Genomic DNA, 63425 nt, shown 5'->3' with positions numbered 1-63425 from the left:
GGGGAGCTCAGCGGAGGCTCCTGCCTGCTGTACACGTGGCCGGGAGCGCGGGGCTGCCGCCAGCCCTGCTGCTGCCACGGAGCAAACGGGAAACCTCGCTGGGTCTGCACCCTTGGGGCACAGCTGGGAAAAGGGGAAAAATGCTGGGGTTCGCTGCTGCTTCCTCCTCCTGACCCCACTGGAAGCTGCTGGGGGCTGTCAGCCAGCCCCTGTGGTGCTGCTGTGGTGGAGCTGGCTGTGCCCAGATTTCAGCCCCGGGGGTCCGTGCCCTCCTACCCACCCAAACCGTGCTCCCGAGGGGGTGGCAAGTCGCTCGTCCCCAGCCTGGCACACCCAGCAGCGAGGAGGGGATTTCTCACCCGCAGAGCCCAGCAGACAAAGAGGGCACAGTTGTGCTCGGGGCAGTGGCTGCCCCACCACCAAGGCACGCTGGCAGGCAGCTAGTGCTGGAAGAAAATGGGGGCTGAGACCGAGGAAGGCAGGCACAGCTCCTGCTTTCTCTTTGCAGCCGAGGGACAGGGCAGCCGTGGTCCTTTGGGATGCTGCGTGTGCAGCAGGAGCTTGGCAGTTGCAGGCGAGCTTCTTCTCCTCCTTCCTCCCACTCCAGGGCACGCTGCCTGGTGAAACAGAGCCGTCTGCTCCGTGCTGGGGCTGCCGCCTCTTCCTGGGGTCCCTCTGTATAGGGCAGGATCAAATCCGGGGCTTCCTCCTCCTTTCTCAGTGCCCCCTTCAGTGTGCCACCAGCCCCTGAGCCTGTCCTCAGCATCCACCCTGCCTCGTTTGGTCTCTTTCCCCTCCCCAGTGGGTTCAGCCCCACTTTTGGGTGGCATCTGCACGTGCCAGCCACGTTATCCGTGCAATCTCCCAGCCTCCACGCTTCTGTGCTGGAGGCTGCGGGTCCCATCAGGCCACCCAGGGAAGGAGCAGGGCTTGGAGCAAGGGGCACCAGGGGCACGAACCAAGCAGAGGAGGAGGCAGCAAAGCCACAGGGGGCTGCGAGCAGGCGCTGCACGTGCCCGGGTGTCGAAGGCGGTGGGTGCAGGGGTCCCGATGCAGGTGTCTGGGGAGCTGCAGCCAGGGCAGGAGCCACGGGAGCGGGAGAGGGCACCCGGCCGCCGTGGCTCGCCAGCGCTGGCGCCCGCGCCGTGCCACCCGTGTCGCTGGCATCTGCTCCAAGGGGCAGCCGCCCGCCTTCCACGGCAGGGCTATGGAAATCAAGCCTCGAAAAAAAAAAAAAATCGTAATAAATATGGAGATGGACTTACCAAGCTGAGAACCTCCTTTCCAAAGCCTCGCTGCTCTGCTGCGGGATCGCCCGTGTGTCAAGCAGCATGTGAGTGCGGCGCCCGGTTTGCAAAGGCTGGTGCCCGCCCTAGATCCCAGACCAAATATTGTGCTTGCAGGTCACGGGCTCGGCAGGTTTTTTGGGGAGTGACCTAGCAGCAGACAGTTTGCAGGAGAGACTGAAGAGACCCTAATGCTGCCTGGCGTTATAAATAACCTGCTTTTTCTTTCCTCCCTCTCTCTCTCTCTCTCTCTCTCCCTCCCGTCTTTTCTCATAGGAGTGTTGGCACTTTTCAGGCTCTCTCTGTTTAACGAGTTAGTGGAATCGGGGATGTTGTTTTTAAAAGGGCTGTTGTTAGGTCTCCTGCGTTTCTCATCAGGAAGTGATGAAGAGGCCTCTGGCCAGATTAAAAAATCTCTGATTTTGAGGTGCTGAGGATGTGATTCTTGGGGAGAAGCGAGAAAGTATCTTTAACTTTTGCAGTACCAAGGGAAGGGACGTTATGCCTGCCCCCGCTGCAGCCTGGGCTTCTTCCCCAGGAAGCCTCCGTTTATGCAGCCCTGCTATTAAATATTTAGGATAAACATTTCCATGAACGATAAGGCTGCGGCATCCAAGGTAAATAAATTGCCTACCAAAGAGCCACTGTGACAGCAGGAATTTGTCTTCAGCTTGGCAGGAGAGAGATGCCAAGCTGGCGTTTCTGCAGACTGTGCCCACCTAACGGGGATGGAGGGTCTCCAGCGAGGCTCCTGGGGGGGCACAGGGTGTGTGTGTGTGCTGGGTGACCCTGGCTGGGGACACGGGAGCTCGCAGCACTCCCTGCTACGCATCAGCTGGGGGTGCAGAGCCCCTGGGGGTCCTGCAAAGCTGGGGGGAAGTTGGCACTGGTGCAGCCCCAGGTCCCTGTTTCTGCATGCTCCAGCTTTGGCTTTTTGTCGAAGCATTTCCTCCTGCAGGGCTTGAGAAGGAGGAACCCTGCCCGCCCATCGCCTGCTGCTCCGTGCCCGGCTCCAGCAGCACGCCCAGGTCTGCCGAGGAGCCTGGAGATATTTAGCGAGCTTGGCAGGTGCCCGGCTCCCTCTGGGCTTACTTTTCTCCTCGCTTCCCATCGATATTTCCCAGCCAAAACATCCTCCTCCCCGGGGGGAGCCTCGCAAAGATCCTTATTGATCCACGGGCCTCGCTGCGAGGGGGAGGAATGTGCGGGTGGGTGGCGAGGGACGAGCTGTACAGTGGGGATGGTGCCAGGACGCGAGGCTGCTGGGGAAGGAAGAGAGTGCCTGGAAAGCACAGCTCACCGCGGGGCCCTGGGCTGCAGGCAGAGAGCTGCTCGCTCTGGGGCATTCGGAGAAATCCTGCCTTCGAGTGGGGAAAAAAAAACATGAGGCTGTGCTGCCCCAAAGGAGGTAAATCCCCGGTAAAGCAGGGAGAGGTTTGGTGCGCCCTGAGCCTCTGCGGGATTTAACGGAGCTGGCAGCACCTCTCTGTCCCAGGAAAGCAGCGCAATTGCAGCTTGCAGCAGGGCAGGGAGGCTGGAGAGGGGCTCGTGGATGTGTGTGGGGTTGGGGCAGGGGATGACCCTGCCGGGAGGGCTCTGCTCCTGCTGCCGGGGGGAGCGGTGTGCGGGGTGGGGGCAGCCAGAAAACAGCTGCTGCTCGGCGCCCGGCTGGTGTCAACCAGCGTCACATCGCTGGCAGCTCGAGGTGTCCCGGTGGCCAACAGCTCGGAGGCTTTTGCAGGGCTTGGATGTTGTTCTGGAAAAGCAAAACGTCCGTGGCTGGGTCAGATAAGGGAAGCGGCCTCTCTGCCTTCTGCAAGGCAAAACGGGCACCACGCCGGGGGAGGCTTTCTGGGGGGGCTGCAGAGCCATCGTGCATGGGCTGGCTCTGGATGGCTCCGTTCCCCATGGTCACATCCCCCTTTCCCAGCAAAAACCAGTAAAAAAGGCCTGTTTGAGCTCATTTTTTCTGTTCCCCAGTCACCAGGACTTTCACCCAAGCTCATCCTGTCCAGCTTCAGTGTCCTCTGGGACTGTCTCAGGGAGGTGAAAAGTTGCCCTCTGAAGAAGCACACGCACCTTTTTCTTTAGTTAACCCCAAAATCTCATGTCCCAGGGGGCCAGGGACCCCCCAGCCACTGCTGGGGCTCTGCCGCGAGGTTTTTGGAGCTCTGGTGGGAGCTGGTGCGACCTCGGCACCACTGCTCATTGCAGCCCCACTGCAAAGCTTCCGCTGCTCTCCTTGACTTTTGTGAAACCTTTTGGACACCTCCTTCTATAAACACCTCTGCCCTATCGCTGACCATTAAAAGAAAGCCCTGAATTGGTAACAGGAGCCAGCAGAGCTCCGTCCTGCTTGCCTGAAGCCCCTGGTCCCTATCATTGCCTTGTCTCAGCCGGCGCAGTTGCGCCGACGGCCGCAGTCTGCATCTCGTCAGGGCCAGACAGATGCCTGTGCTGGTTTGCTAAACCAAACTGATGTGAGCAGTGTCTATTTTGTTTGGGTTTGTTCCGGTTGTTTTGATCAAATCCTCTCGAGCTTTGCTTTTGGAACCACCGAATCTGGCCCCCGTTGGCCTTTATTTTTCAAACCCCGGGCTCGGAGCCGGGAGCGCTGCCTTCTCCACGGACCAGCGCGGTTTCGTCAGGCTGCTTCTGGCACAGGGAGCGAGCACTTCGCAGCCTAAAAGGAATTAAAACCACCCGAAGCTAAGGCCAGAGCTCCTTCTGCCCCAGTGAACGCAGGGCTACGAACATGCCGTGCACACCCGAACCCAGCCGTGGCCATAAGCTGCTTCAGAGCCTTTTTACCCTTTTTACCCATGGAAATGTTATTTCTGCCTCTTCCACGTTTCTGAGAAGTTGCGGCTCTGCTCTGTGCTCCCACCCCTGCAGGTTTTTTGGGTCCCGGTCCCCGTGGGCTGGCTGTCCCACTGGGCTCTCTGTGGGGCTCTCAACTCACAGCAGCCGGGGGGTTCCTGGGGTCTCCTCCTGGGTTTTGTCCCAAAAAGCCAATTCCTGGAGGGTGAAGGTCCCTGCTGCTGGTCTGAGGGACTCCAGCCACAGGAGTCCAAGCAGGGGGACCTCAACCCTCAGCATCTTCCAGCCTTGCTTGGGAAAAGGGGGTGGAAATGAGTGGGGCTCCACAGTGGCCATCATCTGGAGCTGCTGCATTGCACCAGGCCTCCCGACAGGGCTTGTGCTCCAAATTCTGGAGCTGAGGAGCCCTGGAGCCACTCTCCAGAGGTCCCCAGGTTTGTGTGGCCTTTCTGGGTGTTTGCAACCAAACCTCCTCTCCCTCATCTCCCCGTCCTCCCACTCAGAGCCGATCCTTGCAGCATGGTTCTCCTCTCCTGTGCCTGAGCAGCCCCAAACCTTCCCCAGGGGCTGCCACCTCCGTGGTACCTCCAAAAACCAGCCCCAGCTGGAAGCCCCCCCCTTGCTTTCTGAGGACGCCGGCAGCACCGGCAGGTAAAGAGCAGGAAAAGGAGAAACGGGGCAGTGGGGAAATCCTGGGGGGAGCAGCAGCAGCTCCCGGGGGGGCTCAGCCTTGGCTGAACCCTGCGCAGGGAACGCACTCAACATCTGGCGACCGCCTGCAGCTGCTGCAGTCTCCTCCCCAAAAATTCAAGGGTCAGCAGGGAAGCCTCCCTCGACCTCCCGTCTCACCCCGGCCTCTCTCTTCCCTTTTATTTTTTTTCTTTCTTTTTTTTTTTATTTTTCCCCCCCCCCCTTTCCTCTTTTAGCAAGACTTTCTGCAACCCAAACAACATTCTTGAACCGGGATTTGAGGCGGCGGGGAGGGAATCGGTCACTCGGAGACAGCGCGAGGGCGGCGAGAGCCCCAGGGCTCCGCTGGAAACTCTGAGTCGGGCGCGGGCGCTGCTCTCACCGCGGCTCCCAGCTCCCGTGTGTCAGCATGGGCTGACCCCCCCGGGGCTCTGGGCTCACCCGGTTTCCACGGGAGGTGCTGCAAAGCTTCCCCTGCACCACGATGTAAGGGTTCACCCGGGGCTCTCCTGGCTGCAAACGGGCTGGGAGGTGTCTCCGCAGCAGCCGCATGTGGCTCTGGTTTGCCCCCCAAAGTCTTTGCTGGGAGAGAGAGGCAGCGAAACCCAAATTGTCCCTTTTACCCACACACACAGCCCCGTTCTGCTCCCAGACACCGACTTCTCAGGGCCGCCGGCGCTGGGAAATGATGGTTTAGCTGGGGAAGGCTCTGCGCCGTCCCACCCTAATTACAGGCTGCCTTCGGGGCCCCGCAGCCCGATGTAATGACTGCCTGCCTCTTGGGGTCCGGGGGTTATTAGAGGGTGGACGGCGTCCTCCCAGTGCCTTGGGTTCAGGAACGTCCCCACAGCTCCCAGTCCTACCAGCGGGCAATAAATGGTCTGGAGACATCTGCCCGCATGCTGTGATCCCCTCCCCTGCAGCCCCCGTGCGCCGGATTCCTTAAAAACCCATCGACGGGCTCCTCGCGGCGCGGATTTACCAGCACAAAGAGGGTCAGGGCTTATTACAACCACTGTAAAATGCGTTTGAAAAGGTTAAGTGCCTAATTTAGAACAGAGCTGGAAACTCTGAAGCGTTTCCTCCTCCCGTCGCTCCCTCTCCTGTCCCTGGACGGCTGCTTTACGCCGGGAACATCCCCGTGGCCAAGGGAGGCTCGTTCGGAGCACGCAGCGAGGCACCTTTGGGAGCCTGCAGGTTTTGGCAGAGCAGCCAGGAGAGCAGCTAGCACGGGGCAAGCCGAGCGCAAAGCCACCGCGGAGGACAGGCCACACATCCCCAGCAGGTGTCCCAGGCTCTGGTGCCGCGATTTAGGGTCCGTGGTGCAGCAATTTTGGGCTCGTAGATGCCACGAGGCACCGGGGAGAGACCCAGCAGGGTGCTGCTACCCTCCTGGCCCCGTCCGTGGCACCGGGGTACCCCGAACCACAGCGAGGATCTGTCCCTGCTCCCCGGAGATGGGGGTACCAAAAAACAGAGCCCCCCCTGCTCGGCCACTGCAGGACGAAGCGGCGCCGCTGGGCTGTGGCAGCAGCCCCCAGCCCCTTGCTGGAGCAATAGGGAGGGAGAAGGGGATGGAGGACATTTGGGGCCGGGGATTGCTCTGTCTTTGGAGGCTGAGCAAGGTGCCAGCCTCCTCTCCCCTTCCCTCCCTGCCACGGCATCGAGGGAGCTCCGAAGGCCGCCAGGTGCTGGCTGCGGCCGTGCAAGGAGCAGAAGGAAAAAACGCAGCGTTTCCTTGCTCAGAGCCCTCGATTCATGTCATCAAAGGCCCTTTGAGCGCCTGGCTCCTCTCGGCAGCCTCCCGGCTCTCCTGAACAAACAGCAGATGGGAACAGGTTCCCTCCGGCCCCTTGGTTGAGGCTCCTGAATGGGGAAGATCTCGCAGCCAAGCAGGGAGCCTCGGAGCTCTCCTGCAGGGTGCTGAGCCCCAGGGTCCCTTCTCTGCCTGTCCCCAGCCCCGTCCCTTGGTGCCAGCCTCTTCTGTCCCCAAACAGAGCGCCCGGTGCCCAAACCTCCCCGCAAACAAGGCTGACGACGCGCCTGGAGCCAAATATAAACCGGTGTGAGATTAATAAATTATAAGCAGCAACCCGAGCTGCACCAGGGAGCACACAAGGAGGGGGCCCTGCGCACGCAGCCCTGGGTCCCTCCTTCCTCGCGCTGCCCTCAGACGATGCCAACGCCGTTAAAATGTGCAGGGCCCCCCCAGCTGGATGCCCCAGTCAGTGAAACGCAGCCAGCTCTGGGGTGGGGGCAGCTCTGGGGTGATGGGGGGGGAGATGGAAGGGTCTGGTCCTGTGCCCCCCACCCGCAGCCCCATGATGGGCACCCAAACCTTTGCCAGAGCCTTCATGTGGCTCCCCCCTTTCTCTGTGTGACCCCCCTTGGTTCGGGGAGGTCACGGCACCGATCTCCCCTCCCTCGCGGCGCGCAGGCTGTTTTTCTCTCTAAAGCATCTGAAATATGAACAAAAAAAAAAAAAAAAAAAAAAAAAAAAAGCAAAACATCAGCTGCCTGGGAAACCCATTAGCCTCCCCGCCTGCTCCTGCCACCTGGCTCCCCGCGCTAGCAAACAAAAAGCAAAAAGCAGCACCGAGAGCCTCGGCCGAGCCCTGCCAGGGGCCGCGAACCTCTGCCCTCCCTGCCCTGGCACTCGGGGCTTCTTCCGAGCTGCAAGCGCTCTTCCCCGTGCAGGGAAGGCATGCGTTTCTTTCTTTTTCTTTTTTATTTTTTTTTTTTTAAAAAAAAAAGGCTTTGGAGATAAACAGGAGCAAGAAGCAGGGCGTGGGCGTTCTTTGCTTTCGCTCCTGTGCTGCGCCACTCAGGGGGAACTCGGGGTGCTGGAGATAAAAGGAGCAGCGGCGGGGACGTGGCACCGAGGGGACAGCATCGACCTTGGGGTTCAGGGCAGCGATGCCCCCGGTCCTCTCTGTGCTGCGGGGCACGTTGCTGGTGCCCTGTCTGTCTGTCCGTCCGTCCATCCACAAGGATGGCGAGCGCTGGAGGTGGATGTGGGGCACCAGCAGCGCCGACCCCAATCCTACAAAGTGGCTGCCGAGGGGGGGGATACAGAGGGGGGTGACGGGGCCCCGTGGGCGGGTGCAGCTGGGACGGGGGTGGGACGGGTGCTGCCGAGCTGTGTCAGGCCAGCAGCAATAATTAGCCGTGATCAAAGCGGCTCCTTCTTGGCAGCGCTCAGGCTGCCGGTGCGCAGCACACAACGCCCGCTGCTGCCTGGGGATGAGCAGGGGCTGGTGGCTGCTGGGGCTGAGCCCCTCCCGGGGTTACCCACAACTTTGGGGTGATTTTTTGGGGGGATCTGGAGCCTCCACGTGGGTAGAGATGTGTGAGGCTGGTGTGCTGGGCACGGGGAATCCGCTCCTAACCAGGCAGTGCCTGGGGCTCCGTCTCCATCACCTCCATCTGAGCTCAGGTGGATAAGGAGGAAGAAGTGGGAGCTCCTCAGGGACCCCTCAGCCCCAGCACGTCCCCGCCACGTGCTGGCACCTGGGGCTGCCCCAGCAGCGTGTCCCTGCCCGCTGCCAGCCCTAACCCTAGTGCCCGACCCCTGCCCTCCTTGGGGGGTGTTTGCAGCGGGAGGCGCGGACGAGCGGTGCCCCGGCTGCGCTGCCTGTGGTTTGGTAAATTCTTGCTTTGTTTTCCTTTGGTTTCCGCTGGCCCTCTCCGAGGACAGTGTGTGCGGGCTGATCAGAGCCGGGCCGGCCGCCAGCTCCTCCGCGGAGGCACCAGCGGCTTCTCCCCCTGCCCGGGGCTCCCTGTTAGCGCTGGGAGAAGCCTTTCCGAGGAGCCAGCTCCTCTCCCCTGCTGCTGCTGGCTGCTCTGGGGGGGGTGCGAAATGCCCTCAGTGCTCCTCTCCTCTGTCGCCACAGAAATGAAGACAAAACCATGTCAAAGCCCTGCCCCGTGCTGCTGGCCTCATCCAAAAAGCCCCACCATCCCCAAACGGGTCCCAGCCACCACCACGCTTGCTCCCGACCCCCTCCAGTTGCTGCCTCCACCTCGGTTTTGTCCCCTACCTGCTTGGGGTCCCCATTTTTGTGTTTGTTTTTTTTTTTTCCTCCCCCTTCCTCCTTCCCTGTCCATCCCTTTGCGATTGTGCAACGAGGCGCATTGTGTTTGCAAAGCCCCGGGACCTCTCCCTGGCTCTGGGCTCCGTTTTGTTTCTGCCTTCAAAGAGGGAAAAAGGAATCGCTGCCGAGCTGAGCCCGGCGCCCGGCCCCTGCTGCTGCCGGACCACGCAGCGGGATCGCCTACGGGGGACGTTTGGTGCCTCTGGCACCATATGCAAGCAGCCATCCTCTCCCAAAACACGGCCATCGCAGCAGCAGGGTGGCCGAGCACTGCACCGTGTCACCCCCAGGGACATGAAAATGCTGGAGGAGCCCCCGTATTTCCCCGGTATGGGCCAGCCTGGCTGCAGCTCAGCCCCGGCGCGGTGTTTGCTGCCCACCTCCGGGCAGCCCCAGCCTCTGAGAGTAGAGGAGGAGAGGAAAGGGCTGCCCAAAACGGGGCCAAAATAAAGAAGGGGTGGAGAGATAGGTGGGCTATCAGCCCCCAAGGGTAACCGTGGGGAAAACGGCTCCTCCTGTAAGGATTTCCTTCCTTTATTTTCTTTTTGGAGATGGCTCCAGCTCCAGCTCTCCTCGCCGACAGCCAGCTCCTTCCCGGCCAGCAGCGCCGCGCTGGAGGGAGGGGTTGGCTGCCTGCGTTTCTCTCCCTTTTTTTCCCTGCAAGAGCGCGATGCTGATGTGTAAGCCCTGGGTCTCTTTGGCTCCCCAGGTCCTCCATGGCTGCGGCAGCGGCTGCGGGGAGGAGGCAGCCAGCGAGCCGCTCCTATAGATGCCGCTCCAGGCTCCTGCACATACATTTCCGCGGCCTCCTGCCCGTGCCGGAGCAGGAACGTGCGTCTCCGAAGCTGCACGGGGATTAATGGGCTGTAAGGAACAGGGCAGCTCTGCGTGCCGTCCCCGTCCCAGCCAGCGGCGCTGTGCGGCCCCGAGCCGGCTCCGCTCCAGCGGCTCCTCCGAAACATCCTGGCCGGGAGCGGTTTTACAACCAGCCTTCATTTCCAGGGAGCCTGACCTCCTCATTAATAAATCAGCTGTGTTATTGAACGCCTGAATAATGCACGATCGCACCCAGCCCCGCGCTAAGCTGCGTGTAAAAATTAATTAATCCTCTCCCGTAACACCCTCGAGGGCTGGTGATGAATGGCTGCGCGCTGCTGCTAGCGGTACCCAGCGCCTGCAGCACCTCCTGGTAACAGCTCCGGGCACCCTGCTCGCCCCAGGAGGGGGGGTTCCCCACTGCCCTGGCAGCCCTCCAGGAATTCTTTCGGATGTTTTTTTCTCTGGGTGTTTTCAAGGGGAAAATCCCCTTTTGTTACGGAGCCGCTGGAGGAAACCCCAGCAGCATCCCTCTCCTCGAGGATTTGCTCCGGGAAATAACACCGTGGGCTTCTCTCTTTCCCTGACCTTTTCCTGCGGTGGCTGTTAATAATGTGAAATCCTAAGTAAATGTCTCCATCCCGGTGCGCTTCGCAGGAAACCGGCAGCAAACACCGGCCTTGCTGGTGCAATCTCCTGGAGACCCCCAGGTGGGAATCAGCCCCCGGGATGGCCTCGATCCTTCCCCCAGCAGTGCCACGGGAGGGGAGGGGACACGTTGTTGATATGACACGGGGAAAGCTCTGCTCCCCCCCCCCTGCACGCAGCGTTTTAGCAAATGTGCTGAAAAATGAGCACGTTTCCTTACAGCTTCACACGCAGGGATGTTACCCTTGGCTCCACGCGAGGGGCCGGGCGCCCTGGGATCTGAAGGAGCTTTTGTTGGGGAAATGTTTGCAGGAGCCGGTTGAAAACTCCTTCAAGGTCTCTCCTCCTGCCTCCTTCTCCCAGCCTTTCCCCAGCTGGCACAGGCGATGCTGGGGGCTTCCAGCTGTGCCCCCCAGCTGCAGCCTCCTTCGCTGGGGCAGCTCCTTGGACCCCAGCCCCTGCTTTCCTCTGCTCCCTGCAGGCTGCAGAGCCCTGGGCTCTGCCCTTGTCTTGTCTTCTCTTCACTTTGTTTCACTTCTCTTTGCTTCTCTTCACTTCTTCACTTTGCTTCCCTTCCCTTCCCAAACCCTCCCCATTAAATGTTTCCGAGCAAGGTTGTCCTGAAGCACCTGCAGCTTCAGAAATCCCCTGCAGGTTGCCCCTGAGGAGCATTTCAAAGGGTTGAACTGCTCTGATACTGCCCCCGTGCCGCCATCGGGAGCTGCCAAAGCTCCAAGGTGGCTCTGGGCACGGGGACAACGTGACCCCAAATGCCACCGTCCCCAGAGGGCTACGAAATGCCAGGTCAGGGCCACCAGACCTCCCAGCTCCCTGTGCATGGCTCGAGTCCTGGGTGCGGCTCTGCAGACAACCAGGACGGGGCTGGAAGGAGCCCAGGGTGGAAACATGGCTTGTTTGCGTCCGTAGCTGCGGCTGGTTCCTCCGATGGCCAAGAGCTGCGTCAGGAGGGGTTTGACTTCATATGTCAGGACGGTGTCTGCTGGAAGGAAACCGGGGGCGGCTGGGCGGGCGAGCTGCGATGGGGACACCCCGGGGGAGACAGAGGGCACTCGGCCAGGGCACGGCTTCGGGAGAAACCCTGGGGTCAGGAGCTCTGGCTTCTGTCGGGGATGCTCGGTCCTGGGGCTCAGCATGCAGCCAGGATAGATGCCGGCCCTAAAGCTGCTTCTCTGGTCCCTGCTGGCCACGGGGACAATGTCCAGGATGGCGCTGCCGTGAGGGATGCTCCTGGGGGCAGGAGGACGGGAGCTCCCCGCGGCACCCTCCAGCTGTGCGCTGCGTTGTGATTTAACCAGGGCTGTGCTGGGAGACCACGGAGCTGCTCCCAGAGGCATCTCCAGGGCTTTCAGTGGCCTCTTCCCCTGCACGGCCACCATCTCCCTCCCCCAAGCCCTTCCCTCGCTCTTTAATTGTCTCACTTCATCAACGTGAGCGAGCCGGGAGCCGGGAGCGCTCTCTGATCCCGGTGCAAATCCCCGTAAAACACAGCTGGCGAACCTCAAACCCAGCCTTTGGCCGGTTTTCTTTGCAGGTTTACAGGACCGTGAGCTCCTCACCTCCCAGGGCAGGCTGGACCATGTCGTTTGGGGTGTCCGTTTGTCTGCGGGGTGCCCTCAGTCCTACACACCATATCCCAGCACAGGGGTCCCAGCACAGCTCCATCAGAAGGCACAATTCAGGGCTGGAAAATCATCAGCGCTTTTCCTTCTGGGCTGTCCCCATAGCAGCCCAGATCTGCCCTCGCTGGTGTCCCCACTGATGTCCTCAGCATCACGGGGAGCCTCCAGGCTGCGTGGTTCCTTCCCTGCTCTGCTCCTGGAGCCCCAGCACACAACTGGCCAGGTTTAAACCCCCCTGGGTGAATCCGGATTCATTTCCAGCCCCGTATGGAACCAGCTCAACCCGGCTGCCACATTTGCAAAGCGGTTTGCGCTGTGGCATCGGTGATTCCCCTTGAGGACAACAAATGGATCTCTCTCTGTGTCCCTCCACCACTCATCCAGACACCCCCAAAGCCCCCCGAGCTCCACACCTGGGTGATGCCCGAGCAGATGATGGAGACGGGCAGAGGAAGGAGCCTCTCCCCCCACTGTAGGAGAACCCAGGGGGCCGTGGGGAGCTGGGTGGGCAGCAGGGCTGCGGGGACGGGGAGGCAGCGAGGGGCTGGGGCCGAGGTCGCTGCGGCCGGGCTGCATGCAGCGATGCCTGCTGGCAGGGGCCGGGCTGCTGGCGAGACGCAGCTGGATGGCTCGACATTTTTCCAGGCCTGTGTCTCAGTTTCTCTTTATTTTACGTGTTTTTATTTCCTATTAAAAGCCCGCTGTCTCATTTCCTCCACGAAAAACAAGGCTCTTTCAGCGAGATGAATTCCTCCGGCTTCAGTAAAGCCCCAAAGCCTGCGCTGAAAAACAAACAGGGAGCGCGGGTCGTGGCTGCCTTCGCCCCGTGCTCCCCTTGCCCCTCGTCTCCCCCCCCTGTTTCTGCACCCAGGCTCTGAGCAGTGATGCTGAATCACATCGAGCCCCTCTCACCGCCCCTCTCCTCCCAGAAAATGTCCCCATCCCTTGTTTTGGTAGCACTAGAGGAGGAAGAAGTGGTGACACTCTTTCCCAAGCAGCTGCATCCCCTGGCTGCTTTGGGAAGATGCTGGGGATATCAGCAAAGAGCCCGGAGCCCCCTCGGTGTTGGCTTTGGCCGTGGTTTCTCAGCCCTCCACCCGCAGGAGAGCAAATCCTCGGAGAGCTCCCGGGCTGCAGGAGCTGCTCCCAGAGCATCTGCCTCCGCTGGAGCAGCGGCGCGGATGCCTTCGAGATGAAAACACTTCCTCTGCCGCTCCACCTCCACCTGACATTTGGGAAAGCAGAGCCGCAGCTCCCTCGAGCTTTCCAGCTCTCCTAATTGGAGTCATTACGCACGCTGCTAATCACGCAGAAAGGCATGCAAGGGCGCGGGGCGGCAGCGCTGCTTCCAGGAGGGAGCGTGCGGAGGAACCATCCCCGCTGCTGTCCGGGGGAACGGGGCATTTATCCTGCCCGGGGAGCGCTGCCGGTGGCTCTGGTGGCACCCGGGGCCACGTCCCCCCTGGGAGAGGTCTCCAAGTGAGGTGGGGACACTTTGTGCAGCCCACCCCGTGCCACAAACGGGGGCAACCCACGAGGGTTGGGTTTGGGGATGTTGACCCCCACCCCGTGCCCAGCTCCACGCCCAGCCCCGGGGCTGCAGATTGGCACCGTTTGGGGGGTTTTCTTTAATTTCTGGCCGTGCTGAGATTAAGCCAGCAGAAGGCAGACTTTCTGGATGGCGCTGCTGCAGCAGGAAGGTTTGGGGGGTGATGCTCCTGGGGGTGGCTGCTCTGCCCCCCAGCGCTGCCCGTGCTTGGCTCTGGGCTGGATCCATCCCATCCCTCCCGGCACAGGCAGCGGAGGGCACGGCAGCTTCTGGGAAGGCTCCTGACGGCTGATTTTACAGCCTTGGCAGCTGGGCTCGGCCTCCCGTCCGCTTCGGCTTCAATCAAAATAAATGTGCAAAATTAAAGTATCGGAGCCGAACTCCCCCAGGCAGGGAGAAACAGAAAGATGTTGATTTCCCAGCCCTGAGCTGTGTATTCCTTATGAAATGTTTGCTGCTTGCCGGGCTGGAAGGGGCTGGCAGGGCTCTGCGGCCACGGCCGGCCAGCGACGGTGCACGACAGGACAGGGCGAGTGCCCCCGCCCCGGGGCTGCGAGCACCACCACGGGGCAGCTGCTTAAAAAAGAAGGGAAAAAAGGCGAAGGGAGAAACGAGCCGAGGCTGAGGCTCGATGCTTTGACAGCTTCGGGTTTCCTTTGGAGCAGGGGGAGGCCGAGGGCTGTGCAAACATGCCTGCCCCGGGGAGCCGGCAACGCGAGGCGCGATGCCGGGGTCAGGGAGGGGAGCAGCGGGCTGGAAAAAGCAGTGGGAGCTGCCAGCACGTCAGGCTGAGCTCTGACACTTCAAAGGAAAGGCACAGCGAGCCCCAGAGCTGGTGCTGCTGGCAAACACCCGGCCTCCGAGCACGTCCCGGGTCCTCCCAGGTGTGGGGCGAGCAGCAGCTGTAATTACTGAGCGCGAGTGATTGCGTTAGCTGGGGAGTTATCAAATGCCCCGAGCCGCTGGCAGCAGCTCTGTTCTGGATGGAGGAGTGAAGGTTTGCACCTCCAGCCAGTAATCACAGCCAGCTTTCCAGCCCTCACCCTTGGGGAGCAGCCGAGGCATGGGGAGGTGAGGAAGAGGAGGGTGAGGGTGCTGTGGGCTGTGCCGGGTTGGGGTTGGGGCTGGGGTTGGGGTTGGGTTTGGGGTTCCCAGCTGTGGCCAGCAGATGTGTGGGGTTCACGGACTTGAATTTGCTGTGGAAATGTTTATGGCTTCCTCTGAGGGTTTTCAGGGCTCTGCGAGTGAGGGAAGATGGAAAGCACAGGTCCAGTGGTGGCCCGCCGGGACCCGCTGTGTTTACTGGGCTCTGGGAACGCTGTGGACGAGGGAGGAAATAGCACATGCACAAAACCCTCCGAGGATGCAGAACTGGGAGGATTTGCGAATACCAGAGAGATCAGAGAGGTTAGAAAAAAGCTGCAGGAAACACAAAGGCCCAGTTTGGAAAACGCAAAGCAAATCCATCTGGAGGGGAATAGGGGACGGCCGCAGCGCAGCGCATCGAGGATGCTGCTCTGGGGGGCAGCTCCTCTGCTTGGAGAGGGGCCTGCTCGAGTGCTCCCCTCTGCTAGGAAGGAGGAGCAGCCCCTCGAGCTGACCCAGTGCTGCCTTAGCCCATGGTGCCTGGTGCCACAATCCCCATTTGTAACCACAGGGGCGAAGCGCAAGCCCAAAAATGCAAAATCCACACGTGGGAAATGCCTTCCCTGCGGCTGGGATGGTGTTGGGGGGCTTTGGGGGGTGCCTGCTTCATCTCCATCCCTTCAGGCATCTCCTGGGGGAAGCAGGGCGGTGGGAGCACGGAGCTTTATTGCAACATGCAGGCTGAGGGAGGATTAGAAGCAGATTGATCGGGCCCTAAGAGCTGCGCCGTAAATTCCTTCCCCAAATGCTGCATGAGAGCAGAGAAACCCCGGTGTTCCCAGAGCTCCCTTGCTTATTAAACAACCTAATGAAGTGATTTGATTAAACGCAGGGAAGCCTTTCTGGCTGCCCCGGTGCTTTGTAGCACCCTGGGATTAGTGAAGCTGCTACTTGAGGGATGCAAGGCTTTAAGATGCCCCATTGCTCTGAGCAGCTCGGTCCCAGTTTTGCAAGGATTTGTTTCATGGACCCAATTTTTCTTTCGTGGTTTGTGTTTGTCACTTGGGTGCAGGAGAAGGGAGGGGTGCAAGAGCTTGGGGGACCCCGGCGTGTGCCCCGATGCTGAGCCAAGGCACGGGGGCTGCAAGCAAGCGGTGCAAGAGGGCTGCACAGCCCAGATCTCTGCCTCCCAGGGCTCGTAACTCGGGGGTTAAGTGACTTTGCAGAAAACCAGCTCCAGAGCCGGCAGCAGGGTTCCTCCTATAGGAACTCCGCCGCTCCGAATTTCTCGCCGCGACCGCAGGGCTGCGAGGGATGAACAGCCAGGGAGGAGCGAGGGAGATGAAAGGCAGCGGGGCGAGCGCTTGGCACCCATCGCTGCTCGGCACCCAACGGGGCTGGGAGCTGCTGCCAGGGGCTCCTCGGGGCCGTGCGAATGCCGCTAATTAATAGCAACAGTAGTAAAGAGCTGGTGAGCTTGGGGGGGAGAGAAGAGGCTAGCCCAGGCTGTGGAGGGAGAGTGGGAAGGAGCAGCATGAGTAACAGACGTAAAAAGAGAGGAGGCAATGTGACCTCTGCAGATACACAAATTACTCAGCTCCTTCTGGCTGCATCAAAGATTTTTCTGACTCACCAGCCGGGGGATTTAACCCCTGGATCTCGGGCTGTGCTGGCAGCTCCTCGCCCATGCAGGGGGGTGGTGGGGTGCCAGGTGCCCCCCTCTGCTAAGAGGGGAAGGCTCTGGGGTCCCTGGGGTTTGGGGAGCTCGGTAGGGAGCCCCACAAGAGGGATGGGGTGGAGGAATGGGGATGGAGAAGGTGGCTGCAGGGCTGCCCGAGAGCTGGCTCACAAATCCTGCGAGCACGCCTGGCTCTGCCCCTCTGCTCCCTGGAGCCAGCTGGTGCTGGACGAGCATCTGCAATGCCCTGGGGGGATTTGCCCTGGCAAATGGTCCGTGCAGAGCTCCAGAAAGTCTGGCTTTAGCCCAGCACCACCTTTGCCATCCACCAGCTGATGGATGGTGGTGCTGGAGGGCTACGGACAGCCCTGTCCTACCCTGCTCCCACCCTCAAAGGGGTTAAACCCTCCTGGGCTTGGATGTTTCGGGGCAGTGGCTGGGGGCAGGAGCCCCTGCAGGGGGAATGCTGAGCACAGCAGGCATTGGGGCTGTGCTGGGGGATGGCTGGGAGAAAAAGGGAGATGAAAGATGCTCAGCGAGGTGAAAAATCCAGCAGGGCTGTGATTTATTCCCTGTTTCCCTTCATCTCCTTTCCTCCCAGCTTTCAGCGTGGTTCGCGAGGAGTTTATCTCGAAGCTTGTGCAACGACTGGAGCGGCTCCATGCCGAAACGGATTCGGAGCAGAGCAAAAACCACCAAGCCAGGAAAACAAACCTGGAGCTCGAGCAGAGCCCTGATGGATAACCCCAGCTCCCAGGGCCTCTGGAGTTCATCTGCACCGAGCTGGGAGCTCACCACGACAAGGTTCATGATGAGACTCCCTGTACCGCCGGGGGAGGCAGGAGCCTCATCGTGCCAGCCTCTCCCACTGCATTGCTGTGCCCTTTCCTCAGCCTCGGTGGCTCTCTGCTTGAAGGAGAAAAAGGGAGAGCAGCAGCTCGAGCTGGACAGGAGCGGGGTTTTCAGTTTCACTGGAACGGCTGCGCATTCTGCTTTTTTTTTTTTCTTTTCCCACTCCAAAATAATAGACGAACGAAAATAAGAAGTTTCTCGTAAAACAGAACAGTTTGGGGGAGGAAAAAGAGAAAAAAAAAAAAGCTCAATTGGACTTGAAGGAAACATTATTTTTTCAATACAATCAAAACACTTCAGTGCTATTTTTACTCCTCGGTGCAGCCTTCAGTGGGAAATGGAGACGCTGCAGGATGCTTCTGGGGATGAGACTCCACCTGGGGTGCTGCGTGCTGGAGGCTGCGGTGGCACCAGGCACCCGCCTGTGCTCGTTCCCTCGGTGCTGCTGCCTGGTTTTGAGGCAAAATATGGGGCTGAAGTAAGGGGACGGGGGCTGTAGGGTGACCCCGATGCCTGTGCTTGCTTTGCTGCCAAAGCACCCTCAGCTCTGCCCCCTGAAACGGGGAGCACCGCAGTTGAAGGCGGAGCTCCTTCCCTGGGCTCTTTTAGGGTGGGAGATGCTGAGCCCCTAATTTTGGGTTTGGTGACGTCCTCACCTCCCCCTTGTGCTGCCCAGATGGCTGCTCCGTCCCTTTGCACAACGAGCTCTTTGCACAACTGGGCCTGAAATATTTGGGTGATGAGTGGCCAGAGGAAGGGCTGGGTGATGAGTCCGTGCTGGGGACGATTCCCAGCTCTACCCAGCTTGGGGGCGAGCCAGGGTTAATTACAGCCCTGCTCTTCCCGAGGGGGGGAAGGAAAACTTTTATAGGGGATGGGGGTATGAGGATATGGCCCCGGAGGACCAGTCCTGGAATGTTTTTGGAAATCTGATGCTGCCTCTGATGTTTCCCCACTCAGCAGTTGACCAAGGGGAGCTGCAGAGCTGCGAGGAAGAGTTAACTCTTGCCTGGGAGCGCTGCAGCTGCTGCAGGGGAGCGGCGAGGTTGGGTTTTTGGGTTGGTCCCTGCCTGGGTCAGATGGGTGCTGGCGTGTGGAAGGAAGAATATGGCTTGGAAAGGGGAAAAATTCTCCAGGTGCTTCCTGGAGAAGACAGAGACCCAGCCACAGTGGGGTCTTTGTTCCTGGAAAGAGGCTGAGAGGAGAAAATGGGGAGTTTGCTCACAAAAGGAAAAGCACAAAGTGGATAAGAAATGGGGTTTTGGTTTCCTGGTGAGAGCAAGGGACGTGCAAAAGGTCAAGGACCGAATGCCGCAGCCTAAACTTGCCCAAATAGTCCCAAATATGCTGCATGAGTGGCTGTGGGACAGAGGGAGGTGGGAAAGGCAGCAGGAGGGGTGATGGGGGTGCGTGATGGGGGCACCCCAGGGGCTGAAGGTGTCTGGGTGAGGGGCTGCAGGGGGGACCCGTGCCGGGAGCCTGGCACAAAGGGTGCTGAGAGGGGTTGAGTCAACCCCCCTGGCAGCTCTGAGCCGCTGGAGCAGGGAGCTGAATTTATAGCTGCAATATTTGGAGCAGTTTCTGGGGGTCTCTGGGGCTTTGACGAGGCCGGTTCTCTCCTCGCGCTGTGCCAAGCAATATAGGCAAATCCGCGCCGGGCGTAACGAGCAGTAATTTAATGGGGCTGCCGGGATTACTTCCCGGATCGGGCTGCCATATCCATCATCCCCAGCCCCTCTGTGCTGTCTGGTTTCACCTCCCCATCGTGCACGCGGGCACCGGAGCGGGGCCGGGGACCTGGGGGCTGCCACCACCGTGAACTCGGTGCGGAGGAAGGGGTCTCCTGGTGGGAATGTCCCCACCTGGGGCGCATGGGCTCAGTCCCCAGCTCCCGATAACTCCTGGTTCTATCACCTTTATTTCCCCAAAGCCCACCCTGGGGGAGCAGCTGCTGGGATGGGGGCAGCCCCCAGACCAGGAGCCCTGGGGGCGGTGGGGGGGCTCTGGCACTTTGTGCCCCCCGTCCTGGGGAGCCGGGCGGGCTCCTGGAGCAGCTGAAGTCATGCAGGGAAAGCAGGCGGCTGGCTCCTGCCTGCGGAGAGGAAAAATACTGGACAAGGGGGAGGAGGGAAGGATGAAGGCCAAAACGGAGGGAGGGCTGTGGGGCCAGACGCGACTCAGGTGTTCCCATTGCGAGCAGCCGCCGCGGCACCACGATGGCAAAGCCTGGACGGGGCAGGGGAGGTGACAGGGGCTTGGGGCAGCCCCCGGGGGGCTTTGTCACCTAGCTGCCATCACCAGGGCCATCCCTGCTTCCACCCGTGCAGGGGCAGGCGTGCATCCCCCAGAAAATCAGGCCAGATGTCCACCGTAGCTCGGTGCCTCCTTTCTTCTGTGCTTTTCTGCTGGTCAGGGGCTTTGTCCCTGCTGGTTGCTGCCACCCTGGCTGTCCCCAGCCTCCCTCCACGCGGGCAGTCCCTCACGTATTATTTTATGTATTTATTTAAGGCTCTGCAGAGCCCTTGGCCCGAGCGGCATCTTGTGGTGATGGGTCCCCCTGGATAATTGGGTGTTTGGCTCAGGATATTTGCTCTCATGGTTTCCAGGGCGCTTCACTGGGAGCTTCATTGAATCAAAGCCTTGTTCCTGCTCTGCCCAACACCAAGCTGACACCAGGAGCCCTCCGTCCTTCCCCTTCCAACGTGTTTGGGGTTGGTGTGGTTGGAGCGTGGCACAGTCCCCCCATCCCTGCCACCAGCAGGGGCTGAAGTGTGCTGAGATGCACCAGGGGATACAGCAAACTCTTGTCCTGGAGAGTGATCAGCTCATCTTGGATGAAGGCAGCTGGGGGTGCAAGAATGTGGCCGTCTGGGGAGCTCTGCAAGAGCCAAAGGCTTTGGAGAGGGGCCTGGGGCTGTGCACGCTCCTCCACCAACCTTGCCATGGGGCTGGGGGTGCAGCAGCCCCTCTCCATTTAGGGGACAGCGGGGAGCTGTGCCCCCCATCCCTGTGGCCGGGGGGGTTGCTGAGTGGCCAGCACGTGGGTTAGACACGGAGGGGCTGAGGGAGGCAGGATCCAGCCCTGGTGAGGGTGCTGCTGTTGCTGCTGTTCCTCCTGGCATGCCGGGGCCGTGTGCGCTGGGCTGCTCCCAGCGCTGGCTCCTAGAGAGCAGCCACTAATGGACACCAGGCGCTGCTGCCTGCTGTCGTGGGGGGGCAGGAGAAAAGCAAAAAGGGGGCTTCGCCCCCCTCTCCCCCCACCCAAGGTCTCCTGGCAGTGCCAAGCCCCCAGTGCGCAAGGGGTCCGTGGTGGCCTTGGGGACCCTGGGCGAGGAGGAGGTGGCTGCCAGGCACCCGAGCTGCTTCCAAGGCATCTCTGAAGTCGTTTCCATGTCCTCCTGAAGCATCTGGGGCCGAGACGTTGCCTAACCTCAAGGCGAGATCCTCGTCTCGTGTCAGGGCCGGGTAAGGCCATCGCCGCGGGGTCACTTGGTCACCTGCCCTCGTCCCCGCGCCTCTCTGGGGACCCCTTTGTGCCACGACCCCGCTCCAAAAAAGGGTGATGCAGGTCCCTGGGTAGGCAGCGTTTAACCCCAGGGGGGTAAATTGCTCCCCTGGGGCTTTTTGGGTTTGTGGCCTCAAAATTGGGGGTGCCAAAGGGGCCGTGCTGGGCTCCTGCTGCTCCTCCTGGATGCCACCATCCTGCACGTGCCTCAGTTTCCCCTTTGTTCAGCAGGCAGCGGGATGGGACCTCAGGGAAGAGCTGAGTGGATGGAGACCCCAGAAAGGAGGGGACACAGTTCCCTGCAGGCAGGGACTGTGCTGGGGGGACCCCTGGGGAGGGAGGGGGTCCCAGACCCTTCCCCACAGTTCCCAGCCCCCCGGCACTGCAGCCAGGAGCTGATGTGTGCAGCAGCCCTTGGCCCCGCGCCCTGCCCCGCTGCCAAGAGCTAATAAGCGGCTGCTTGGCCCTGCAGGGGAAAAAAAAAATAAAAAAAAAAATAGAAAAAGGGGGTTTGGACTTCTCTCCCTCGGAGAAATGAGCCGGATGATTTAATCCTCGAGAAATGTGAGGTCTGACGAATTCTCTATCCCCTCCCTGCGCTTAAAGCAGCCACGAGAATAGCCCAGGAGCTGTGAGATGGGGGGAGGAAGGTGCTGGGGGGGCTCAGTGGTCGCAGTGCAGAGTGGGGGGAGCTGGCAGCTGTGCTGTGGCCACCCTGGGGATGGGGACGGCCCTGCTGTCACCAATCTGTGACATTCAGTGGGGACGGGGTCCCCACGCACCACAATGCCAGGCTGGTCCCCATCACGCAGCCTCAGCCCCTCTCAGGGCTTTGGCTTTTATTTGGGGAGGGGCTGAGGCTCCCTGGGGGTGACCTGGCAATGAGTTTGTGGGGTCTCAGCCCCTCGGGGAAGCGCTGCTCCCTCCCCATGGGGTGAACAAGGGCAAGGGCAGCGGGCTTGGCACCAGGGCTGGGACAAACCTCGGGGCCGGGCTGGTGCGCGTGCTTGCGCCAGCCTCTCCGTGCCAAGGCTGCAAAAGGAACATAAATAAAAGCTTGGCACGGCTTGGGAAGTACTGCGGGCTGCCTAGAGGAAAAGGCAGCTAGCTGGGTGAGAGCAGAGCTCCTTCCTGCCTCAGTTTCCCCAGGTGATGAGGGATGCTGATCCCCTTCCTCCTTGCGTCCTGGTCTCAGAGCCTGGCTTGGGCAGGACCAGCTCCTGGGGCTGTCCTCATCCAGGCTGGCTCGTCCCAAAGCGTCATGTCTCTTTGCATTCCTCCAGCTGGCTCCAGCAGGGGCTGCAGGACAGGGAGCCTGCCCCGAGGGTGAGAGGCTTGCAGGCGTTTTCCATTCCCTAACCCTTCCCTGGCTGCTGCAGCGCCTGTGCTCGGGCACCCAACTGCTGAGGACATTCTCCAGAGGAGATTTGCCCGTGGATTTAATGACCAAACCAGCAGCTGTGCTCAAAACAGAATTATTTCTTGTTTTTCCGCTCTTTATTTTTTTAAACACCTGGTTGGGGCAGAGGTCAGCTGGCTTTCTTGGCCGTGTTTCTCCCTCAGAAGCGAGGGCAGCTTGTTCTTTCCAGCCTGGCCCCATCTGTCTCCGTCTGAGCTGGTGAAGCGCAGCGTCCTGCTCTGTGTGGCTTCTGCTCCTTGCTCCGAGCATCGTGAGGTGCTCGGGGGTGGATGGCGAGGCCAGGATGTGCTGGGGAGGAAGGGATTTGGAACGTGCATGGCTGTGAGGAAGCGATGCTGGTTGCCTCCTCCTCCTCTCGTCCTCTTTCTCTTGTGTGCGCCAGGGTCCCCGTGCCGGGGTGACCAAAGTGACCCAAGCGCCCTCCCCAGCTGAGCTCTGAGCTCCTTCATTCAAGGAGGGAGTTGAGCATCTTGCATGTGTCCCCCCCATACTCCTGGAGCGTTTTTGGGTGTCTCCAAATGTTTGCTGGAGGCAGAGCTGCGGGCACGGAGCAGGCGCGCTCTGCCCCTGCCCCGCGCGCAGCCATGGGAGGGAGCACAGCGCGCAGCATCCCGGTGCTGGGAGGACAGGATCCGTGCCTTACGGAGCAGCATATTTTTCCCCTTTGCTCACTTCCACCTCCAGAGCTTTGTTTGCAGCCAAGAGTTTCTCCCGGGCTCATGAGGATGCTTTCCCAGCCCTCCTGCTCTCGCGTGACGGGGCTGCTGCGCGCTCCCCCCACCGCAGGGATGCAGGGCAGGAGCCTGTCCCTGGCTCACGGCGAGCCCGGGGACGTGGAATTTGCTCCTCCGGGTTGGTGGCCACTCGGTGCTGGTGGCAGCACCCCCTGCTTGCCATGGAGAGGCTGGGGGGCACGCTCAGAGCCCCGGGAGAGCTCCAGCTCCCTGGGAGAGCAGCTCAGCACCCTCACGCTGCGGTCCCAAACCACCAGTGATCTCTTCGGGGGGATGCCTGGGCTTCCATTGTCCCTTCTTGGTGGCCCCTTCCCATGACACCAGCACTGCCCGGGTCACCCACAGCAGCACCCGTGGTCAGGGTGGGTCGGAGGTGCTGGGGACGGAGGCACGGGGTGCTGGCCGAGGGCAGGCTGCTTTGACGTTGCGCATCAAGCACGCGCTGATCCAACCCAGTGGCCACAGGGGCAGCTCGGGTTTCCTGCCCTTTTTTTTTTTCTTTTTTTTTTTTTTCCCCTCCTTTCTGAAATTAATTTTTTGTTTAGCTCTCTGAGGGGATTTTTAAGAACTGGCTGTCAGAAGGAAATGCCGCGCCATAAATCATCCGTGTTTGTACGGCACCGAGCACTGGGGAGGCTCGGCTTGGGATGGGGTGGCTGATGCCGTAATAAGACAAGGAATAAACATCTTCCTCCGCCTGAAAAGCCACTTCAGGCTCTTATTCCTGAGGACCCCAGGCTGCAACGCAGGGAAGGCAGACCTGGTCTGGGGCCAGCCCTGTGCTCGGTGGTGTTTGAGAAGCCTCCAGTGCTGCGAAATTCCCCTTCTTGAAAGCCCTGGGGCTGGAGCCACCACCCGCAGCCACTTATAATGGGCTTTTTTGCCCCAGATTTGCTCACATCCCCATCCTTAGCCCTTCTGCTGCTCCTTGTTTGCTCCTGTGGGGTGGCTGCAGGGGATTCACAGCCAGGTTGGTGGAAGGGGCCAGGTGCTGAAGCCCCCTTCCCTTCCCATTTACCCGCTCAACGGCCGGCCCTTGTGCTCCCTGTGGTCGAGACAAGCCGTCCTCGTGGTCCTGGCTCTGCCTGCTGCTGCTTTCATGCTCAGCCATTTCCTCCCCTACCTCCGCCAGACCAGAGCGGTATTTCTGCAGCAAACCTCTGCGGAGGGAACGGGGCTGGCCGGGAAGAGGGGACGAGCCAAGGGGAGGTGGCACCGGGGGGCTGGGGATGGCTGGGGTGCTGCATCTGGACCTGGCATCTCCCAGAGCCAAAAAAAAACCACGAGAGCAGGGGTATTTCACCGGGCCCCCTCCAGCATCCCCTTCGTTTGCTGTTTTTTTCTGCAGACGTGCGATGGGCCGGAGGCTGCAGCCTGCTGCTGCCGTTTACAAACCAAACAGGGCGCCTTTGAAGGTGGATTCGAGACTTGGACACCGGGAGGAATTCCTGAAGGAAGAAAATTCAACAAACAAAGTCGCTTGGCCGAGGGAAAAATCTGTACTCACCAGATTTTCGAAAGGTTTTTCGGGCTTCCCAGCAATGGGAGCTGTGTTAGCAGCTTCACAGCCCGTTACAGCCCGGTGGGTAAAGTCTGGAACGTGAAATGTTTCCATGCCTGGCTTTGCAGGAAGGCTTTTGTACAAGCAACTGCCCCGCTTGGTGCCTCAGTTTCCCCTGTGCAACCCTCAGTGCCCAGCTGAGTACCTATTAGGTAGCAGGGGGGAAAAAAGCCACGAAACACAGCCCACGTTCAGCTGGAGTTGGGGACTTCTGACTATTTTTAGAGCCAATAGTGTAAATCTCCAGGCTGAAAAAGAGCGTATTATTTTCCTATTGATTCTGAGCCTTTTCCAGCTGGCAAACACGTGTCTCCACCAGGACCCTTTGTTTAAACAACTCGGAGTCCCAACGTGGTTTCCTCTTTGTTCCTTTTCTGCCTTACCCTCCTGCTACCTGCTGGCTTTTAGGCATCTGGGTGCCCCAAATTGCTCCTGGGAGCTGGGCACCAGCAAGACTCCAGTTTTGGGGCAAGAAAAAAGCCACTGAGCTGGAAACGAATATACAGAAGGGGTGCAGGGAGCGCAGGGCAAGACGGGGGGGCCCAGCCGGTGGGACCTTTTTTTGGGGCTCTGATTTGGGCCGTTTGAAGCTGCTGCTGGTGGCCACCATCAGCAGAGTGTGGGAACGCAGGATCAGCCCCTCCTGGGGGGCTGCCAGCCTCCGGTGGGGTTTGGGCTGGGTTTTCCAAGAGCAGCTCGAGTTTCCCAGCCCCTCCTGTGATTTGGCTTGGCTGGAAAGGGGGGCGGCTCATGGGGAGGGCAAAGAGCCCCTGCCCTCCGAAATCTGCCCGAGGGGTGTTCGGGATGGGGATGCCCACGGCCTGTGGGGTCCCCTGCTCAGCCCTGGGCTGTTCCATAGGGCTGTGACTGAGCACCAGATCCCAGCCTGCCTGGGAGCCTCTGGGAGCAGAATTGTCCCCCTGAGCTCCACGAGCCCCCGCAGACCCCACAGTGGGGTCCCTCGGCCACGTCCCCTCCGTGCAGAGCAGTTTTCCAGCCCAGGACCTGGCTGAAGCTGAAGGTAAAACCCAGCAGCCCCACACCACTGCAGCTCCTTTCTCTCCCCTTTATTACGCATCGGGATTTAAATCAAAGCCACCTCCAGCCAGCAGTGAATGAAACCCACGTCGCATCGCAGGGTGCCGTCTGCCAGGCAGGAACAGAGACCCCAGCAGGGGGCTGAGCAGGGTGGGGGGCAGCTGGATGTCCCCACGCCGTGCCACCCACCCACGGGGGACATCGCGGGGAGCCCCGCGGCACACGCCCAGCCCCGGCTCGCGAGGCAGACGCGTGGCTGGAAAACACCGTCCCGGGCGCACAATGCTCCCGGAGCAGGGGCCGCGGCGAGGGAAGGGCTTACTCCAATTATTAATTAGCTTTGTTTTTAAACACGGGCCCCGAGCAGCCTCCGCAGCAGAAGGAATTGTTATTAAACGCCAGCCCTCCGGCAGGCAGGCAGGCCATGTGCGCGCGGCGGAGCCCGCAGGCAGCGCTTTGGCTGCCAGATAAAGACGTTTTTGTTGTCATCTCGCCTCCGTCCCAGCCCTCCGCCTCCCGCGCTCCCACCCACCCTCGGCCAGCGGCTCCCAGGAACAAAACCCCCGCGCGCCGCGCTCGGCCAACGCTCGCTCGTGGCGGAGCCGCGGTGCCGAGAGGAGGAGGAGGAGGAGGAGGAGGAGGGAAACAGCCAGAGAGAAATTGTCTTGGGGATTAATAAGAGGCAGGAGGAGGGAGAGGTGCACGCAGGTAAGCTGTGGGCAGGTGCTTTCCCCCCCGAGGCTCTTCTCGCCTTGCCTTGATCCAGCCTGGATGCTGCACTGGTCCACGATGCTCCTGCCCTCTCTGGCCTCTCTCACACGCACGGCGGCGTTTTGCTGCTCCTTTTCTCTCTCCTCTCTTGGGTTTTCTGTTCTTCAGCAGCTGGAGTCTTTTGTTTCCTTCCCCTTTTCCCTTTTATTTTGCAGGAGTTTTGCTCAGCGTGGGGCAAAGGCTGGGGGTGGAGGGGGCTGAGAGCCAGAAGAAAGTCCTGTGCGCGGCGGCGCTGGGGCTGCTGCCAGGCGTATTCGGACCCCCTGGTCCCCCCCTGGTTCCCCCCTGGTCCCCCCCTGCTCCAACCCACGCTCCCAACCACACACGGGCTCGGCTCTGGCTCTCCAGCCTGGTGGGAGAGTTGGGGGGGTCAGGAGGAGGCTGCACAACCCGAGTCGTGTCCGGGGCAATCCCCTGCCTGGGAAAACAGCAGGAAAAGCGTGCGAGGAGAGGGAGAGAGGCTGGGAGGAGAGCGCACGCCTGCGGAGCTGGGGCTGCTCCCGGCGCTTCGTGCACCGCGGGCAGCGGGGTGCTGAGCTCCTGCTTCCCAGAGGGGGCTGCAGGGGAAGGGGGCAGGGGGCTGCCGAGGGTCCCGAGCGGTGAGCCGGGTGGCACGGCGCAGCCACACAACTTCTGGGAGCCCCGGGGGCGATGTCCAGCGAGGGTTTTCTGAGTTTCAGCGGCAGAGCCCTGCGCCCCCACCCAAAAGGCAGAGCCCGGATCCCATTCCCGGAGCACATAGCACCCGCTTTGCCACCCCGCACAGCCCCCCCACAGCCCTACAGGGCTGGGAGCCGGCTCTTTGTGCCTGCTCCAGCAGAGGCAGGAGATGAGGGAGGAGGCAGCGGGGCAGCAACATTCCCTCAAATCCCAGGGAAATGTTTCGGTGCACAGACAGGACTCATTTTTCTCCCTTCCCCTCCCGTTTGAGAGCTGCGTGCTTTTAGGAAAAAGCATCCCCAGGGCGCAAAGCAAAAAAATAAAAAATAAATTCATCCTCTTGGCAGCCGGAGGCGAAGCACGCAGCACATGAAGGCTTGGAAACTTTCCTGGGAGCCTGCGATCGCGGGGCCTGCCTTATGTGGTGCTCGGCATCCCGCGAGCCGTGGTCGCTGCCCTGGGGAAGGAGCAGCTCCTGGGCCAGCCCAGCACCGAGCAGGATGGAGCCAGGGCGGCGTGCTGGGTGTCCCTGCCTGCTGGCGGGGCGAGGGGCTGAGTGCTTCCACCTGGGAAGGGATGAAAGCACAGCTGGGGGAGGTTTCCTCCGCCTTGGGAAGGGGCTGGAGGGGAGGGATGAGGCAGAAGGAGCTGATAAAGCATCAGCGAGCGGTTCCCAACTTGTAGAGAAAGCAGAGCTGGAGGGGCTGGCGCGAGGTATCTGCTGGGAGGGGAGCAGGGGGGGCGTGGGGCAGGCTCGAGGCTGAGCTGTGAGTGATTTGGGAGTGTTTTCCCCTCTGATTTTTTTCCGTGGGTGCTCAGCTGCTGGCCCCGTGTGTGGCAAGGGGTCTGCGGGTGGGCTGAGCCCGAGGCAGCCCCGGGAAGGGCTATAGGGACACGGGGTGTGAGAGGAGGAGGAGGAGGAGGAGGAGGAGGAAGAATTGCTGGCAGGGGAAGGCAGCAGAGATGCTCACTGCCTTCCCACGGGCCCTCCAGCTGGGGGGGGGGTCTCAGTGAACGTGGCGAGCCTTTTGCAACGAGTCTGGTGGCTGCAGTGCCGGCTCCGGTCCCGGCCAGGCAGACAGCCCTCGGCTGGGAAAGGGCGAGAGGAGTGGCTCCTTGCATCAGTGCTCCCCAGGGTGCCCCGGGGACGTGCGGGTGTCTGCCCTCCCCTCCGAGGACAGGCTTGGTTAGCCTTTCTGCAGCATTCCCAGCAGTGCTGGATAAAGGGCTCCCTGTTTTGGTTCCAGCTGAGCAGACCCAGGCTCTTGCAGAGAGCCCAATGGGCTGTTACGGCAGCTGGAGGCGGAGGGAGGCCGACAGGGGAGCTTTGCTGGCTCCTTGGGGTTATTTTTAGGTTGCTTTCCTCGTTCTGCCTTTGCGTGCGGGTTCCCAGCGAGGCTGGGGGTGTTTTCCAGCCGGGGGGGCAGAGGTGAGATGTGGGCTGGAGGCAGCAGTGGGAGAGCTGTGAAGGGAGCAGGGCTGCGGGCAATGGGCTAGGAGGAGTCCCTGGTCCAGCCACCGAGGCTTTGCCTTTGCCTCCCCAAATCCGAAGGCTCCCTTTATCCCCCCCCCCGGCACCTTTACAGGAGCAGGGGGCCCGGATCCATCAGGGACAACTGCCCAGAGCCAGCTGCCCCCCTCGGCATCCCAAACGGCTGCAGGAGGAGGTGGGGAGGGCAGGGGGCACCCGAGGGAGAGCAGTTGTGACTTCTGTCTGGGGCAAATCCCCCGGCGACCTTTGCAAAGCTCCCTCTGCCCCCAGCAGCTGGGATTTTTGCCCGCCATTGGCACCCGGCGCTGCTCGGGGTTGGTGAGATGCAGCGCAGATAAAGTGTTGGGAAAGCAAACACCAGCGGCACTCGGGGCTGGAATTTCCAGCTGTTGTGCTGCATTTTTTGGGCAATTGTTATGGGGTGAGCGAGCGTGCAGCTGCCTCTCCCGGGAAAATCCAGGCTGGCATCTGCTGGGTGCTGTGCTCTCGCACCTGGGCCAAGCTGCTCGGTTTTGCTCATGAATTGAGCCTTTTCCTCGCACCAAGCAGTTGGTTTGCTGCCTGCATTCGTTGCTTCGGGATTTAACTTGGTTCCAGCTGCAGGGATTCCTCAGGGTACCCGGGATTTGAGCTGCCCTGCCCGTCGGGGACCGCTGGGAAAGGTGGAGGGGAGGCGTTTGCAGAGCAGGCGCCGTGCCGTGGGGTCGGTGGCCAGTGCTCGTGCAGGATCAGGGCGTGGGACTCAGAAATCCGCTTCTTGCTTTCGCGCCAGGACATTCAACTGTGTGAAAGTCGAAGGAGAACAGGCTGCCAACGCTGCCGTGGCCAGGGAGAGCCGGCTCTGAGCCTTGGAGCGTGCCAGAGGGGACCGTAAAGCTTGCGACTGCCTCTGGCTCCTCGCTTGTGGCTTTGTGGGGTGCCACCGGTGGGGACAGGCAGCACAAGGGGCCGCGGTGGAGCTGGCAGCTTGGTGTCCTGCCCGGCCACCGTGGGCAGGCTGTGGTCCCACGGGCTGTGGTCCCGTCCCTGTAGGGACGTGGCAGCGGGGTGCACCTCACGCGGAGAGGATGGCACGGGGGTGTCCGTGCACGCGTGCCGGGTGGCTTCTGAAAGGGTCGAGAGCTGAGCCAGCTCCCGAGCCCGATGGGGTGACGCCACTGCCTCGTCCCCCACCCTTGGGGTGACATTGTTCTGCACGGAGCCGTGCTCTGCAGGAGGAGGGAGCCAAAATCCTGGACCGTGGCGAGCGCTGGCTGGAATTTCGCATCCCAGCTGCCTCCTCCCTCCGCAACCAGCCAAACGCAGACCTCAGCCCCCTCCCCTCCCCAGCTCCCCGGGGGCTTTGTGGGTGTGAAAATCCAGGTCTGAGTTTCGGAGCTGATGCGAAATCCTATGGAAATAGTCTGGGATGAAGGGGGGGGGGGGGGGGGGAGGAGAGGGCGTGCAGGGAGGGGAGCGGGGATGCTGTGGGGGCCAGGGAGGGGCCCACGTGCGGCGAATTTTGTCTGTTCTCTGCAGCCTGCTGCTGAAGCTGTGCTCTGACAACACGGGAGCACGCACGTACATCCCCGAATGGGACTGACTGCAGTACTGCTGAGCTGAATATCTGGCAGGGCTCGAGCCCCGTTGCTCTTTCCCCCCCCCCCCCCTCTCCTTCCCGTTCCTCCCTTCCCCCAGCGAGATGCCAGAGCTCTGATTGAAAACAGCAGGCATGGGAGGCTTGTAGGGTTAAACAGAGCCAGATGGGAGCCGAGCGAGACAAAAAGGAAAGTACGAGGCTGGGCCTGGGGGGTGGGGGGGGGTGAGAACAGGCTCTTTTCATGGAGAGAGTCAATGCCGTTGAGCCCCAGGAATGCGTGGGATTGGGATCGCTTCAAAGGCAGCGGGGCTGGCGCGGCCCCAGGGGCTGGGAGCAGCACCCACCGAGGGTCCCTGCGGGCTCCGCGGGTGGGATGCGGGTCCTGGTGGGAGGCTGCGATGGAAATGGGGTTGCTGTGCCGGGGGGTACCTGGGAAGGCATTTCTGCGCCAGGGAAAAGCAGCAGGAGGAGGCTTGGGGGTGGGTGCAGCCCGAGGCAGCCTGATTTTTTAGCTCCAGCGTCACCCAAAGCTGGTGCCCCACGCTGCCATCCATCCCAGCTGCGTCTCCTGCAGCAGCCGCTCTGTGAGCTCAGGAGATCCGTCCTCCTCCTGGGCTCCTCTTCCTCCCCGTCTCACCTCATTCTCTTCTTCCAACCCTGGCTCTGCTGAGCTCCTCCATCTGCCTCGCCGTGCATCCAGCTCGGCTCCGCTCCCGCTGGGGTGCCAAACGCGGCTGGGAAAAGCCTGGTGAACACCCCCGGGGATCTGCTGCCTGCCCAAAAAGCACAGAGCCTGGCCTGCTCCAGCTGGTCCGGGGAGCATCCAAAGCACCTTCTGCACAGGGCTTTCTGGGGAGCTCGTCTGCAAGGCGCTGGGTTCCTCCATCCTCCGAGCTGCCAGCTGGAGAGCAACCAGCAGGAGCCTTGCAGGGAAGGTTGCTGCAGCTCCAGGCAGCAGCAGGGAGGGCAGGGATGGGAGAGGAAACCTCCCCGGGCTTGGTGACAACCCCAAAAATCAGGATGTGGTCAAGAGGGGTGGAGGTGGTGCGTGTGATGGGCTGGTGTCCAGGAGGGGCTCCCTGGAGACCTTGCCCGATCCCTCCAGATCTCCCACTTCTGTTGGGACTCCCCCTAAATTACCAGCCTGGCACCCTGCGGTGGGACTGGAGGTGATGGATCATTTATTTGGGCAGCACGGGGAGCTGTCTAGCCAAACACCTTGGGTATGGCCCATGTGCAATCTTGCAAATGTCCCTTCTATCACGCAGCCTTGGAAATGTGCCACCCTGCCTTAAAGCCTGCTCCCCGAAGCACAACCCTATCCATCTTCACCGCTCTGCTAACTGCTGCTGGCCTTCCGACACTGTTGCTCAGCCAATTTGTTGCTGAATCATTGATTTTTTGGCTCGAGAGCAAAATTAACCCTAATCCATCAAGGCCCCTGAAGGGGCAATCCATCCTCCTGGGAGAGGGCGCAGTGGCAGCAGGGCTCCTGCCCATCACCGGGGACATCTGCCCATGGAAGCTGAAGGGATGCTGGGGCTCAGAGCAGGAAAATGTCCCCTCCTGGTCCATCATTGTCCCACTTCCCACTGGCCAAGGGATTTCTACTCTCTATTTTTCTTTTTCTGACCCCTCGTCTCGTCCTTTGCCAGATTTATCGCCCAATTTCCTTGCAGTGTTAGGACCCTCGCACAGCTCGATGCTGAAGGAGTGGAATTATCCCCGGACTCCTTTCTGTGGCTTGTGTGTAGGTGACTCTTCCCCCAATCCTTGGGCTGCTCCTTAAAAAGCCAAACAAAAATTTAAAAATCCAGCACTCAAAAAAAAAAAAAAAAAAAAAAAAAAACACCACCAAATGAGACTGGAAAAAAGGCAACCCCCCCACAATGGCATAAAGCTGAGCCGGGGAGGGGGGATCTCAGTGACTCACGCTCGAGAGAGGGCTTGGAAGTAAAGATAACTTCCAAGGGGAAGGAGAGAAAATAGCAGGCTGCTGGCAGAGATGTGGGGTAAGCTCCCGCTGGCGGAGCGAGCGGCGACGGGAGGCGATGCGGTGCCTAAATCGGGCGCTTCCTAACCCACCTCTCCTTGCCTCCCTCAGGCAAACATCTGGACCATGAGGGTGGCCTTCGGATTGCTTCTCCCACTCGTTCTCGTTCTGATCTCGGAGGTGAGCGGGCAGCGGAGGAAGCCCCCCCGGAAACCCACCCGCCCGCCTCCCGAGCCCATCGAGCCCGAGGAACCCGTCGAGCCCACCGAGCTGCCCCCACCCCTGCCTCCCGGTCCCCCCTCCGTCTTCCCCGACTGCCCCCGGGAATGTTACTGCCCCCCGGATTTCCCCTCTGCCCTGTACTGTGACAGCCGCAACCTGCGGAAGGTGCCCATCATCCCGCCCCGCATCCACTACCTCTACCTCCAGAACAACTTCATCGACGACCTCCCGGAGGAGTCCTTCAGGAACGCCACGGGGCTGAAATGGGTCAACCTGGACAACAACCGCATCCGCAAGGTGGACAGGAGGGTGCTGGAGAAGCTGGAAAACCTCATCTTCCTCTACATGGAGAAGAACCAGCTGAAGGAGGTGCCCGCCTTCCTGCCGCCCAACCTGGAGCAGCTGCGGCTGAGCAGGAACCAGATCTCCAAGATCCCTGCCGGGGTCTTCAACAAGCTGGAGAACCTGGTGCTCCTGGACCTGCACCACAACAAGCTCAGTGACGGCGTCTTCAACAAAAACACCTTCAAGGGACTCAAGAACCTCATGCAACTCAACCTCGCCCACAACATCCTGAGGAAAATGCCCCCCGGCGTGCCCAACGCCATCCACCAGCTCTTCCTGGATAGGAACAACATCGAGGACATCCCCAGCGACTACTTCAAGGAGTTTCCCAACCTGGCCTTCATCCGGCTCAACTACAACCAGATCTCCGACAAGGGGCTCCCCAAGAACTCCTTCAACCTCACCAACCTGCTGGTGCTGCACCTGGCCCACAACAAGCTCACCAACGTCCCCTTCATCAGCTCCAAGCTGGAGCACCTCTACCTGAACAACAACTCCATCGAAAGTGAGTCCCGTTGGCACGTCGGGAGGTTCAGGGAGAGGATAGGCTTGGGGATGGGATGCGTTTTGTTTAAAAAAGATGTTTTTTAACCCAGTAGGGTGTGATCTTTTCAAAAGGGGATGCAGCAATGAGATGAGCTGGGGATTTTCTGCAGGCAAACAGGGCCCTGCAGAGGATGGATTTGCGGGTGGGGGAGGATGACCCAAGAATTTGGGTGCTAGTAGAGGACCAAGGCTAAATCCCCCTTGCTGCTTCAGGGCTCTTCTCATTCATAGCCACGGGCAGCAATTCTTGGGGGCTACCTGCCATCTAGATAGTCACTTCCCCAGCAAGGCTCAGAAATAGGGATATTTAAAAAGGAGAGGCTGTGCGCATATTTTAAGAACAGATGCCAAACACGCAGTCAAGATGGTTAGAAATAACCCAGCTTAGCTCCCGAGCTGAGCCTCGCAGAGGAAGGAACAGGGAGAACAGGGCTGTGATGGAGGTTGTTTTGGCAAGCCAAGCGGGGCAGCTTTGCACCGTTCCAGGCGGAGCACAGCAACTTCACGGGAGAGGTGCTGGCCTGTGAAATGTCTGAACCCAGCCAGCATGTTAGAAAAGAAGACGGAGCCCCATTCCTGGTCACCCCAGATGTTTCTGCGTTTAGAGGGCCAGCAGCTTGCTGTCCCTGCTGTCGGCAGGGGAGCAGGAATGCAGCGCTCCTGCCAGGAGCCCTCCACGTGCTTCGAGGAAAGCGAGCTGGGCTCTCGTACATCTGGTTGTGCTGGATTTATGGGGCCTACACAGGGCATCGTTACTTTTTTTTTTTGGGAAGCAGACACCAGGCAGGATGCTGGTCCCAGCCTGCGGTGTGACACGAGCGCTTTGACGTCTGGTGGTGTTTACTGGGAGGTGATGGTGTGAGGCTTCACATGCTAAAGCAGCCTGCTGCCGGGGAGGAGATGGAAAATTAGAGCATGGCTTTACCAGGGGGGTCCTGCACTGACTGCAGCATCAGCCAGGATGGGATGAGCGAGACACCGGCTCCTCTGGAGCCAAGCACATGGTGGGACGTGGTGCCAGGGAGAGGGGCAAAACCCACACAAAACCACCTCCCTTTTCTGGGGAGGGGTCACCGGGTCAGTTTCCAGGGAAGAGGAACACTGATAAATGCCTGTTTTTTGGTTAAACAACTCCAAACTGCCTCAAAGGGGGTGGTGGAGTGAAGGTGGGGGCTGCTGCTGGCTCGGAGCACTTGTCTGGGTACCAGGTCCTGCTGGGGCTGCCCATGGAGAGATGCCTGCGTGGTCGTGCACCTCATATTCCATCTTTTTCTTTATTTTTTTTTACCCAGCTTTTATAAGACTTCGGTCCCTGGGGTTGGGTAATGACATAAGAATCCTCATTTTCTTTTCTTTTCAATCTTTTTTTTATTTCCTATAACGCAGGCCCTGGGGTGGGGATAAATGTATGGAAATCCAGAAGCAGGCAGCGCACCGGATCAGCGGTTATTAATGTTATCTCCGGCGTAACGGTGCTGCAGCAGGTTTTAGGGGGGGCTTCTAGCATCCCTCTCCGCCTCCCCTACCCCTCACCCTGCTTTTCCTTCTCTCCCCGCAGAAATCAACGGGACGCAGATCTGCCCCACCTCGCTGATGTCCATCCAGGACTTCTCCCCCTCCGACCTGGACAGCGTGCCCCGGCTCCGGTACCTGCGGCTGGACGGGAACCTGCTGAAGCCCCCCATCCCCTTGGACCTGATGATGTGTTTCCGTCTCCTGCAGTCCGTGGTTTTCTAGCCCCGCGCGCCTCTCCCAGGACTTGGCTTTGCACAGAGACTCGACCCCGCCGTCGGCGTTTGACACTCGGGACCCCCTTTGCCTCCCTCTCCCCCTGCTCACACCCTGCCTCTCCGTCCCTCTCGTGTCCCCACTTTTCCTTGCCTGCAGTGGCCGTGGGCTCGTGTGGCTTCTGCCTCCTTGGGGAGCGTTGGCTGCAGGATGGCACCGTGCTGCAGAGGCTGTCCCAGCTCCCAGCATCAGCCCTGCCTCGCCTGCCCGGACCCTGGCCAGCTCTGGAGCTGGTTCTGTCTCCCCCCTTGACCTGGCCAAGGTTTGGGAGGTCCCAGCTTGGTCCCAAAGCATCTCCTGATGGAGCTGAGGTGATAGGATAGGAGTGAGCTGAGCAGCAGGGCAGCTAGCACAGTGCCCCAGGGTGGAGCTCTTTCAGCTCAGAGGCAGCCACAGCCTGTACAAACACCAAACCCCCAAAATCCTAAAATCCAGCCGGCTGCATCCCGGTTCTTGGCACCTCAGTGTGCACCAGAGCCGGGCACAGCCCCTCTTTAGGAAGCCCGGGGGGCTGCGTGCCCACGGGACCACCTCCCATCACACCGGGTGCTCCTGTGGCCACCTCCACCCGTGGATCCCTAGGGAAAAATAATTCAAAAAATAAAAAAAAAATAAAATAAACCCAGAAACCAAAGCGTGATGGAGCAGGGCTGCCCCCGGGCAGGGTGGTGCCAGGTCCCCACCGAGGTCCCCTCGTCCCCCGGCCGGCTCGGGGAGCGGGGACCGGGGTTGGCACCGCCGGGCAGGGCCGGCAACGACACCTCGTGGCCGGAGCCACGTCCCAGGACCGGGCCGAGGCAGCCTCGAATTTTTGGGGAGGCTCCAGCCTCCGCTCTGCCTCGCTCCGGGGCTCTCCGGCTCCTGGGACCGGTGGAAATTTGGCAGGAGGCGATGCGCAAGTGGGCAGCCCCCGCGCTCCTGCTCCCTGCGGGGTTTATTTGGTGAGACCGGCCCCCCTCCTGCATCCTCCCCCTTCCCAAATTTCAGCCCCCGCCTCCTGCCACCCCCCCCCGGGGCTGGGTGACCCCCTCACCATCCTCGCTCCTCTCTCACGACCCCTCTCCTCCCCGTGCCCCCCTCGCTTTCTCCAGCCAAACGCGCGCGTCTGGTTTTGCCTTGTGGGTTGGGTGATATTTTTTTTTTTTGGTTTGCTCGTGTTTTTGTTGTTGTTGTGTTTGAAAAAGGAAAGGGAAGGAAAAGGGAAGAATTATTCCTTGGGAAAAGCCGTTTTTTTCTCCCCTCCCCTCCCCGTTTCCACATGTATCGCTTCCCTCTTGGATAGCCATACCTGCATATATAGGGTGTCCGGGTTTAGAGGGGTTATTCTCCATTTTTCTTCTTCCCGATTCTCAGGATTTAGATTTAAGGCCGAGCATCAGAGGGGAAAAAAAAAAAATAATAATCAAAATAAGCAGTAAAGCAATAAACCAAAGAAACCAGCCATTACCTCCTTGGTGTTCAGCCACCAAAAATGACCCTTCCCTGGGGTGGGCACGGACGGGCACCGTGCCCCGCTCCCCAGGAAGGGGATGGGGACGGGGATGTTCCTGCAGGGAGCCCCCTCCCCAAGTGCCCTGCATGCACCAGAGCTGGGCTGCAGCCAGCGCTGGAAGGATCGTTGAACCCCTGTGCTAATTTGAGCTGGTTGCGTTGTTTTGCTTTGAAAGAATAAAAATCTCTTCTCCGACTCTTCCTCCAGTGGGCTTTGTTGGGTTCGACAGGTTTCAACCTTAAACCCGGAGACCCTATGTATATATTTATATATATAATGTGTATATATACTGGTAGACTGTACAGATATATCCAGAGACATATGTGGTTCTCGAGTGACTTCAACTTAATGGTATTTTCACTCCTACTCCCCGCAGCAGTGAAAATAAAGTGATTCACCAGGGACCCAGAGCCGTAGCCGGACCTGCCTCTCTCCTCGCACAGCTTCATTCGGGACCAGGGCTCCTCCCTGGGGGCCAAAAAGACCTCCCCAAAAGCTGGAGCTCATCCGGGTGCACCCTGCACACAGCAGGTGGTGGTCAGGCTTCTGGAGCATGTGCCTGTCCTAATGAGCATCGCTGTTAATTAAGAGCACCCGACTTCAGCTGCAGCACCCAGGGGGCAGCTGATGGGCGTTAGCATCCTCGCTGTGCTCTGTGCTGGGGGCAGCTTGTGCAAAATTGGGGCTGAGCTGCCCCACGTCACCTTGGTGCTCCCGGGGAAGCTGGACAAACATCCCTGGGGTGAGTTTGCCCCTTGGGGGCAGCTCGGATGGGCTTCGGGACTCGTGGGGAAGGCGACTCCCACCTGCAGCAGCGAGCCCGGACCCCCAGTGCTGCGGCCGTGCGGGGCGCACGTGTGCTTTCCCATAAGCAGAACGGGTGTAGGCAGCGATTTTTTCCTCCTGCCCATCGCTGCAGATTCAAAATCTCCTCTCGCTGCTGCTCTCCCCACGTGAATCACGAGCAGAGAGGGAGGACGGGTGTGGGTGCGGGTGCGAACGCATGGGCTCCGTCGTGGGGCTGCTCACGGGAGCGTGCACGGGGTGTGCGTGTGCGCAGAGCAGGCGGCGAGCTCCCCTTAGGTTTTATTTTTATTTATTTATTTATTTTATTATTTTTCTGCAGCAGAACTAAATCCCCGCGTTTTGTGAGCGGCGCATGAATCACGAGCTTCCCGGGGTGGGCATCCACTCGCTGCCTCTCCAGGCAAAGTCAGCCCCTGCTCCCGGGGGAGCCGAGCACCGCAGAAAAAAAGAAGGGGGTTTGGAATTGAGCTGTGATGTGTCCCCCCCCCCCCTCAACCAGCTGCCACATCGCCTCCATCACCCTGGCTGCTGAGCCGCCTAATGAGGGGCTTAACGAAGATTAGCAGCAGCCCTTTGCTCTGCTCCATGCTGAGGGGGTTGGGGCCGTGATGGAGAGGGGGGGACGACGTGCGTGGGGGCAGCCTGGGGGTTGTGGGTGTGTGGCCGAGGACGGTCCCCGCTGCGAGGGTGTCCCCACAGCGCCGGCAGGCAGCACAGATGGGCGCGATGTCTCGGGTGGGTGAGCGCGTGGGCTGCGAGCTGCGTGCAGGAGAAGTGTTTGTGGCCGTGGGTGGCTGCGTGGGCACCGAGCTGCCCGGCACTGCGACGAGCCCACGGGGCTGCTGCACGCATCCTGCCCGTCCTGGGGTGTCCCTGTCCCAGCCCCGTGGGACACGTCCTGGGTAATGACAGCTCCCCGATGCCCGTAAGATGGAGCGGGGCTGTGAGTTGTAGGTGCCTTGCCCATGGGAACAATATAAGGTCCTGGTGGGGGGCTGGGGACAGCCAGAGGCCACCAGCCTGGTTGGCCACATCCTGCCTCTTCCCTCAGCAGCAACCATGCCAGGTCCCCCCCGTGCCTCCTCTCCAGGCATTAAAAACCCAGAAGCCCTTCCTGGGCCAGCACAGGAGCCTGTGGGAGCAGAGTGGGGCTGTCCCGTGCCAAGGAGGGTAAAGGGGGTGCACGCAGGCTGCCCTCCTTCTGCTCCTCCAGCACCGAGCCCAGCCTGGGGGCGCCCACGTGGGGCTGGGACGAGCTGCAGGGTGGGGGGCTGGTGATGCGTGCAGGGGGTTGAAGGCTTTTATTGTAAGATTTTGGAAAGATTTGATCTGGGGGGAAACCAGCAGAAACTGGGGAGCAGCATCCTCAGCCCAGGGTGCGCAGGGTTGTAGCTTTTGCATTTTTTTGGGGCAAGAGATGTGGGGGGCTGCTGGGTGCCAGGCCCCTCTGCTTGGTTTGCTGTGGGTGCACACACGGGTGCGCAGCCTGGTGGGCGATGCTGCGGCACGGGGTGCCCCGAGCCCCTCACCACCCCCTCGGGGCTGGGAACGCCGGGAAGCGAGGGCAGCCCAGCTGCTTGGGGCCTCTTGTGCACGGCCGCCCAGCCGAGCGTGAAATGGGCTGAAAAGAAAAGAAAAGCCTCGTCCCCTGCAGTGGCTGCAGCTCCCCGACACGGCTGCGGAGTGGGGCTGGCCACGGCTGGTGCGCTGCTCCTGCCTTCCCGTCCTTCTTTTTGCTTTCAGCGCTTTCCAAATCGTTTTAGGGCACCCGGCTGGGCGCAGGATGCGGCCCCTGGCCTGGGTGGGCATCGCCAGCCTGTGTCTGGGGGCAGCCTGGGCCGTGCCAGCCCAGGAGGGGAGCAGGAAGGTGGAGAAGCCCAAAGTTGACCTCGCGCTCTACGAAAACCTGGACCTGGACAACTACGACCTGACGCTGGACAGCTATGGGGACGTGGTCGATCTGAGCAACTACGAGGAGCTCTACGACTATGGTGACGTTGCTCCGAAGGTGAGGGGGGCACGGGAGAGCACAGAAGGCAGGGGCTGCTCCGAGGTTTGGGCCAGGGTTGGAGAAGCGTCGCAGCCCCCTGCGCAAGCCTACGAGCCCTGGTGGCTCTTCCTCTGCTCTTGCTGGTGGGAAGGTTTTACTCGATCCCAACTCTTCCAGCTTCCCGGTGTCCTGCCTGGCCACATCGCTGCGGGAAGGAGCAGGGGAAGGCAGGACGAGGCACCCGAATCTCTCTGGGCAAATAGAGGGGGGGTCTTGAAGATAGGAGAGGCGTTTAGAGCTGGCTTTCCAATGAGACCTGCGCGGTGCCCCCACTCACTCAGCCCTCACGCCCCTGCTGTGTTTGCAGATCGAGGTTGGGACCCTGGCTCCCCGCCCCAAGGACCCCGAGGCTCTCCCAAAGGTGGGCACCACGGCTCCAGCACCAAAACCACCACCTCCAACCTCCAGCCCCGTCCGCCCCGCACAGGGTGAGTGCGGACCAGGACGAGTCTCCTTCCCACGCAATGAACCCAAACGTCCCGGGGTGGCACGGCTGGGGCTCTGCAGGAAAAGGAGCCCCAGCAGCCAGCAGAATTTATTTGCTCTGCCTGGGCAGCGAGGAGATGAGGGGTGCCGGGCTTTGCCCTTATCACACAGCAGGCAGGAGCGCTGCAGCAAGACATTTCTGGGAAACGAGCTCCGGCAAACAGCAGCAACATCTTAATGAGCAGAGGCATTGCGAGAGTCGGACAGAGTAGCAATTAGATTAGTGACAATTAAAATCCTGTAGCGAGGGATAAATATCTTTATTCATTTTCTGTCACTCCGGACTGGGACAAATTAAGTAGGAGGCAGAGGGAAATTGTTGCCTTGCTGCTTTGAACTCTCCCACTAATGGATGCGGAGTCTGGCGAGTGCTGGGGGCGAGGAGAGGGAGCGGGTGTGGGGGGCGCACGGTGTAGCCCCCTCCTGCTGCCTCTGCCTGGCTCTCTGGGACCCTTGGGTGGTGGAGACAGGTCTTTTGTTCATTGCAAATTTGTGGGGTTTTTATTTATTTATTTATTTTGTTGCTGTTCCTGCTGCGGAATAAAAACGAGGGGGGGGTCCAAGTGAGCCCTGGGTGCAACGCTGTTGAGTTTGGGAACCTTGCATCTCCCGTGGGAGCCACCGGGTCCTGAGCAGAGCTGCTCACCATCAGCTCTCGTGGCTGCTGTGCCCTGACCCTTCCTTAAAAGAGGTGCTGGGCTGAGCGCTCCTGGTACTACTGAGCATGTTTGCCTACGAGGCTGCTCCCGCAGGGTTTTGGGGGGCTGCAGGGGGGCTGGTGCAGCCGTGCCGTGCCGAGCCGAGCCCAGAGCTTCCTCTCCACCCCCAGGGCTCCCCAGCTGCTTGCTGTGCCTCTGCATTGGCACCTCGGTCTACTGCGACGACGCCGACCTGGAGCACATCCCGCTGCTGCCGCCGGACACCACCTACCTCTACGCCCGCTTCAACCGCATCAGCGCCATCCGGGCCGGCGATTTCACGGGGCTGAGTGCGTCGAGGCAAGGGGAGGGCTGGGCTCGGCGCTGGGGCAGCCTCAGGGGGTACAAGCGGCGATGTGGGACGCCTCCAGCCTCCTCCTTTCTCTCTCCCACCAGAGAAGCTGAAGCGAATAGACCTGACGAGCAATTCCATCTCCTGGGCGGACGCGGATGCTTTCCGCCTCCTGCCCAGCCTGCAGGAGCTCATCCTGCCCGAGAACAGGCTGACGGCGCTGCCCGAGCTGCCCCGCAGCATCGTCAGGCTGGACGCCCGTCTCAACAGGATCCCCAGCACCGGGCTCCAGCCCGAAGCTTTTCGGGTGGGTGCTGGGGCTGGCAGCGGGCACCGAGCCGTGCCGGGCTCCCACAGCCCCAACCAGGCTGGTTTTAGCCCAAAGCTGCCACGGCAAGGGGTGGTTGGGATGGTGCCGAGGGTCAGAGCGTGGCTGGAAGGAGGGAGCTTCACCTCCTGCCTCTTCCCACAGGACCTGAAGCAGCTGCAGTTCCTCCATCTGTCCGATAACCAGCTGGACTACGTCCCCACGCCCCTGCCCGAGAGCCTGCGCTCCCTGCACCTCCAGGTGAGACACGGCCCCTCTCCCGCACCAAATCCCCATCGGTTTGGGGATTGGATGCAGAGCCCCCTGCACCATCCCGCTTTCCCCTTCGCCTCCCTTTCCATTCCAGAACAACAACATCCAGACCATGCACAAGGACACGTTCTGCGACAGCCGAGACCACAGCCACATCCGCAGGGCGCTGGAGGACATCCGCCTCGATGGCAACCCCATCAACCTCAGCCTCTTCCCCAATGCCTACTTCTGCCTGCCCCGCTTGCCCACGGGACGCTTCGCCTGAGCCCCACCGCTGGCTGCTCCGGGGGAGCATCCCCAGGCACCCTCCATCCCCATGGCACCCCCCCATTTCTTGCTGTCCCATGGGAAACCTGGGGTTGAGGCGTTGAACCCTGGGCCAGCTGAGCCTCTGCGTGTGGGCGGATTTATTTCTGGGGCAAACGGGCAGCTGAAATAAAATTAAGAGTTTAAAAATGCAATCAGCGTCCTGTTCTGAGCAGCTGGAGCAACAGGGAGCCCTCACCCAGTCCAGCAGCTGCTTTGTCACCTGTACTGGTGACCCCTGTCCCCAAGTCCCCCTGTCCCACGCATTTCTTGGTTTCCTCCCTGGGGGCCTGGGGAGGGCCCCCCTGTGTCTGGTTTGGGGCTCTCCTGGGAGCCGCATTGCTGCTGGTGGTGCTTTGGCCGTGTCAGGTTTGACCTGCAGGATGGGTGTCCCCGGGGCTGTGCCCAGGTCCCTCCAGGACCCCAAACCCAGTGGGGATGTGGGGGCAGCAGGAGCTGTGCCCACAGCGTGCCCCCTACCCTGCTTTTTGGGGCCGTTTCAGCTGCGGCAAAGCCCGGAGCCAAACATCCCCCCATCCAGCAGCAGAGAGCCCCTCGGAGGTGGTTAAAATATCTCGTGTCATCCCAGCCTTCAAAACCTGAAAAGAGCTGCCCAGTGGTGAGATATTTTCGATGTAATGTATTCATCCGCTATATTTTTAAACGCATGCCATAAACACGCGTACCGTGAGAGAGATGACACATCCCTGGAGAATCCAAAATCCTGAACTGAAACCACGGAGCTCAGCCCACATCCTCCAGGCCCGGGGAGGCAAAAGGAAGGCAGCTCGAGAGGAGATCCAGCTTCTCTTATATGGGCACGCTGCGGACGCCGCTGGGGCGCTCGTGCCTGCGAGCTGCCACGGGCACGAGCGCGCTGGCAGCGGGTGCACGTACGTGCAGCACCGCTCTGCCCTTGCCTTTCCTTTCCATACAAATCCCAAAGCAGGGCTGCTCGGCCCCAGGATGTGTATGTCCCAATGCCAGGACCCTTGGTGAATGGTGAAAGGGATTTGGGGCTGCTCCAGGCTCGCCTTCCCAGCTCTAATCTACCAGGATTTGTGAGCCCTGTTGGCACATCCTCCTTTAAAGAGCTGTCTCTGTCTGTCCCCTGTCTGCCCATCCCCGTGACCTTCCTCCTTCCCCATCCATCCTTCTGGCACCTTGGCGCTGCCCTTTAGCCCCAGCCACCTCGTCTGCTCCTGCGGGACCAGGGATGCTGGCGCCGGCTCCATCCCGATGGATTCGCCCAAAATCTCCCCACCGTGAGCCCGGGTCCTTCGCGTTCATCCCACTAGATGGCAAGGCAGAGTATTGGGAAGCGCCTGACCTCAACTCCTGGACTGCAAACTCAACCTCTGCCGTTTTCTCTCCCTCTCGGGGCTGTTTGGTTGTTTCAGGGACTCCTGCCCATGCCCACGGAGCTGGGGGAGAGCCCAGCACAAAGCTCTGCGGGCTGGGAGCCCTTGCCCAGGGGCTGGGGGTTTGCAGAGGTGATGGAAGCAGCTGGGGGGGGAGAAGGGGAGGTGGGTGGGGGTCTCTTGGGCAGGGCTCCTTGCTTTGCACAAAAAGGACTTTGATAACAGCATTGGGGTGAGCTGGGGGGGCTCTGCCCATGGGAGGAGGGGGCAGCAGGGCTTTGCCTTCCCCATCCCCAAAACCCCAGGAGTGCGCTGCTGGGGGGGCTGTGCTGGTGGATGGTGCCAGCAGGATGACCCAGCCCCAGCTCAGCACCGCGTCCAAAATCCTGCCACCCCTGCCACCCCGTGCCTCCGGGGCCGTGGCCGGGTGTCCTGGCTGCTCCCCATCCCTGACTGCTGCAGCTTTGCCTCGGCTTGTGCTGCTCACTGAGACCCACCTGGACCTAAACCACTTCTGGAACGGGGTTTTTTAGGGTTGTCCCGTGTGGAGCTGCATGGATGGAGCTGCACACCTCTGCTGAGATGCGCCTGCTGCTTGGGGCAGAGCGCGGCACCAGCCCTGCTGCGGGCACGTGGGGCCAAACAGCAGCGGGGAGGAGGGGGGGAGCAAAGCATCCAGAGACAGAAATTAGTGCAGGAACCTGGGTTAGGAGCTGCCAGCTGGAGCTGTGCAGAGGCAAAGCCTCGTCGCTCTGATCTCGGGAGCTGGGGCGCAGCAGGAGCTGCGGGGCTTCAAAGCCGCCGGGAAATGGTGGGGGCTGCGGTGCTGGAAAGGGGGGGGTGAAGAGGGGTGGGGAGCAGCCCTGCTCGGGGAGGGGGGATGGATGAGATGGGGGGGCTGCTTTGGAGCTGTTTTGCCTTCGGGGTGTGCAGGGCTGCGTCCCAGCTGGCTTGGGGATGGAGCAGGAGGAGCCCAGGTGTCCCGCCTGTCCTCCCCCCGCTCCTCTCCATCCCTCCTCCCTCCCTCGCCTCGTCCCTCGGTGTGTGATCCCTGCAGCTCTCCTCTCGCCGCCTCTCTCAGCCGCTCAAGGTCACCTTCCTCGCTGGGCTGGATTCTCAGGGATTGATTGCTTGGCTCCAGCAGCCGACGGGCTCCGTGCGCTCCCCGCCTCGCGCCAGCTCCGCATCCTGCCCCCCTCTGGGATGTCTCCATTCCTTGCCCCATCCGTCCTTACAGGGCACCAAAGGGGGAAAGCCGCCAAGCCATCGAGAGCAGCAGCCTTCCTCCTCCTCCTCCTCCTCCTCCTCCTCCTCCTTTGCCCCTCTCTGTGTCCTGTGGGGCAGGACACGGGCATGCTCCTTCCCCTGGGTTATTTGGGGGGGGAGATGGGACATGCGGCCCCCAGGGATGCTGCTGTGGCTGCCCAGCAGCTGCCCCATCCTCTCTGCTTGGGTTTCTTCACCCTGTCTGCCCTTTCCCACCCTCCTCACCCAGATTTCTTCTCTGCTTTCCCCCCACCAGTGTGACCAGGGGCTCCCCGTGCCGTACTGGGACGCGTCCCTTGGCCAGCACCTGGGGACAGAGCTGTGGGGTTAAGGGGAGCAGAGCAGGGGTGTCTGGGGTCAGAGACCTGAGACAGGAATCGGAGGAGGAGGAGGAGCAGGAGCCACCTTTTAGCCCTCCTGGCACCCAGGCAAGCAGGGAAGAGGTCACAGAGATAACTCAGTCCCCTGCCCAGGGCAGTGGCCACGTCCCTGTCAGCCAGCCCTGCTGTCCCCACTGCCACAGCCCTGTCCCCAGCCTGCAAGCAGGGCAGGCAGCCGGGGGATTTATTGGCCAAACACACAATCAATGGCAGGATGGAAAAAAGCCACCGGACTGGGGATGCTGACGAGCTCCCCAGGGCTAGAAATCACCCGTAAACGCTGCAGGGGAGGAAGCGCCGTGGCCCGGCTCGCTCAGCGAGCAGGGCACAGCTGATAACAGCTTTATTTATAGCCCTTAACTGGCAGCTGGCTCAAGGCACCGATTTGCAGAGTGTGTGTGATCCTTCGGGGTGGCTGCTCGTGCAGCCGATGGCCGCAGCGCTCGCGTGGCCCCGCTGAAGCCATCGCTGTGCTTCCATCGCCCTGCATTGGCTCAGGATCCTGACGTGCCCCATTCCCCATCCCCAGCTCCCAAGGACTGGCCAGAGCCTCGTTTCCTGCCCGTATTTGTACAGAAATCCCATATGGAGAGATCCCGCTCCGTGCCTTAGGGTCACCGAGGTCGTGCATCCCCAAAACGGATGGGGTAAGCGGTAATGCCCACGTGGTCGCAGCTGTGTTGCTTCTCAGCACCTCCGTTTCCAGATCCGTGGGACGCCGTTTTGTTTGGTTTTTGTGTTTTCTGAAGGAGGCCAGCACTGGGATTCATTAGATGGGGGCTGCAATGGCCCTGGAGATGAAAGCCCGGCTCATGAATTATCACCGGGGTGCAGACAGCTGCCCAGGCCTCCGCGGGGAAACTCAACAATGGGAACGGAGACACAAAAAAACTGTTTGGGCTTTTCCTCTTCCCCATTTTCCACTCCTCCACTGGAAAAAAGGAGGAGGAAAAACGCACCGAAAGGAAGAGAAAGAAGAAAACATTTTTCCTTCGCCTCCTTCGCTCCAAATCCTGAGTGATAACATAAAATTAACCTGCAGCAAAGCAGCCCCCTCCCCGCAGCTGGAGGTGCCTGAGCACCCTGGGACTTTCCCAACCTCCTCCTCCTCCTCCTCTTCCTCTTCATCCTCCCAGCTCCAGGACTGATCACAGCGAGCTCGGGGATGGGAGATGCCACCAAGCCGCAGCTATTTTTAGCGCCGTTGCGCTAGGTCTCGTCAGCAGGAGCCCTGACACCTCGGGGAGGCACGTGTCCCCGGGGGGGGCCGCGGGGTTTAACCCAATTCCTGCAGAGCAAAGCGCTCGGAGAGCCCTGGGGTGCGGTGGGGGCTGTGGGGAGCCCACGGGGATGGAGCCCAAGGGGGGTCCCTGTAGAGCAGCAGCTCCTGAGGATGCTCGAGCGCGTGAGCCGGTGTCCCCATTGCAGCCAGGAGTGATGGTGACCTCGCTCCTCCTTGCTTGTGGGGGGAGGATGTGTCCCCAAAATGGGGCACCCCCTGGCTGTGGTTGATCCCAGGGTCCCGTGCCCGCGGCCAGCAGGGGGAAGGTTTCCCCAGCACCACTTCCAGGGTTGTTCTTTGTCCCTGCACCGTCCCCCATCTGCCGGCCGAGCGCATCAAACCCTCTGACCACGGAGAAATGATGGGATGGATAAAAGCACCCATAAATGTGATCACTGTGATTTTTCCATCAGCACGAGCCAGGCTTTGCCATGGCTGCTGGGACAGGCAGAGGGTTTCCCCTCCTCAGGGCTTCCCCCGCTCCTGCCTGGAGATGTTTCAGACCCAAAACAGATCCAAGCACGAAGCGCACCTGAAAAGAAGCAGCCACGCGTTGGCTTTGGGGCCAAGCACCCCTGGGCAGCGCTGGGCAAGGCAGCAGTGGTGTGCCGGAGCCCACGGACCCCAAACAGAGGAGGAGAGCCCCTGCTCCCCGCCTGGCAATCCTGACCAAGCGCCGTCTTTTAAAATAAGCAGCCGGAGAGCCCGGCTCTTCCGTTTCTGTAGGATGTGGAAAAGCTGGAGAGGGGGAAGAGAGAAAAAGCTTTGAGCGAGCGAGTGCAAGTATCGCTAATTTATGATCAGAGAAATGTGTGTTTGAGTTGGGAGATTACAGGGAAGGGCCTGGTGCTCAGCCGATGATAAATCTGTTTTATCGGGGGGTTGTGAAAAGGCTTCCCCACCGGGCAAATTGCAGGAAGGCAGAGCGTAATTACCCCAAATTCCAATTTGAGTAATTACTTCTACCTACCTGTCACTCCCCTGGTGCTTTCAGCTGGATGGAGAGGCTTTGCTTTCCCTCGCCTCTCTGCTTAAGAGAAAAAGCCTTTGTGCAGCGCTGCTGGGCTCTCTCCAAACAGTGGGGCCAACCCCATGGGGAGTCAGGGGCTGGAGGCTCTTTCCTGAAAGGTTTTGGGGCCGGCTGCTGCCCCAGCCCAACCCGGAGCATCCCCTAGGCTGCCTTTACCCCACATCACCTGGGTAGGGACCACCAGGCTTCACTTCGTGCCATGCCACCATCGCACCCAAGCAAGGAGAGGCAGGGTGGGGAGATTTGGGGGGCTGCATCCGAGGACACCCTTGTCCTTGCAGGGTAGCCCCCTCCTGGGGGACAAAGACCCATGGGGAGAGCCCCAGCAAGGAGCCAGGACACCACTGTTATCCCCCCGTGCACGTCCCCAGGATGGGTGACACATGGCAGAGGTGCCCAGGGCTTGTAGGGACGCTGGCTGCTCCGGCCAGGATTTGGGGTCCCGTATGGGGCTGCCCGGCCTCGTGCCCCTCTCCCTGGGCTCTGTGCGGGTGGCAGCATCGCTGCACCTCCACGCCGGGCACGAGGCAGTCGAGGGTTTTACTGCAGTGGGCCGTGGATAGCTTTGGTAAGCGGCGTCTCCTACTGCTTCCCCGAAGAGGCAGGCAGGCTACGGGGCGCATTAGGAAGCGGCGCACATCGCAGATGGATTGCTCTCCCTCCCTCCTCCACCTCGCCGGCTGCCTCCACGCCTGCCCCCTCCCTGTTCCTCCCCGTGTGCAGCTCTGCCCGTGTCACCCAGGTGTCCCCAGGGGGGTGCCAAGGTGCTGTGTCCCCCCTGTTATGGGTACAAGGGGCAGCTCCGTCCCAATCCCAGCAGGGTGGGTGCCAGCTCCGGGCTGCCCCCTCCCCAGGGCTGGCCGCAGACAGGCTGCGGGAGGAGCGGTGACAAGCGTCTGCTTGGGGCAGCCAAGCAGAGAGAAAAATGACCCCGGCGAGAGCCAGGATGGGCTCCGCATCTCAAGTGGCTCCCCGGGAGAGGCCAGACGGTGCCCTCCGCCAGGAGCTCGGCGGCAGGAGGCGGAGGGCGTTGGGAAAGCCACTGCTCTGCCCGCAGCTGGTGCCGGGATGGGGCAGGGATTTTTCTCTTGGGGGAGTTTCCTCCCACTCCATCGACAGGTTGTTCTGATTTACCCTCGTTAGTGAAAGGGGAATCAGACCCTAAAAGGGCTCTGAGAGGTGCAGGTGATGGTTCTGGTTCCTCGCACTGCCAGCTCTGGGTGCTTGTGGCAAAGAGGGGATGAGCCCTCCATAGGTGAGGGAAACTGAGGCATGGAGAGAAGGGGCTTGGTGAGCTGTGGGAGGGCCCCGGTGCCTCGCACGCCTTTTTGGGCCCATTTTCACCTGATTTGGGAAATTACTTCCACGCTAAACCTCATCTGAGCATGGGGATGGAGAGCCCTGTGGGACGGATGGAGAGGAGCAGTGGGTGCTTGTGGGGCAGGGAGATGGGGATTGGGTTGGGGCCTCTCTTGGCATCTTAAAAGCTCTTTTGGCTGCTCAAACAAACTTTTCTGCACCTCTGCAAAGCTCTCCTCTGGCTGCCCTGGGTCTGCTGGAGAGACGTGTGTCCTCTGTGCTGGTGGCTGGGGACGGAGGGATGCCTCGGATGGACAGAGGGACACCTCAGATGGACAGACAGGGCTGCAGCGGGGCATCTCCTGGGTAAGTGAATGGAGAAGGAGAAGCAGAGGCACCTGCTGGCCTCCAGCAACTCGTTAGGTGGCTTTGCAGAGAGGCTAATTAGGCTGGGAGCACCCCTGAGCAGCGGAACCCCGCGGGGCCGGGTTTGTCCTTCCCCGAGTGCGGCGAGGCTGAGCCCGGGCGGGCGCTCACGTGGCACGACTGCTAAAACTTGCATGAGGACATGCGCAAAAATCGATGCGCGTGCTCATGAATTAATGATCGGCCGGCGGATCGATGCAGCCTGCCCCGCGCGTGCTGTACTGCTAACGAGCACCAGCAGTGGGAGCGCGGGAAGGGCCGGAGACATCCTGCTGCAGCCCTCCTCCATCGCTGGCTGTTCGTGTTCCCCGCGTGTTTATTTTGCATTTGCTCCCGGAGCAAATTGAAACGAGAGATCAGGGCATGGTCACGAAGGGGACCGGGTGTGTGTGTGATGTGGGGAGGGGGGGACAGCTCTTTGAGGAGGGGGGGATGCCGCGAAGGGCTCCTGCCGGAGGTGCCGGAATCGGAGAAATACGCATGTGGGTAATTTCTGATCGAACGCCGCAGCTCCCGGTGCTGGCATGTGTCACTCCCGTGGCATTACCGCCGTAATTAGAGCCTTTCCCCACAATTGCATAAGAACCTCGTGGTGACTCACCGGGTTTGGGGGGAGAGAGGGACGCGGGGGCGGAGGTGTGCGCCTGCGTGCGCCGTGCCAGCACCGTGCTCAGGTGCTCCGAGCTCGCAGCTTGCTCCTCGGCCAGCCCTGCTCCGGCCTCCCGCCAGCCAGCGAGCTTCCCGTCCACCCAGCATCGCCTTCTGCCGGGCGTTTTATTTTTGTCCTTGCCGTTGCAGCTTTCTCTGCACGCCCGTGACCCTTTGGCACCGATAATAGCATGTTTTAGGTCCCTGATTAAAACTGCTGTGGTGTCAGAATCAATAAGCATTGATGGCCGAGACTGTAATAAGTATAATAATCCCCATTAGGGTAACAAATGGGGGAGAGAGTGCAGGGCTGCTAATATGGTAATGACACGAATCTGCTTCGATCAGCTGGAGCAGCAGCATCCTCCCCGCCAGCGGCAGGCGCGGGGCCGCGGCTTTCTCGCTGCGAGGTGTCCTGGGGCTCTGCAGAGCTCCTGCTCCTGCTGCTGTCACGCCTCAGCTGGGAAATTTGGCTTTGCCACCTGAATGATTGGTATTTTGGGATGTGTGTTACTGGGGTCCCAGCATGGCAGAGAGGACGGGGGCTTGGTGCAGCCAGGGGAAGGGCTTATCCCACCCTGAAAGCTCAGAGGAAACGCAAAGGCTGAGATTATCGAGCGGGGGGGAATTCCTGCTCCAACCCATCCTGCCAATTTATTTTATGGAGAGCAAGGGTTCCGAGGGCTGGGAGGGAGGGGAATGCCAATTGCATTACAGTAGCTGCCCGGAGGAAAAAAAAAAAAAAGAAATCAATATGTAATTCTGGCCCCATTGATCTGCGGCTCAGACGCTGCGGCTCTCCGCTGCGTTTTGATCAGGTTTCACGGTCACAGATGAGAGAGCCCCAGCAGCGTGAGCCCTCCGCAGTGGGGGGATTAAATGAAGCTAAATGCTTTTCAAGTGAAAACTATACAACTTTTTCCTTAAATAAACCCAAAGTAGAGCAGCAGCAGCGAGGAGGGCTGCAGTGGCCGTGGGGCTGGGCGTGCTGCTCGATGCTCTCGCCTCTCTGCCCGCAGCCACTGCTGCAAACATCACCTGGCCATCCAAAAGCCCTTTTTATACCCAAAAAGCTGCTGGCTGAGCCCTGCCGTGGCATCTGCGTGGCTGTGGGGATGCGCTCAGCATTGCACTGGGTGTGGGGGATTTGGGAAGTGCAGGGGACATTCGTGCTCCGGGGCCGGTACCCGACCACGTGCCGTGGGAAGGAGACCAGCTCCGGGCAGAACCTGCCGGTAATTTTTAGACAAATTATTTTTGCTTGAAAAACGTGGGGTTTGTTGAAATACAGCGTGTTTATAGGAAAACATCAGTTTCGACAGATTTCTATTTCAACATGGGTTTGGGGTGGGGGGGAGGAAGGCTTTCCAACTCATCAAAGGGCTGCCTTTGACCGCTTTTTGCAGCAAGGCATAATCAATTTCCCAGCTCCAAATTGCTTTTCATTTGGGAATGTAAGTAAACGCGTTGCAAAATCCCCTTTTGTAAGGGGGCTGAGATGCCACCGGAGGGGTCAGGGAGGGTCTGGGTGGCAGGCTGTGGTTAACTCCTTCCAGGCTGGGCTCTGGGTGCTCAGACCCCGCTCCCTCTCCCCTCCCGGTGCTGCCGGATGGCTCACACCAGAGCTTCCTTCCCTGCTATGAAATTGCTTCATCTCCAGGCACCAAATATTAAGGGCTGGCAGGGGACCCAATGTGGGGCAGAATCGTTCCTTTTCATGCTGTTTTTCTTGCCATTTACCCTACTTAGCAGCATTTTTCTGACCTCGGTATGGGCAAGGGTGGCTGCGGACGCTCTGGCCGGCTGAAGGCATTTCCCTGCTGCGGGCACAGATGTTCTGCAACCAGCCCCCTGGAAGGCTTTGGGATCGCACCAAACCAGCAATAATTCCCTTCAGTAAGGCAAGGGTGATCTCTGAGCTCGGAGCCACCTCCGCTGTGCAGGGCACGGGGCAGGCGGGGAGCACAGAAGGCAGCGAGGATCCTGCCTGGGAGCCGTGCTGGAGCCCAGAGCAACGCTCCCTGCTTGCTGGGGAAGTTGCGAGGCCTCATCAGTATGCACAGTGGAATAAAATATGCAAACAAGATGTTTTCTGTTTATAAAACTGGCATCTCCATAGATGAGGCACTCCGCTCCACCCCTGAATTATTAATCAAGCTTAATGGCTCCGTTCCAGATGTTGGCTTTCCCAAGCAAAGGTTCTTGGCCCCGGCTCTGCACCTGAACAGGAGCGTGCAGGTGCTCCACAGAGGCAGAGAAACACCCAGAGAAATAGGGTTTGGTTCTGTGAGTGAGGCACAGGGACAGGTTTTGTCCTATTCATAAGCCATAAGCCCTAATTCAGGCCACTAGCAGCTATTGAAGGAATTTGTCGCTTCGAAAGCATCCGATAAATAAATGTCCATCAGGGTGCTTAAATGTTAGGCAAGGTGGAGTTTGCTTCCAGGTGTGGGGAGCTCGGTGGTGACAGCCAAGGCTGTCATTTTTTATTATTAAAATTAAAAAAAAAAAAGATTATTTTTACCCCACTGTTGGTGCCAAGGACAGACCCCTCCTGCCTGCAGCACCCTCCTGGCGAGGCGCAGCAAGGTTCCCCAGCACGGCAGCTCCCTGCCAGGCTTCTGGAACAGCCAGAGGTAAAAGCGGGTGAGTCACGGGCACGCCGGAGTTTCCCAGCCTGGTTTCTTCCCCTGGGTGGGGTGAGCTGAGAGGTGATTTTTCACCTCTGGGTTACGCAGCGGGCTCTGTGAGTGGCGTTGCCCTGGGGCAGCCTGAGCGCAGGAGGAGAGAGATCCGGGGCTGCTCCTGCAGGGCAGGCAGTGACAAAGTCAGTGACAAAGTGACAGAGCCACTGAGTTTGTTCCTGGAAGTCACCGAGGGCCACGGCTCGGGGCTGGCACCTGCGGGTTTTATGTCTCCGTCCCTTGCAGGGAGCTGGGCTGCAGGGACCCCCTGGCACCTCGCGCTGCCCCGGAGCACATCCCTTGCCCGCAGCAGCCCCTCTTCTCCCCAAGGCTTTCCAGGCACAAAAGGGGGTCATTTTGGGGTCCCCCAGGATGGGGCACCCCCCTCCAGGGTGGCTCAGCTCCACTCAGCCAAGCGGTGGCTGCGCTGGTGAGCGGCCAAAATCTGACCTGCCTTTACTTTATCTCCTTGCAGATCTCGTGCAGCTCTTCAATCAAACGTTTCAGTGCCTCAAGAGCTGGAAAGGATTTGGGGAATGCGGCTGCGTTGTTTGCAAACTTCTCCGGGCTCCAGGCACCCTCCCAGCTCTCCTTCCTCCAAGACCAAAGGGAACCCGAGCCGGGAGCCCTGCAGCCAGGAGCTTCACCTCAATACAGGGCTGGGACCGGGCACAGGAGCCAGAGCCGGTGGCCACATCCAGGATATTTGGGCTGGGTCCCAGCTGGAGGAAGGATCTGCAGCAAAGCCCAGGGCACGGGGAAGTGGGAGCCACCTCCCTGCTGAGCTCTGTGGGACGCAGCAGCCCGTGGTTAGGGCTGGGCTCTCTGGAGCTGACCTCGGGTGGTGTCCCAGCCTCCAAAAGATCTTCAGCGGCTCCGTGGGTGATGCCTCCTTTGGAAACAGCAACCTGAAATTACAGCAAGGCCACAAACGCATCCGTTAGGGAGCACGGGGCAGGCTGGTGGCGGGATAGCCAGCTCCCAGCTGGGGCAGGGATGCGAGGAAGAGCCAGGAGCTATTTCAGCTCCCCGTGCCACCCCCTTCCTCGCGCTGCTCCAGCTCGAGTGCTAACGAATGCTTCACGGGGAGCGGTGCCAGCGATGCTCAGCACAGGAGCAGCTCCTCGCCCTGCCCCGTGCAGGGAAATCCCTTTGATGAATTCCTTGATGGGGCTGGAGGGGGAAGGAAGAGGGGTGGGCACGAGCGCAGCCTGTGCTAGGAGCAACGAGCTGCTTTGCTGAGCCCTGGCTGGCTGCGCCACGTCCTGCTGGTGCTTTTTGGTGGTTGCTGTCGGATCTGATAATTGCAGCAGGCTGGCTTGTCTCCTCCCTGCTGGAAAGGGGCTGCCGTAATCTCTGCCTCCGTGCACACAGAGCAAGGCTGGATCCTGGGGAAGGCTGGGGAACAGTTGGTTAAGGAGAGGCTGGAAGAGGAGGAAAAACCCCGCTGGAGCTGGGCAAAGATGCTCAGCCCTGGGGAAGCAGCTGGGAGAAGGAGCAGGGTGGATAAAGGACAGAGCATAGGGTTTGACGAGCGTCCTATTGTGCTCCCCGTGCCCCCTTTCCTCCCTCCGGCACAAAGCGAGAGGCAGGGCGGGCAGCCTGACGTGGGAAGAGCAGCCTCTGGTAGCCACCGGGGTATTTTCCGGCGGCAGGGAGGCTCCGAGCAGTGATGCTGAGGTCGCTCCGTGTTGTCATCCGTGACGCAGATGTGTCACCGTCCCCCGGGGTCCCCGTGCAGCAGCCGGTGCCAGCTCCTGCCGGCGCGGCCGTCTCCGACCCTGCAAACGCAGGAACCTGGGGCCGGAGCATCTGTGCCTGCAGCAGGGAGCTGGCTGCAGACCCTGCCACGGATGTTCTGAGAAGTGCTGCAGGCACAGATTGGGGACAGAAATCCCTGGAAAGGGGCCTGTAGGGACTCTTGGGTTTAGGGGAGGTGGCGGTGGCCGCGCTGGCTCTGCCTCCCCCTTCCACACCCCTCTGTCAGCACGGAGTTTTGATGCCGAAAGCCCCGTAATTCGGTCCTGATGCAAATCCTGCCTCGCCCTGGGTTTTGCTCGGGTTGCTGCAGCCCCAGGATAGGCACCAAGGAGGGAGCTGGTGGGGCAGGAAGAGCTGGGAAATCTGGGGGAAGAAACAAGGGGTTGGGGTTAAGACCCCAGATCAGGGGATGGAGCATCTGCTGCCAGCCTCAGCAAGCTGCTTCTGTCCTTTGTAGCCCTCCCTGAGGCTGCTGAGCTGAAACTCCACCGATTCTCTGTCCTCTGCCCCTGTCTGGTGCCCAGGGCTTCTCCAGAGCCCTCACTCCTGCCTTTCCCCCACAGGCTCCCTGCGAAAACGCTTCCCTCAGAGCTTAAAAAAAAAAATTAAAAAAAAGAAGAAGAAACAGCCCCCTTGTTCTGCTGTGATGAACTGGCTCTTTTTCCAGTCACAAGGGCGAGCTGAAGCAAAACTTTCCATGCTGAGCAGGAACAGAAAGAGAGAGGGAGAAGTAACGAACCCTCCTTTTAAAAGGAAAAAAAAAAAAAAAAGGCAACAAAAGCCAGCAAAAGCGGGTGCTTCCTTTCCCCCATCTCCCTCCTTTTTGGAACAAGGCAGCAAGCTTGCAAAGTGCGTTTTAAGCAGGAGCAGATGCGGGCGTTGCTGGCCCCGGGGGGACCCGGGACAGAAAAAACTGCTTTGTGCAAATATCGCCCCGTCGGTCGTTGTGCAAGGGGCACGGCCAGCTGCACACCTCTTGGGTGCTCAGCGCCTCAAAATGTGGGTGGTTTGGGGTTCTCAGTGCCCGGTCCGTGCGTGAGGCTTCCCTGGCTTGGTGGCTTTGGGGTCAGGGAGCCAGAAATGTGGGCTGAGAGGTGACGGTGCCCGGGAAGCTGCAGGGTGCCAGGAGCCGAGGCTTTGGTGAAATGTTGGCAATGAGATGGGCACCAGGTGCTTCCCTCGGGTTGTGCCGCCAGGAAATCAGCCTAGAGCCAAAAATAGAGCTCGGGCTGGATGCTTTGCAGAGAGAGGCAGGGATGTGCAGGGCTGCGTTTTGGAGAGGTCTGGATGCGCAGCGGGAGCGCCAGCCCCTGTCCCATGGCGCTTCCCCTCCTCACCCCACCGAAGCAATGAGGGGCTTGCTCCAGGGCAGCTGTAAATAGCCCTTGGCTTTCTGAGCCTCAGGTTTTGAGGACAGATCCTAGATTCCAGGAATTCTTGCTCCAGGCCCCTCCAGGCAGTGGCTTGGTGTTGATGTCCTGCTAACGGCACTGGGTAGGGGCGGGGAGGCTGGCCCAGGACCAGGCTGTCCCCATCCACCTTCCTGCAGCATCCATCAGCTTTTCCAATCAGCCAGTTTTCCCCAAAATCTTGGCTATAGGTTCCTCCCTTTGACGATGCCCTTGGTCCTGCCTCGGCTAAGTGATTCATCCCAAACACTCTCGTTATTGCTCCCATTAGTCACGCTGACAGAAATTCCTCTCCGACAAAACGCGATGTGGTTCTCATCAGCTCCGCGCGGCCCCGATGATTCGTGTCCTTAAAAAGTGATCCCAGTGATGGGACTTTTCCACACTTGTCCCCTGCCCCGCCCTGGTTATTTAAGAATGATGCACCTGGTTTTGCTTTCTGGCCCACGAAGGGAAGGAAAAATAAAGCAGGGCAAGAGCAGCTGGTCCTCCCCTGGACTGTCCCCATTGGTGCCAGGGGCAGGGTGACCCTGCCCGTGGTGACAACCCGATGGTGACAATTCCCCCAGGAATTTCTTCTTTTCACCTCATCTTTCCCAGCATCAGCCTCGCGTGCAAGCTCAGGGATGTCTCCCCTGCTCAAGGTGGGGAGATGTGGCTGGTGCTGCTTGGGGTCGGGCTGTCCCCATCCCCTGCAGCCCCACCTTTATGCTCTGAGCAGCAAATTTTGCTGGCTGTGACTCCAGCGCCGGGGAGAAGCCACCCAAAATGCTCGCCCCAGCTCTTTCGGGAGGGTAAGGAGCTGTTTGAGGAGATGATGTGGGAAAAGCAACCCCCCCTCCCCTCGCTGTGACCCTCCCCTGGGGCAGCGGCGCTTGCTGGGAGCTGACTCGCTGTCGTTTCTGGAAAGCAGTGCTCTGAGCACACTATTTATAAACCCAGTTTTCTTTAACTCCTGAAATTGAGCCATAACTTCAGACAAACAGGAGGAAAAAAAAAAAAAAAAAGATGCAGGCAAATAAACACAGGCAAAAATAAATATATGGGCAGCCTACATTTCCAGACCAAGCAGTGCTTCTGGGAAGGGTTCGGGTTTGGGGGCATTGACATGGGGGCTTACAGATGGCTTCCAGTGGCCTGGGGGGCTGCAGGGGTTTCTTTCTGCTTGTTCCCCAAAAGGGTGAATCCTCTGGATTATTCACAGCCCAGGTTTTAGAGGACTCATCCTCCAGCCCCTTGGAGGCATGGCACGCCTGGCTCCCAGGATCTGCCGCCAGCCAAAGCAGAGCTGGGGGATGCGACCCTGAGCTGAGCCCCCACTGTTGCCCCCTTCCAGGGACCACAGGACCAGATTTTTATTTTATTTTTTCATGGCTCGTTTCCCCACGCAGCTCCCTCCGAGGCCGCCTTCCCCTGCGCAGGGCAGCCAGCGACCAGCAGCAGCGCTGCCCCCGATGTAAATCCCGCTGATATTTCAGCCCCGCGTCGCTCCTGACCACCCGTAATTACCTCGGTGGGAAATGCCAGGCACGGTGACCTTTCTCCCTGCGCTCTGGGCGGATTCATGCGGGGGATTTATGGCCTCGTGTCGCTCGGCTTGTTACAGGCTCGTCTGTCGCCACGGCCCTAAATGCCAGCGGGGACGGGCGATGCCCCCCAGCTCCCGCATCTGCAGAGCACCAGGGGCTCAAAGCATGGGTGGCATTTCTCAGGGCACCCATTTTATTTTGAGACCTGCCGACACGTGGCTGCCCGCGGTTTTCCTGGTCCCCTCATCCCCCCTGGCACCCCAAACCCGCCCCCTAATACATTCATCTCCTGCTGCTGATGGAGAGAGCGGCTTCGGGAAGCAGGTCCATAAATCACCAGCAATGCTTGGAAATAAAAATCATTATGGTGATGAATGGGGTTTTATTTCTCTTTTAAGAGAGATCATGGAAGACCAGGGCAGGGGAGAGACTGGGGAAGAGGAGGTGCTGCATTTCCAATTTCTGACAAGCTAAGAAGGATAAAGCTAATTGCGCGAGAGGGCTCTGAGACGAGCGTTTGCTCTGTGTCTCTTGCCGGGGATGGAGGGAGCACGAGGATCTGCGTGTGATTAAGGGCTTCGGTTACTAAGCCTGACCTCCAGCACCTCTCCCACCGGCACGCCGTGGCCTTGGGTTTCTGATAAATTGTGAATTCTCAGGACAACGCATTGCGCTTCTCAGGATGGTGCTTGAGCCTCGGACAGGTTGTCTTGGGTATGGATGGCGCAGTGCTCGGCGCTGCACGAACCCATGGCAAAACATCAGCCTTGGCTGTGGTGCATGAGTCTGGCGGCCCCACAGCCCCCATATCCCCAGCCCCCATATCCCGTAGCACCCACGTCCCACAGCGCCCATGTCCTGCAGGGCTGGCTCAGCTCCCCCTGGCCCTGTGGCCACCGTGGGCTCCAGGAGCAGCTCCCGGATCCAAGGGGAAGCAACGCACACGATGACTTCAGGCTTTGGCCCTCAGCTCGGTGACGGGAGCTTGTATTAATTAAGCAGCAATGATCCAAGTCACAGGGCATTTCCTGGGGATTAATGACTGCCGGGGAGGAGTTAATGACTTGAGATGAAGCCAAAACCCCCATTTACCCCAACCAGTGCTGAGGGCGAACACAACTCGGTGCCAAGGTCGGCACCACCCTTTTAAGGCAATTGTGGTGGTTTTACCGTACTGGGCAGCTAAACCCCACAACCGCTCTCTCACTCCCCCTCCTTTAGATGAGGAGGGGGAGAAGTAAAGCGAAGAACAACTCACGGGTTGAGATAAGGATAATTTAATTAAAGGGAAATAATTATAATAGTTAAATAAAGACTACCATGAACTAACAATTTAACTAAGGGGAAAATAAAAAGGGAAAGGGGAAAGGGAGGGGAAAAAAAGGAAAATAAAAAGAAGGGAGGAAAACAAACAAACAAAATAAATGAAGGCTATATGGAAGTGCAGAGGAAAGAAATTACTCTCTACTTCCCACAAATGAGCGATGATTGACCACGTCCTTGAAGCAAGGCCTCAACGCACGCAGCCGGTGTTCGAGAGGAGGACCGACGTCTTCCAAACGAGAGCCCACCCCTCCCCTCTTCTTCCTGTTTCCACCTTTTATTGCTGAGTGTGACATCACATGGTATGGAATATCCCTTTGATTGGTTTAGGCCAGCTGCCCTAGTGATGTTTCTCTCCTCACCTTTTGCCCACCCCCTAGGAGGGTTAGAGAAAGGCCTAATACTGTGCCCCTGCTGCTCAGCAGCAGACACAACACTGGTGTGATAACACTGCTGTTCCAGCTACAAGTACAGAGTACGGCACTGTATGGGCTGCTGCTGGGAAAGTTAACATTCCAGCCAGACCCAATACAACCTCCACCCCTTATTCCATAACATTTGTGTCACACTCAGATCCCCATACTTTAGCATACAAGCATCCTCATCATTATTCCTTGTCCTTTAACAGGACAAGGATTTAATAGGACAAGATTAATAGGCAGGTGTATCTTCTCATTCCATAGGTCTTTCTTGGAAAACGTTCATAAGAACTGTTGATGATTAGGTCTTCATCTGCCAAAGTGGCCACTCAAGGCAGGTGGAGTTGGATGTCTGGACGCGAGCACCAGCTTAGCTCAAGTTCTTGTTGCACTGCCCGGCTCCTTGCAACGTTGACCTGTCGTTGATCCTACAGCATCTTCCTACAACATATAACTTAGATTACAGATTAGTTTTCTCTCAGTGTCAAATCTCCTTGAGGCACACACTTGATATCCCCATTCCTTTGCATGACCCACCAGGTATACCCTGGTCCTTGGGCGAAGACAATCCCACGAGTGGGTTTGCCTTTTCCCGAGGCAGGAGCAACCCACACTGCCTTCCCCATCCACCTTCCTACATGCACTACGGGAACTTTAGCTCCTTTCACAGTGTGTAGGGGTTTTGTTTCGGCAGGACCAGCACGGCTGTCAGACCCCCTATTGTTAACTAGCCAAGTGGCTTCTGGTAGATTTGTGTCCCATTGTTTCCATGTCCCAGCACCTAATGCTCGTAACATAGTCTTTAACAGTCCATTGTACCTCTCAACCTTCCCAGAGGCTTGTGGGTGATAAGGGATGTGGTATACCCACTCAATACCATGCCTCTTTGCCCAGGAGGTAACAAGATTGTTTCGGAAATGAGTCCCATTGTCAGACTCAATTCTCTCTGGTGTACCATGACGCCACAATACTTGTCTTTCCAGGCCCAAGATAGTATTTCGGGCCGTGGCATGGTTTACAGGGTATGTTTCCAACCACCCAGTAGTTGCTTCTACCATGGTAAGTATGTACCGTTTGCCTTGGCGGGTTTTTGGAAGTGGTCCAATATAGTCAATTTGCCAGGCCTCACCATATTGAAACCCTAACCATCTCCCCCTGTTCCAGGGAGATTTTACCTTCATGGCTTTCTTGATTGCAGCACAGGTCTCACACTCATGGGTAACCTGTGTGATGGCTTCAATAGTCAAGTCCACCCCTCGATCACGAGCCCATCTGTAAGTGGCATCCCTCCCCAGATGTCCTGATGTTTCATGGGCCCATCGAGCTACAAACAGCTCACCCTTACGTTCCCAGTCTAGGTCCACCTGAGCCACTTCAATTTTCGAAGCTCGATCCACTTCTTCGTTGTTCCGATGTTCTACAGTAGCGCGACTCTTGGGCATGTGGGCATCTACATGACGTACTTTAACATCCAGGTTTCCTACCCGGGCAGCAATATCTTGCCACAGGGTAGCAGCCCAGATAGGTTTACCTCTGCGCTGCCAGTTGCTCTCTTTCCATTGCTGCAGCCACCCCCACAGAGCATTTGCCACCATCCATGAGTCAGTATAAAGATACAATACTGGCCAATTTTCTCTTTCGGCGATATCTAGGGCTAGTTGTATGGCTTTTACTTCTGCATACTGACTCGACTCACCTTCCCCTTCCATGGCCTCCGCAACTCGTCGTATGGGATTCCACACAGCAGCTTTCCATTTCCGATGACTCCCTATCACACGGCAGGATCCGTCAGTAAACAACGCATACTGCTTTCTGTCCTCTGGCAACTCATTGTATGGTGGTGCCTCTTCAGCACGGGTTACCTCTTCTGTTGGTACTCCGAAATCTCTACCTTCCGGCCAGTCCATAATCTCTTCCAGGATTCCTGGGCGATTGGGTTTTCCCATTCGAGCCCGCTGTGTAATTAGTGCTATCCACTTACTCCATGTAGCATCAGTTGCATGGTGTGTAGTGGGAATTTTCTCTTTGAACATCCAATGTAACACAGGTAACCGTGGTGCCAAGAGGAGCTGTGCCTCTGTACCCACAACTTCTGAAGCAGCTCGAACACCCTCATATGCTGTGAGTATTTCTTTTTCAGTTGGGGTGTAATTGGCTTCTGATCCTCGATAGCCCCGACTCCAGAAGCCCAGAGGTCGGCCTCGAGTTTCTTCTGGGGTTTTCTGCCAAAGGCTCCAGGTGAGGCCATGCTCCCCAGCTGCAGTGTACAGTATATTTTGCACAGCTGGTCCAGTACGGACAGGCCCAAGGGCTACTGCACGAGCTATTTCTTGTTTGATTTGTTCAAATGCCTGTTGTTGCTCAGGGCCCCACTCGAAATAGTTTCTCTTTCGAGTCACTCGATATAGAGGATTCACAAGCTGACTATAGCCTGGCACATGCATTCTCCAGAATCCCACGAGGCCTAGGAAAGCTTGCGTTTCTTTTTTGCTAGTTGGCGGAGACATTGCTGTTATTTTATTGATCACATCCATTGGAATATGGCGACGTCCATCCTGCCATTTTACCCCCAAGAACTGGATTTCCTGTGCAGGCCCCTTGACCTTGCTCTGTTTAATGGCAAAACCAGCTTTCAGGAGAATTTGGATTATTTTCTTCCCTTTCTCGAAAACTTCTTCTGCTGTGTTGCCCCACACGAGGATGTCGTCAATGTACTGAAGGTGCTCAGGGGCTCCCCCTTGCTCCAGTGCAGACTGGATCAGTCCATGGCAAATGGTAGGGCTGTGTTTCCACCCCTGGGGCAGCCGATTCCAGGTGTATTGGATGCCCCTCCAAGTGAAAGCAAACTGCGGCCTGCATGCTGCTGCCAAAGGGATGGAGAAAAATGCATTAGCAATATCAATTGTGGCATACCACTTGGCTGCCTTTGACTCTAGTTCGTACTGAAGTTCCAGCATGTCCGGCACTGCAGCACTCAGTGGTGGCGTGACTTCATTCAGGCCGCGGTAGTCCACTGTTAGCCTCCACTCGCCATTAGACTTTCGTACTGGCCATATAGGACTATTAAAGGGTGAGCGAGTCTTGCTGATTACTCCCTGACTCTCCAGTCGGTGAATCAACTCATGGATGGGAATCAGGGAGTCTCGGTTGGTGCGATATTGCCGTCGGTGCACCGTTGTAGTAGCAATTGGTACCTGTTGTTCTTCAACCTTCAGCAATCCTACAACAGAAGGGTCTTCTGAAAGGCCAGGCAAGGTAGACAGCTGCCTAATCTTTTCTGTGCTCAAAGCAGCTATGCCAAAAGCCCACCGGTATCCTTTTGGATCCTTGAAGTACCCTCTCTTGAGATAGTCTATGCCAAGGATACATGGAGCCTCTGGGCCAGTCACAATGGGATGCTTTTGCCACTCATTCCCAGTTAGACTCACTTCAGCTTCCAGTACAGATAGTTGTTGGGATCCCCCTGTCACTCCGGAGATACAGGTGAGTTCTGTCCCTTGGTAGCCTGATGGCATTATGGTACATTGTGCGCCAGTGTCCACTAAAGCTTTGTATTCTTGTGGTTCTGATGTTCCAGGCCATCGGATCCACACAGTCCAATAAATCCGGTTATCCCTCTCCTCTACCTGGCCAGAGGCAGGGCCCCTCTAGTCCTGGCTGGAGCGTCTGCCACTTAATTCTTGCAAATGAGAGGTAGAGGTCTCTTCATCAGGGTCAAGAATAACATCAGCTCTTCTACTGCCTCTGGGGTACTGCCCCATGGAAACTGGAGCAGCATTTCTCTTAGGAACCCCTCTTCTTGCTGCTGTATTTCCTTTCAGTTCACGTACCCGAGCAGCTAGGGTTGAAGTAGGTACACCATCCCATTTCCTCATATCTTCCCCATGGTCACGCAGAAAAAACCACAAGGTGCCACGTGGTGTACGTCTTGGGTACTCTCTCTCTTGAGCGCGCGAATGCTGATTCTTAGTGGCTGAAGTATCACTCTGTCCAAATGAGGGGGAATATACTCGTTCCACGAGCTTGTCAAGTCCTTTAGACAGTTTCTCCACAGCTGAGACACTGGACTGTAGCGGAGCAGAGAGATTGTCTTCATATTTTTGAAGCTGGCAGGACATATCATACAATGTTGGTCCCATCCCCTCATCCCAGTTAATTGATGCCAGGGTACTGGCATGTGCTGGTGGTGCACTCCGCACAAATCTACGCCACATGGATGTTGTGCACTGGACTTCATCGGGGTCTTGAGGTGTCTGGGCATTGTCCAAATCACTATAAATCATCTCCCGCACAGCTAATTCCCGCAGATGCTGGAGACCTTTATCTATAGTGGTCCACTTGCCTATTTGATATACAATATCTTCCTTATGGGGATATCTTTCTCTCACAGCCGCCAGGAGTCGTCTCCAGAGGCTGAGGGCCTGTACTCCTCTCCCGATTACTTTGTCGATTACCCTTTCTCTAGAGAGGGATCCCAACTGCTTGGCTTCATTGCCTTCTAATTGTAGGCTATTGGCCCCAGCATCCCAGCATCGAAGCAGCCAAGTGAGGATGTGTTCACCTGGGCGTCGACCATAATCCTTTCGTATTTCTCGCATCTCACTCAGGGATAAGGATCGAGTGATTTCTGATTCCTTTATGATTTCTGTCTCGTCTTCCTGCTGTTTTTGTGATGGCCCTGCTTTAGAGGTGCCTGCCATTTCCCCTTCTTCCTCCTCCTTAGGAGAGCCTTCTTCCCTTACTAAACGAGCTGACTTCCGTTTCCATTTTTTTGACTTGACTATGGGGGCGACTGATACCATAGTTGGTTGGTCTTTTGGGTCAGCCACATCGTGTGTTACTTGGTCATCATATTCAGAGACTTCCTCCCTCTCTTCAAGTTGCTGGATGATGTTAAACAGTGTTTGATAGGAATAAGCCAGGACCCAGCACAATGCTGCAAGCTGTCGTTCTCCGGCATTATCAGGGTCAGGACATACAACTCTCAAACATTCTACTAATTTTTTAGGATTTAGCACTTGCTCAGGGGTGAAGTTCAAAACTATTGGAGGAGACACTCGTGACAGGTATCTGCTAACATCATC

The 63425-nt window shown here is 59.2% G+C and overlaps 3 protein-coding genes and 3 long non-coding RNA genes across 10 annotated transcripts in view; 4 read left to right on the top strand and 2 right to left on the bottom strand.

The window, feature by feature from the left end:
• FMOD (fibromodulin) overlaps positions 1-1613 on the bottom strand; it is a 6985-nt gene extending 5372 nt beyond the window's left edge. Inside the window, exon 1 of the mRNA XM_068659962.1 lies at positions 1266-1613. The gene's annotated coding sequence lies outside the window, so the exon portion shown is untranslated. The remainder of the gene's footprint in view (positions 1-1265) is intronic.
• Positions 1614-14359: 12746 nt separating this feature from the next.
• LOC137843911 (uncharacterized) lies at positions 14360-20184 on the top strand. The gene is made up of 2 exons (XR_011089746.1): positions 14360-14614; positions 16909-20184. It is a non-coding gene; the product is annotated as an uncharacterized lncRNA (long non-coding RNA).
• Positions 20185-22139: 1955 nt separating this feature from the next.
• Positions 22140-27946, bottom strand: LOC137843912 (uncharacterized). Its single transcript, XR_011089747.1, has 2 exons — positions 26174-27946; positions 22140-24266 (listed from the first exon to the last, which is right to left on the bottom strand). It is a non-coding gene; the product is annotated as an uncharacterized lncRNA (long non-coding RNA).
• On the top strand, positions 25828-36500 carry PRELP (proline and arginine rich end leucine rich repeat protein). The gene is made up of 3 exons (XM_068659702.1): positions 25828-26125; positions 32024-32984; positions 34584-36500. The coding sequence occupies exons 2-3, from the start codon at positions 32039-32041 to the stop codon at positions 34760-34762; spliced, it is 1125 nt and encodes a 374-aa protein (XP_068515803.1). The 5' UTR covers positions 25828-26125; positions 32024-32038; the 3' UTR covers positions 34763-36500.
• A 140-nt stretch (positions 36501-36640) lies between these two features.
• Positions 36641-41679, top strand: OPTC (opticin). 3 transcript variants are annotated; one of them, XM_068659704.1, is made up of 8 exons: positions 36929-37047; positions 37432-37847; positions 38876-39120; positions 39470-39590; positions 40478-40636; positions 40743-40945; positions 41111-41206; positions 41313-41679. In XM_068659704.1, the coding sequence occupies exons 2-8, from the start codon at positions 37721-37723 to the stop codon at positions 41481-41483; spliced, it is 1122 nt and encodes a 373-aa protein (XP_068515805.1). In that variant the 5' UTR covers positions 36929-37047; positions 37432-37720; the 3' UTR covers positions 41484-41679. The 3 variants fall into 3 exon arrangements, with proteins under 3 accessions (XP_068515806.1, XP_068515805.1, XP_068515804.1); XM_068659705.1 differs by lacking the exon at positions 37432-37847 and having other exon boundaries at positions 36641-37047; XM_068659703.1 differs by lacking the exon at positions 36929-37047 and having other exon boundaries at positions 37085-37847.
• Positions 41680-47766: 6087 nt separating this feature from the next.
• On the top strand, positions 47767-55840 carry LOC137843910 (uncharacterized). 3 transcript variants are annotated; one of them, XR_011089745.1, is made up of 5 exons: positions 47767-48098; positions 48374-48508; positions 50969-51112; positions 51759-51862; positions 52376-55840. It is a non-coding gene; the product is annotated as an uncharacterized lncRNA (long non-coding RNA). The 3 variants fall into 3 exon arrangements; XR_011089744.1 differs by having other exon boundaries at positions 47769-48098; positions 48407-48508; XR_011089743.1 differs by lacking the exon at positions 47767-48098 and having other exon boundaries at positions 48105-48508.
• Positions 55841-63425: the final 7585 nt, after the last annotated feature.

This window comes from Anas acuta, chromosome 24, assembly GCF_963932015.1.
Source record: "Anas acuta chromosome 24, bAnaAcu1.1, whole genome shotgun sequence".
NCBI lineage: Eukaryota > Metazoa > Chordata > Aves > Anseriformes > Anatidae > Anas > Anas acuta.
The sequence above is the reverse complement of the archived record's forward strand: the minus strand, read 5'-3'. Positions and strand labels throughout refer to the sequence as shown.

Bases quoted from the DNA above. Each gene is read 5' to 3' on its own strand.
- OPTC (XM_068659704.1), top strand. From the start codon at position 37,721: ATGGAGAGGGGGGGACGACGTGCGTGGGGGCAGCCTGGGGGTTGTGGG. The intron at 39,591-40,477 runs GTGAGTGCGGAC...CTCCACCCCCAG, and splicing joins CCCCGTCCGCCCCGCACAGG to GGCTCCCCAGCTGCTTGCTG. The intron at 41,207-41,312 runs GTGAGACACGGC...TTTCCATTCCAG, and splicing joins TGCGCTCCCTGCACCTCCAG to AACAACAACATCCAGACCAT.
- PRELP (XM_068659702.1), top strand. From the start codon at position 32,039: ATGAGGGTGGCCTTCGGATTGCTTCTCCCACTCGTTCTCGTTCTGATC. The intron at 32,985-34,583 runs GTGAGTCCCGTT...CTCTCCCCGCAG, and splicing joins GAACAACAACTCCATCGAAA to AAATCAACGGGACGCAGATC.